Source organism: Ictalurus furcatus, chromosome 9 (genome assembly GCF_023375685.1).
Source record: "Ictalurus furcatus strain D&B chromosome 9, Billie_1.0, whole genome shotgun sequence".
Classification (NCBI taxonomy): Eukaryota; Metazoa; Chordata; class Actinopteri; order Siluriformes; family Ictaluridae; genus Ictalurus; species Ictalurus furcatus.
The window spans coordinates 460,388-521,646 of record NC_071263.1 but is presented as its reverse complement, the minus strand read 5'-3'; the positions used below and the strand labels follow the sequence as shown (position 1 = coordinate 521,646).

General features: G+C 41.4%; 2 protein-coding genes across 6 annotated transcripts; one reads left to right on the top strand and one right to left on the bottom strand.

Moving 5' to 3' along the window:
• Window positions 1-4,379: 4,379 nt before the first annotated feature.
• On the bottom strand, window positions 4,380-11,505 carry gjb9a (gap junction protein beta 9a). Of its 2 annotated transcripts, none has more exons than XM_053632122.1 (2): window positions 11,398-11,505; window positions 4,380-7,289 (listed from the first exon to the last, which is right to left on the bottom strand). In XM_053632122.1, exon 2 carries the CDS (start codon window positions 7,269-7,271, stop codon window positions 6,462-6,464), a length of 810 nt encoding a protein of 269 aa, XP_053488097.1. In that variant the 5' UTR covers window positions 7,272-7,289; window positions 11,398-11,505; the 3' UTR covers window positions 4,380-6,461. The 2 variants fall into 2 exon arrangements, with proteins under 2 accessions (XP_053488097.1, XP_053488096.1); XM_053632121.1 differs by having other exon boundaries at window positions 4,380-7,292; window positions 11,398-11,493.
• An 80-nt stretch (window positions 11,506-11,585) lies between these two features.
• cep295 (centrosomal protein 295) lies at window positions 11,586-30,001 on the top strand. Of its 4 annotated transcripts, XM_053632118.1 has the most exons (25): window positions 11,586-14,528; window positions 15,960-16,160; window positions 16,637-16,761; window positions 16,990-17,083; window positions 17,915-18,028; window positions 18,246-18,386; window positions 18,488-18,671; window positions 19,347-19,520; window positions 19,613-19,837; window positions 19,943-20,028; window positions 20,849-21,064; window positions 21,205-21,287; window positions 21,503-22,229; window positions 22,353-22,500; window positions 22,751-22,930; window positions 23,378-23,590; window positions 23,832-23,866; window positions 24,082-24,199; window positions 25,124-25,294; window positions 25,999-26,163; window positions 26,272-26,492; window positions 27,210-27,258; window positions 28,254-28,347; window positions 28,473-28,572; window positions 28,806-30,001. In XM_053632118.1, the coding sequence occupies exons 1-25, from the start codon at window positions 14,427-14,429 to the stop codon at window positions 28,854-28,856; spliced, it is 4,017 nt and encodes a 1,338-aa protein (XP_053488093.1). In that variant the 5' UTR covers window positions 11,586-14,426; the 3' UTR covers window positions 28,857-30,001. The 4 variants fall into 4 exon arrangements, 3 of the variants coding, with proteins under 3 accessions (XP_053488093.1, XP_053488094.1, XP_053488092.1); XR_008386699.1 differs by lacking the exon at window positions 28,806-30,001 and having other exon boundaries at window positions 28,000-28,347; window positions 28,473-28,527; XM_053632119.1 differs by lacking the exon at window positions 28,806-30,001 and having other exon boundaries at window positions 22,769-22,930; window positions 28,473-28,762.
• Window positions 30,002-61,259: the final 31,258 nt, after the last annotated feature.

Sequence of the window (61,259 nt, the reverse complement as noted above, 5' to 3'; positions counted from 1 at the left end):
ACATACATAAATAAATAAATAAAAAGTCCTGATAACTACAAAAGCCCTGGAGCAGCATCAGAACTTGGGGGAGGGGAATCAGTGATTGAGAGAGTCGGAGTGAGAGAGTGTGTGAGGAGGGAGCTGGAATGAGAGCGCGCTATAGAGAGAGAGCGAGAGAGAGAGCGAGAGCTGACGTTGGTGTTGAAATAGGAGGCCGTCAGTGTTTCTCTATAAAATAGGATGATATTCTGAAGACCGAATCCTCGTTCCTGAATGTGGACTATACCCGCATTTCCTGGACAGTTTTCACACTTGGACCAAAAAAAGCATGAGAAACTGGGTCTGTCCATGTGTCCTTGGCAGCGATGCTACGATTTCTGGATGGGGGTTCCTCGTCCCCACTGATGGAGGTGACGGAAATGATCATCACTATGAAGAGGCAAAGTAAGGCAACTCCAATTTTGCCAATTTTGGATCAGCAGTTTTTTGTTTTTTCTGTTGTGTTACACGTTTATTTTGTAACATTTGAACAACTAGATGTGCTCTAAAGGAATGGTGCACGCGCCACAAATATCCGATCCGTTTTCCGACCAAAGCAGATGGTGAATGAGGAGAGATGTGCAGTGAAGAGAGGTATACGTCTATTTATATTCATTTCCAAAGATCTGGTCCTGCACTTATCCGAGTGGGGTTCTGTCTGACTCGAGAAGTTGCACTTCTATCTTTTTAATTACTGCAATATCCGTAATGTGTAAAGCGTGTTCTGGATGAATTTTATTTCATTTTTTTAAGCACACTTAGCACACAGAACCTACAACTTTTTTTTTAAACCATAAACACTTTTTTCTGTGGAAGCTTATTTTGGAATTGTTTACATATTTTTTTTTTTCTACGATGGGCAAAACACTGAGTCGACCAGGCTGCCTGCGCCAGAGCCCTTGCTGCTCGAAGAAAAATGACCGAGAAGGCTACAGTGAAGATGGATATATCCCTCAACGCTCCATCTACGATACAATGTGCATTAATGAGCAGATCGACCATAGCTCGGCGCACAGCACTCTGGGGTCGAGGAGAGGTCGTGAGACCGATTTCTCCAGTAATGGCTCCCTGGGTGGCGACATGTTTGACACCAGATCTTCTGTGCTTCTAACTGCTGGAAGAAGATTGGACGAGAGGTTCATTTTTGACTCGCTGAAACTGGCTAATGATGAACTGAGATCACCAGGAGGGTTTGTTAGGTCAGCTTCCCCAAGTGTGTCGTGTTCTTCAGCACCTGGTGGATCCATGAACAAGAGGCATCACCACCAGGATAGCGGTAAGAAGGACCTCTGTCGGCACTCTTGGAAGGTCCTTACACCGCCGAAGTTTCCTGAGTCTTTGGAGCTTTCTCCGGGCGAAAAGAACTACTTAAATCCCGGAGTGGCATTCTTCCCAAGCAGCATTACCTCTCCACAGATCTCCCCGTTTTCTGGATCCCCCTTCTCAACTGGCACACACACTCCATCTGTCTTTTTCTCCCCTTCTCCCCTTCCCTACAATCAGCAATTCCACAGACAGTCTTTGCCTACCCAGCCCTCATCACCAAGACCTCCTCTTTCAGAACTATCAGTAAGTGCTCTCATGTGTGGTCAAGATATACCGAGGGAAATTGAGAAGGAGCAGGAGATGAGAGGACATGAGCAGATCATAAAAGAGCAGACGCAATTTGAGACTTTTAAACCCAGGCCTATTGAGCCCATCAGTGAGCAACAACCCCCGACACCAGAGCCTGAACATGACACTGTGCCTCTTTTGCCCTCTGCGATCTCTAAAGGTCCAACAATCTGCAAAACTTCGATGGAGTCTACCTGGCCGCGGAGGCTGATCGGTAGGAGGAGGACCGTGAGACAAGGTGGGGCGGTTCACAACCTTCCCATTCTTCCTCCGTTGCCCTCTCTGCTCATACGGAGTGTCTCGGATAAGAAGCCAACACCCAGACTTTCCCCCTTTCCTGAGCACCAAGGAAAAGTGGAGGGGCACCTGAGTAAATCTATGCTAAAAAACGAACTGAACGATTGTTCCTTGCAGGACTGGAAGATCTTGCGTGAAATAGAAGAGCGTAAAGCTGGGTCAACTAAAAATGAGCTGCAAATTGTGGAAGTCATGGAGGGCCTGGCCAAAATGTCACCTCTTCGAGAGAAACCCGAGGAGAGTGCTGATGATGAAAATGTTCCTTCGGAGTGTGAGGCTGAGAACTGGGAGGCTGTGCTCGAGATGGTCAACTCGCTTTGGGATGAAACATGGAAAGATTCCGATTCCCAGAATTTAGGCTCTTTGAGGCGCTGGCCCCTCTTGCATCCTCCGACAGGTTTTGGTGGCTCGCAGGCCCCTTCTGGTACGAGTTCAGAGTTAGGAGCTGAAGATCTTCTGGATCTTGAAAGAATATGTAGAGAGGACTCTATAGATTCAGAGCTCAGTGACTTACTCCACTCACAGTCTGATTCACAGCTAAAAGAAAACAAAAGCAATGTTGTTGTCACACAACCAGTGGGACAACATCTTAATCAAGCTAACATTCCAACCATACTGGATCTTGGTACCGCTGAGGCTCCACTCAGAAATAAGGATGGGCAGACCGAATCACCAGATTCCAACGTAACTTTGGACTCGGACTCGAGCGGGGTTTTCATGTCTAATACCAGCCAGACCAGTAAAGAGGACGTTAACTCGGATGGTGACAGATCTCCGTGTGAATCGGACTTGGCAGGTGCGACTTTACCTCGTAAAGGCGACGACAAACAAGCTGTTGCCAGAGTGACTGGAACATCCAAACCAGAAATAACTGACCATAAGAGGTCGACTCTGGACAAAAAGCAAACACCGGACACCACAGGTTTAAGCAAAGTCATAAATTTGAAAAAAGTTCAAACCAAAGGCATAAACATACAAAAGAGTTCCAAATCCATGGACAACGGATCTCTGGGGCATGAGATCTGGAACACTGTGAACACGTCAAAGACCGATGTGCTTTTGCCACTGACTCCTTCAAAACATGATCTCAGAGGAACTTCACTTGATAGCAGTGATTTGGATCCTTTTGTTGCAACCGACAGCTTTGTCTATCTCGCGGTTTCAGTTCTGCCGCCTCCTAAAAACAACGTTCCGCTCCAGGAAGGTGCATCCATTCCAACTGGAAATGAGCCCTTACTCCCTGCCTCCATTCCAAAACCAGGCCCTTATCCTGATGAGTGTGATTTCCTTTCCACCGACAGCTTTGTGTACCTGGCTGCCCCTGATTGTCACCTGCTGGTTGCGGAAGGGCATTCTATTTACGATTCAAAGGAGTCTGATTCTGAGGACAGTGGCTCCAGAGCAGACTTTGTTCAGGCCTCCACGGTCGGAGACAGCGACTGGGACTCTGACCTGTCCGATTCAGACCATGAATGGGACCACTGGGAAGAGCTGGAACAAGAAGTCCTGCAGGGCCTTTTCTGCGAGGACCAATCAGAAATGGACAGCGAGTGCCATGACAAGCAAACGTGGCAGATTTCTTGCCAGCGTGCAGAGATGGCTGCTAGTGCTAGTGCGCAGAATAATGCTGGGGTGTCTTCACAGCACAGTCGGGGGGCAGAGCCACACATGGAGATGGAATCTGTGTCCTAACAACTCTTCTCACAGTGACTAAACAGATGCACTCGTTTTAGAAGCCTGACCTCTCGGTACTGTAATGGTAATCAGGTAGAGAAGTGTTCCGGAAGTGCACGCCCCTGCTCACGCACACTATAGGTCTCCTATTTAAGCAGTAATTGTACTTTCTAGACCTATGTAATTGTGGGTTGCTTAGATTTGTTAGCTTGATTTATTTTGTTGCTTATGTGGATCATATTTAACTGAACAATCTGGCAGTTTCTAGTGGCAGTTTGATGTGATTGTGATATTTACTATAAGGGTTTTCATCAGAGGTAATTAAAATTGTTCAAAGCTCAAAATTTAGCGCAATATCATGTCTTGTAAAAAAAAAAAAAAAACAACAACCAATCTTCATACTATATTTGCTATATAGGATCTATAAATGCAGGGCAAGTATTAATGCTTTATGTTAGTGTGCTGATTTCTGAATGAGTGACCCGAACAACGATTTTTTTAAAATGTATTTTAATTACAGTATAAATGATGACATTCAGTGCTGCTGAAAGTGTTTGCTGAGTTCCGTTTGCACAACTCGCCAGCCGCAAATATTTACCGAGTGGTAAGTTTTACTTGTAAGCATATCAACAAGGCAATAGAAACGCATTATTGTACTCCACTGTCAATAAAGCAACTGTGAAAGGCCAGAAATATATATTGGACTCTTTCCTGTAGCTATTTTTTCCCCCTAGCTGAAAATCTGACAGGAAATCTTGTGTGTGCTGTAACACCACCCCTCTTCCTCACTCCTCCTCCTCTTCCTCTCTCTCTCTCCCTCTCTCTCTCTCTCTCTCTCTCTCTCTCCTGTCTTCAGCTTCTCTCTCCATCTGTCCCATGGCCTAGAAAGATATGATTTCTCATGTGTATTATATGAAGGGAGGACATGAGTGGGTAATGCGGGTGGCCAAATAGGCCTATTTTAAGACAAATTAATTAGTTCACCCTTAATGAGGCCAAAAATGTACTGCATTGTGCACCAGTATAAAACACAGATGGGTCAGAACAAATGATATCATGCGCTTTTGTTTGTGCTATCGCTGTCCGTGACTCGCTGGTACCTTTTGTTGCTTCTCAGCAGCCCACGTTGCGCTCAGCGTGATATCTTCCATCTGTTCCACGCTATGCTCCATGGCAGTGTAACCCTGATTCTCAGGGTGCGGCGTTAATTTATTTTGGCTTCAGTTGCGAATCCTGCGGCTGTGTTTGAGACAAACTTCAGATTGAGGTCAGACTTTTAACCCAGTTGTGATGCTCAGGTGTTCCACTACTTAGAAATGACCATTAGCTCAAGACATCTCCATTTTATAAGTGATACGAGAGAGAGCCATTTTGGTGGAAATCATCTTTTAGTTGCAGATTTTACACCTCTTGGGGAAAAAAAAAAACAACCCATGTCTTTTCTATTAGGAACCAGAAAGTGGTGAAGACAACAAAAGAAAGTGGTTCGGAGGGAAAATGTTGGCTGTGTGATGGTGTGTGTGTGTGTGTGTGTTTTGTGTGGGCTGCTTCAGTGTGTTCATGTGTGTGAGCCAAAGCTAGGGCACATGTGTAGGAGGAGCTGAGCTGAGTGGGTGACTCAGTGAGTGGGCTTTTTTTTGTGCTTTTGTGCTCTCTGGTCAGTGCGATGTATTGATTTGTCATGCTTCATATGGCTCTTTGTGTGCCTTCACTTCATCCACTAAAGCACCACTGATTAGGGGATTAGTGAGGCTTCTTATAAATATTAATATTGCCTGTAAAATAGGGACAGATTTGATTGCGATACTATGGATTTTTGCACTTGGTATTAAATTGTGTGTGTGTGTGTGTGTGTGTGTGTGTGCACAATAAAATGTGTAGGAGGATTTTAATCGTTACTGAAAGATCAAGAGGTGAGATTTATGTAACAAATGAAAGTCTATCATGTGGAGTAGGCTGGATCGTAATGTAAAACGGATCGGATTGAAAGGTGTGTAAGAAAGAAAGCCTTTCGGAGCGTCTGATAGAAACTATGTGAGGGATGTGATGATGGACAATCTTCACGAGCTCACGGTTTAGGTTTCAGCCTCCTGTTTATAGAAGTCTACATTCCATGCTACGCGGGACAGCGGTACTTGAATGAAGATTTTGTTGTAACACGCTGTAGAGGCATCTTTCAGATGTTCCTGACCGAACACAGCCATGCGAACGAAGTGAAATAAGCAGGGATTTTTATTCTTTCACCAAATACAAGTATGAAAATCCTTATGAGACGTATCCGGAACAGTCAGGTATGCAGTAACTGTAGTTATAAAGGGATAAAAACGACGCACTATATTTTCTATTATGGTCGCAGATCTTTTCGAGGATCTCGTGGCGGTTGTCGCACCTCCTACGGTTCCACAGTCGCTTCTCACAGCGCAGCACAACGCAACTACCTGCGGAAGGTGAGCTCTGCACTTCCAAATGTATCTCAACTACCTCCCGATGGAACAAAAGCAGTATGGTAAATAACATCCTGCGGCGCTGGTGAGAAAGTTTACACGGTTATTTAAGCCAACGATGGATCGAAATAAAATTCATATTTGCTCATAAAAACATCTTATTTATTGTGACAGACTATTTACAATTTACCTGAGTTTTGACCTACAATAGATTTCAGGCTTATATACCTCCCTATAAGGGGTATGTATACAGTAATTGCATAAGTATTCACCCCCCTTAACTTGAAACCCTACTGTCACTGAATTACATGACTTAAATGCTATACATTCTGTGGAAAGTGTTGACGAATTCCCCTCCATGTCCATCATTGGTATCCGACGTTATAATTCCAATTAAATCTTTATGACTCACTAAATGGCACTTTTTTTTTCCGGAGATGGCTTTGTTTGTTTTAGCAAGCTAAGGTTTTCCACACTGGCGAGGGTGGGATCTATTCTACGTTTCTGTCTTTGATTTGCATGATCTGTAGCGCCGTGGTGCTCACAAGCCACCTTTCCGTTAACCATCCGCCTGATTAGTGCTTTGTGTATTTTCTTTCCGGTCAGATAGCACATTTCACAGATGCACATCAGAATGCACAGTGCAGTCGTAACCACCATGAAGAGCGTGAAGACTTTCTTTTCCGTAGGCCGCGAGATGTAACAGTCCACCGTGTTCGGACACGGCTCCAGAGAGCACTTGGAGAGACGTGGCATGTCGAAGCCGTGGTAGATGTAATGGAGGATGTAGAGAGAGGCACCATCGAACCCCGCTTTGAAGAAAAGGCTGAGCATGTAGGTCCACCACAGCCCACCTCGCTTTTTCCCTGGGCGGGCGTACAGATGTTCACCATTGTGTAGTTTTGTGTAGTTTTTGTCCTTCTCTTCTCTCAATTTGACGTGAGCCACCACCAAGAGGGATGGGCAGGTGACGAAGATGAGCTGCAGAGCCCAGAGGCGAATGTGGGAGATGGGAAAGATGCTGTCGTAACACACATTGGTGCAGCCAGGCTGCTTTGTATTGCACACAAAGTCTTTCGAGTCGTCGCCCCAAACGCGCTGCACTGCTACGACGAACACCAACAACCTGAACACGAACACCACGGAGAGCCAAACACGCCCGAAAGCAGTGGAGTACTGGTTCACCCCACTGAGGAGGATCTGCAGTCCTGCCCAGTTCATCCCCAATCTGGGTCAGTTCTTCTAAACACACACAGAGAGAGAGAGAGAGAGAGAGAGAGGGAGGGAGGGAGAGAGGGAGAGAGAGAGAGAAGTACAAATATTAAGATGCAAATAAAACTGTGTACATTCCATCCTGGCTTCAGAAACTAAACATGATGGGCAAAAACAGAACTTTCACAGTAGTAGTCTTCTTCTTTAAATTGGTTTGATGTGTTGAAAAACATTTTAACATTAAAAACCATTAAGTAAGCTTGAAAATGTCAAATGGTGTAGCCATTATTGTTTTTTCCCATTTGGATACACACTGTCACTTATTACAGGTGTGTGTGTGTGTGTGTGTGTGTGTGTGAGAGAGTGACGAGCATTAGTCACAGCCATGCTGACGGGAAACCTGTCATACCTCTCTCCTTGCAAACTAGTAACCCAATGCCACTATGTGTATCTGTTTAGTGCTTCAAATATCCGGATCTGTATTTGCGTTCAGATTTAACCTCCAAGTGGACGCCGCCTAAACTGCATGTATTTGTTTAAGTAAACATGAACTATATCACTTTGTCTCCAGAAACAGTGGATTTTTTTTGCACCTGCCTGTGATATTCTCAAATTTATTTGGTTCCATCCATCCGTTTTCTGTACCGCTTATCCTACGAAGGGGAGCCTGGAGCCTATCCCATGGGACTCGAGGCACAAGGCAAGCAGGGGACAGCCTGGACAGGTGCCAACCCATCACACACACACACACACACACACACACTACAGAATATTTAGCGATGCCATTCATGTCTTTGGAATGGGGGAGGAAACCCACAAAGCATAGGGAGATCATGCTAAGGTTTAGCCTTGCTAATTACGCCAGTAATATCAGTCTGAATTAGCTCAGTGTGGATTGTAATCTGCAGCACTGACTACTGACGAACTCTTTGAGGTTTTGCCCTGCTCACACAGGGCAAGGTGGGGAATCGAACCCTTTTGACCCCGGAGGTGCGAGGCAAACGTGTTAACCATTTAGTCACCGTGCCCCCTAGTTGGTTCTATTTTTTAAAATATAAACAAATTGTTAGCATTATTTGAACCATCATGAACCTGACCAGGCAGTTACCAGGCATGTTTTAATGCATCTTTTTCTTTTCAATACGCTGCATTATTTTTCTGACTTGTTTTGTTGTATCAGAGTCCCAGTGTCCATTTCTAGCCTCAACCCTTAGCCCTGTGAACCCTTCTGGAAAACTTTCTCAAATAATTAAATAAATAAATAAATGCTCATCCTATTCATATGGGTTTCTGTTTAGAACACATTGTTTGTTCAGATATCATCAGTGTGTTGTTCCACCCCTTGTACAGACGCACAGCTTAGCACATCAGTTCATTTCACGTGTTTGTGAATCAGGCTGCACGGAAGTCTTATTACAGACACGGCGTTGTGCTGGACGCAGAAGCGTTCACTCACTGCATTTTGTATCAAAACGATGAAAAAATGTTTTTACAGTTTGGTCTACATCCAGCGCTGATGTGCTAACTGCGGGAAGAATTTGGAAAGAGTGCTCGACTGCAGGTTATGACTAATGACCGTTAGCTTTAATATCAGATATCAGTATACAATTTCTTATAATTGTATATTGATATTCCTGGGATTTTAAGGTAAGCAACTGTAGTATGCGTGTTACCGACAATCATTAGTCATTTGGACGTCGTAAACATTGTCATTACTTTGAACACATTTTCCAATTCAGGTGAACTTTCACAAAACTTTTAGCACCCTGGCACAGCTCGCACTGTGAACATCCCTTTTACTGTATGAGTCACCAACCAACACTCACCTGTCCAAACACAACTCATTATTATTGTGTAACAAGTTCTCTTTGCTGAGGGAGTCATACATGAGTTCAGGAAAACACACAAAACACTGGAGGGAGAAGATTTCCGAGGACAAGGAAGACAGCATACTGTGGGTAAATGACACTACCTATGCTCTTATGTAGGTTAACGCCAGCATAACATTTACACATAACTTTGGCTAAATGACACATTTTGTAGATTTTTTTTGTTGATTTAAGCAAACAGAAGTAAACTAAATTAATTTTCACCCACTCGTCCGTGCAGAACACTAAGATGTTGAAGTCTGTGGGCTGTGAGGGTCGTTCCAAAAGCTTCAGCTTGCGTGGTCGCGAGTAAGGTTTCCTTCTGATGACTCTTCCATGCAGATCATGTGCACAGTAGGACAACTGCCTTAGACTAGCCCATGCTTGTTGAGTGTTAGCACAAGAATTTATTTTGCTCTGGAATTGTTATTCCTAACAGGACTCCTGCCAGAGTCATGAAGGAGTCGTGAACTCGTTGGAGAGTAAACTTTGATGGTGGGAAAAACCAAAGTGCGGCACTCGGTAATGAACAACACGACGTCCTATGAGCCCGTATTTCATTTCAAATGGTTCTGTCATACACTTCAAACACAAATTGAGTTTGTTTTTTTTTGTTTTTTTTTAGTAAGACTGTTATAAACAAGGAAAGAAATACAACCATAATAATCATGTTTAAAGTGGATAGAAAGGAAATGTCTAAAACCCTTAAAAAGTATAGACATACATTTATACATATTCTTAATTACCATGTTAAACATCGATAGATATTTGAGTTTAGTTTAGATTTGGTTTACAGAAAAAGCATTTGTGTTTTATAGAAATGAACTGAACTGTCTATACTATAAAAGGTATAATAATATAAAGGTTCTACACTACTGTAGTTCCTGGTGTGTAAAGAACACACTAGTATTTTTTATATATATATATATATATATATATAGTCCCATATGAACCCAATCACAGTCGTGAGGTTTGTATGCAAACGTGTAAGGGAAAAAAAAAAGCACGATACGAATCGGAGTCACGTTACAGAAGCATGAATATTCATAGAAAGTATTTGTTGAATGGAAAAAAACCCACTGGTTATGACTAACAATACACGGTTTTCTCTCTCTCTCTCTCTCTCTCTCTCTCTCTCTCTCTCTCTCTCTCTCTCTCTAGAGTGCAGTATAATACACTGGAATGCTGCATGAACGAGTCTTGAGAAAATGGGAAATGTTTGAGTATAGTCTTTCTCTCTCTCTCTCTCTCTCTCTCTCTCTCACACACACACACACACACACACACTTATTCTGATCTGCTATCCAAATTCTTTGGTTTTATACAAGGTTCAAAATGTCAGCGTTGTTCTCATAGTATGATCTGTTGGGGTTTTTTTTTTTTCTAAAGTTAAACTAAAGTCCTTTCAAATTCCAGACATATGAAACATATGTATAATAATGTAGTAACTCAATTCATTGATATATAAACAATAGAACTGATAACTGTTCAGAACTGATCAGATTTCAAAACTGATGTTTCTGGAGTGATGAAATAATAATAATAATAATAATAATAATAATAATAATAATAATAATGATGATGGAGCTGACTGATCACATTACAGTACACCTAAGTCATTAAATCAGCATTATGTATTCTAGATGTTATACTTTTTAATCATTCATGATTTATCTGGAAACAAAGGCATCAGGAAGTATGAAACGGAACGAATAGTGTATATGCAAATCTGTGCTATTGTGATTCATTCTGTATAAAGATGATCTTTAGTTTCAGGCTTTATTAATTGACACTTTTTCTGCACTATTATTTAGAAACGAAATCATATGATCTCGTCTTAATATCATTATTACTGCAACTGATTTCTGACAATAATGTGTCTATTTATGTGTTACTTTTTTTTGTATTATTATTTACTTTAATTCTTAGGCGGCCAACCATTCCCGAGTATACACACATACACACCTATATAATGAAATGTAAATGTACATTATTTCTAACATTATCTTATTATTATTATTATTATTATTATTATAGTAAGATAATCTTACCATGTATTATGTTTCCAACATGTAAATTAACTGTTTAATAAATCTTGGTTGTTTTTTGTTTTTTTGAACGTTATAGATAATTTACTGTGAAGTACAGCATTTACATTGTACTGAAAACGTAACTTTTTTCCCTACACACACACCTCATCAGACTGATAAGTATGATATACAAATTCCTAAAACCTTCCTAAAAGAAATATTTTAGTTGACACTTACGTTCTCGTAAACCACGCCAAAGTTGTGCTGCAGCTGAACACAGACCTCAGACCTCAGTTCCGTTTGCATGAACAGAAATCCGGTCCAACCTGATCCGAGAGCGTACACCTAAATAGAAATCACGCGGCCATTAGACGGTTTTCCTAATCGTGGAGAGAGATCAGGGTGGTGCTTCCTATGCATGAGGTGTCGTCTTACGCAGGATGATGCGGAACAGGAAGACCAGGCCTTAGAACAAATCCTAGAGGAACACACACACACACCACCATCTCATCTCTGTACTAAACACAGCTGGAACGAATGTACACACAGTTATATAAAAGCAGTCACAGGGCTTTAAAGGGCCAATCAGTGGTATTTATGACTGCTCGCACAAGAAGAAGGGTGAAATTACTTCATAGGCTTTAAATGAGCAGTTTATTCCACGTAGTTTCCCTTGCCGTGGTGGCCACTGTGTTTAGATCTTGTGAGGACTAACCAGAGGCAAAGCTGCAACAGAAGATGATTTTTTTTTTTTTTTTTGCATCTAAAATGGGTCCTTTTCCAGATATACCAAATATCTTCCAAATTTTGGTGATATCAACAAGTATCAAAGCGTTAAAAAAAGTGTTTTCAGTGCTATCAATCAATAAGTACTGAGTACTGTGTAGATATGTAAAATAATAATGAAATAAATGTAGCTAAAGATGTATTCGTAGCAATATTCGAGTATAAGAAGTCTCACCCTTGCTTCTGTAAATAATCTCACCTGCATACTACAAATGGGTAACCTGCCTAATATTGTGTAGCTCCCCCTTGTGCCACCAAAACAGCTCTGATCCATCGAGGCATGGACTCCACAAGACCTCTGAAGGTGTGCTGTCGTATCTGGCACCAAGACGTTTGCAGCAGATCCTTTAAGTCCTGTAAGTTGTGAGGTGGGGCCTCCATGGATCAGACTTGTTTGTCCAGAACATCTTACAGACACTCCGTCAGATTGAGATCTGTGGAATTTGGAGGTCGAGTCAACACCTTGAACTCTTTGTCATGTTCCTCAAACCGTTCCTGAACAATTTTTGCAGTGTGTCCGGGAGCATTATCCTGCTGAAAGAGGTCACTGATATTATCGTTATCATGAAGGAGTGTACTCAGTCTGCAATAATGTTTAGGTAGGTGGTACGTGTCAAAGTAACATCCACATGAACGCCAGAACCCAAAGTTTCCCCAGCAGAACATTGCCCAGAGCATCACACTGCCACCCCTGGCTTCCCTTCTTCCCATAGTGCATCCTGGTGCCGTCTCTTCCACAGGTAAGCTGCTGCTGGTTCACTGTTTGTCCTTGGATCACTTTTAGTAGGCACTAACCACTGCATACGGTGAACACCCCACAAGACCTTCCGTTTGGAAGACGCTCTGACCCAGTCGTCTAGCCATCACAATATGAACCTTCTCAGAGTCGCTCGGATCCTTATGCTTTCCCATTTTTCCTGCTTCCAACATGTCAACTTTGAGAACTGACTTCACTTGCTGGCTAATAAATATATCCCGCCACTGTAACGAGATAATCAACAATATTCACTTCCCCTGTCACTGGTTTTAATGTTATGGCTGATCGGAGTATCTGTGCCAGGATTCTTATTCACAACCTGCTCTTTGTCTTTGGTTCCATTCAAGGATTGTTCCCCATGTGGTCTCAGGATGTTTTCCCTCCCCAGTTTCACCTCTGGCGTGCTCATTAACAAACCAAATAGAAATCTACATCTGGATGTTTGTAAAGCTGCTTTGTGATCATATCTACAGTAATTATAAAAGCGCTATACAAATAAAATTTAATTAATGTGTTCAATAAATAGCTTTGTTTTACTCAGCTAACTCCGGTATCACTATTCAGGTAACAGGCGTTAATAAGGTGTTGTAGTAACAATCTACGGCCACTAGGTCATGCTCTTAGCCACAACAGGGATTCAATCCTGGTCCTGTTTAAATGTTATTATAATCAAATCAAATAAAAAAGGAGACAAAAAGATACGTAAAATATTAATTTGTAAAAACGAAGACTTATAAAGACCTATATTATTCTATATAGATGGAGAAAAGAAATTGTTTCATTTAAGTGTATGTGTTTTTGGTGTTGGGCTTTTGGGGCGCCAGTGAAACATCCAGTCCACCAGGTGGCGGTAGAACTCCTTTAAACAGCTTCAAATCGAGGAAGAAGACAGCTGCGCTGGCTCTGAGCCGCCATCTTGGAGAAAGGAACAGGCGGTCTATTCAAAACGGAAGAACCTCTGTTGTGGATTAGTTCCTGGCGTGGATTAAAACAAAGACTACATTCAAACATTAAATTATATACTTATTTTAAAATGATGTGTTTAACCTAATCAGTAGTCAGTATTCAGCTACGGCGAATTATTTTTGATGCGATATGCTAGTTTACTGACAACCGGAAATAGATAAACTATTGTTGATACGGTGGCGGAGGTTCTTGGGTTGCCAGATAATGTTCCGTATCTAGTGCAAATTTGTGTCAGCGCTTGTTGACTTAACTTTTTTTCGCGCGTTAGATTAATAATTTCATTGCTAAAAAGGTAAATGTAGCATATAATGGTAATATATTTTGAATGTTAATTAAAATGTAACGTTACGTTTTAGTGTCGATATTGCAGTTTAATATATGAGTTGACAATGAGTTTGTCTTGCTTATCTGGTAACCCAGGTAGCTACGCAAGTTATTTAACTGTCAAACCCAGCTTGGATAGGCGGTGCGTTCAAAAGACACGTTGCCATGGATTTTCAGCAAACGCAACCGTCAGGTATTTCCTACTGTCAGGTATATCTTATACACCAGCCCTTTAATGTAGGTTCACACCAGTCGGAGAGCCACGGAGAGATGATTTGCTAAACTAAACAACCCGATTCCAGCGGATTAGCCACAGTTCAAGATAAACTAGATTGCGAGTCACACAGTTGAGTGATTACAATTACAATTAAAGCTTTTTAAAATTGCAATTAAAGTGATTACAATTAAAGCTCATCAGAATAAATATTGGAGGATGAAACGAAAAAGTACCAAGGTGAGTCGACTGAGTCCTAATGAGGAGGAGCAACTGATCCGAGAAGAAGTGCAGAGAAGAAGAAAACTGAGATTACAGCAAGTGAGTTAGTAATGCTACATTCACAAGAGTGTCCTGTCTGTCTGTCTATGTCTGTCTGTCTGTCTGTCTAAAAAGAGTACATTCAGTTATCTATCTCTCTGTCTCTGTCTATCTCTCTCTATCTATCTGTCTGTCTGTCTATCTGTTTGTCTGTCTAAAAAGAGTAAATTCAGTTATCTATCTCTCTGTCTGTCTGTCTATCTCTCTCTATCTATCTGTCTGTCTGTCTGTCTGTTTGTCTGTCTAAAAAGAGTAAATTCAGTTATCTATCTCTCGTCTATCTATCTGTCTGTCTATCTATCTACCTGTCTGTCTCTGTCTATCTATCTGTCTATCTGTCTGTTTGTCTGTCTAAAAAGAGTAAATTCAGTTATCTATCTCTCTCTATCTGTCTATCTATCTATCTATCTATCTATCTATCTGTCTGTCTGTCTGTTTGTCTGTCTAAAAAGAGTAAATTCAGTTCTCTATCTATCTCTGTCTATCTGTCTATCTATCTGTCTGTCTGTCTAAAAAGAGTAAATTCAGTTATCTATCTCTCTTGTCTATCTATCTATCTCCCTATCTGTCTGTCTGTCTGTCTGTTTGTCTGTCTAAAAAGAGTAAATTCAGTTATCTATCTCCCTGTCTGTCTGTCTATCTCTCTGTCTATCTATCTATCTATCTATCTATCTGTCTGTCTGTCTAAAATGAGAAAAGTTCAATTATCTATCTCTCTGTCTATTGGTCCATCCATCCATTTGTATACCTAAAATTGTGCAGTTCAGTTGTCTGTCTGTCCATCCGTCCATATACCTAACATTGTGCAGTTATCTGTCTCTGTTTACCTCTCTATCTATCTATTTGTCTGTCTGTCTATCTATTTATCTGTCTGTCTGTTGGTCTGTTCATCCATCCATCCATTGGTATACCTAAAATTGTGCAGTTCAGTTATCTGTCTGTGTGTTTATCTAAAAAGACTAAAATTCAGTTCTCTGTCTATCTGTCTGTCTCACCAGTACTAACCTAACTGCCTTGTTTATGTAATATAGTGCAAAAAGTTTTCACTAATTATTTCACGTGTCAAGACCCGTAGCCTCGTTTCTTTTGGCCTGCGTGAAAATAACACTGAAACAGCCTGTAACACACTACTGCTCAACTATCTATCTATCTATCTATCTATCTATCTATTGCCAAAAGGGTCTGAAAATGCCATCAGTTCATCAAATATCATCTCTTTACGGTACCTGACGACATGCCTATGATGCACGATACGCATCACGATATTTAATTTGACTAACAGTTTGCCAGCAAAACAGAAGTGCATGCAGTACAACTGAAATCTCCCCCAGCCCCTAATCTCACCCAGATTTACTCACAGACTCATCATTCTGTTTGCTTACATGTCAACAGCGTTGTATAATAAAAGTTGTTTTTGTTTCTGAACTGAAGGTACGGGAACAAGAGCGCTACATTGCGCTGCAGGTACGGCGTGAAGTGCAGGAGAGGAGAGAGAGAGAGCTGCAGAGTCTCGCCACGACGCTCCGGGATGAGTGGCAAAAGCAGAGAGGAGAGAGAATACAAACCCTGGAGAAACTCTACAAGGAAAACCTCCAAGATGTGGGTCAGGGTCACCGCAATGCCAAACAAAATGTGAGTGGAAAGAGAACACAGTCCGTGCCTTCCAGTGGCAGGCTTAAACTCTGCTGATATCGGTCCACGAGAAAGATCTGTGACGTGGTCTGAAACAAAGCCGAGTTACAGTCATGATACTCTACACACAGAAACCCAACGGTGTCCTGACTAATCTTATAACAGTCTTACGATTCATTTGTTTATACTGATTGAAAATGTCCCATGAGACGATTTCCAGTGTACAATAAGTATGTTTTGCGTAAGGAAATGTGTTACTGTGTATAGCTAAACAACATTTAGCTAACAATGTAAGCTAGCTAAATAGTCTGTTAAGCTATCTTAAGTTATTTTACAGAGCTTTTTTTCTTTTTATTATTTTGGTGGTGGTGCTGCTAATTATTTGTGTAATACGTTTGCGCAAGCTGCTACCGCCATCGGGAATGTGTTTGCTTTTAACAGTTTAGCGTGTTTGAAACGTGTGTACGTGTGTACAGGAGCCGAATCGGGAAGCTCTGGCTCTGAAAAAGGAGCAGAACGACACACGGGCAGCAGAGAGGCATCAGAAGGCTCTCCAAAACCTCATCACCCAAAGACAGGTTGAAGCGGAGCAGCGGAATCGGTAAGATAGATGTCGCTTTCGGCAGACATGTCGCTTTCACCTGTTCACCTCACCGAGCTGTTTCTTTCTCTTTCCTAAAAATGACACGTTGATTACCGTTGAGATGAGCAAGTGTGGGTTTTTTTTTTCTGCACATGACGGCTGAGACTGAAGCACATTGTAATCCGTGTCGTGTGTTGAATAAAGGGGTATTAATAGCAGACGTTGTTCTATGTCGTTCGAACACAGACACGTCGACGCACGGAAGAAGGCTCTGATGGTGGAGAAGGAGAGGGCAGCAAAAATCGCCAGCCTTCCTCACTCAGCCCCTGACCCCATAGAGGTACAGCTTGAACAATCCTTGAACACGCAGCCACCTTATAGACAGATTTCTTCCTCAGAACATAGTTTAGTATCTAGACAGCGTTAGACTTGGGTAGAAGGCATGACCCAGCCTACATTTAAAGGCAGAAACGTAAGTTAGACATAGTTCGGATGATAGATAATACTGTTTTTAATCTGATCTGTATATTGAAGTGTAATTAATACAGGTGTCTTTTATTAATACATAGAACTGCTTTCATTATTATTATTATTATTATTATTAATGGCATCAAGCGTTTGATTTCGGCATGATGCACTCGCTGTCCACTTTAATAGGAGCCCATTTGCACCATTCTGTGTACAACTCTAGAGACCTCTGTGTGTGTGTGTGTGTGTGTGTGTGTGTGTGTGTGGGGTGGGGGGGTGGGGGGGGTTTGAACTGACAACAACCACGCCACGGTTAAAGTCACTGAGCTGATACTTCCTTCTGATGTTTGATGTGAACATTAACTGAAGCTCTTGACCTGTATCTGCGTGATTATTTCTGCACTGCTGCTGCCACATGATGAGAGAACTACATGAATGTGCATTTGTTCCTAATAAAGTGGACAGTGCGTGTAAATTGGTAGCTGTAAGCTTCACTTGTTAGCTGCATTAGTCAAACTGAAGACGTGAACGTTTCTTCAACGATACATGTGTCTTGGCTTGTGACAATTTGTCATTTTTGGCCAAACTCTTTATTTATTTGTTTGTTTGTTTGTTTGTTTGTTTGCTTGCTTTACAAATTGATGGATGAAAGAGCAAGTAATAAATGTTTTGTCCTCTTTCTGTCCTTGTTTGTTTTTATCAGAGTGTTGCGATTCAGACTCCACTACAACCCAAAGTGTCCAAAGTGGAACATTACTCCGTCACACACCACCACATCCCAGAGACCGCGGTGGACAGAGAATCGGATACCGTCCAGGTACACGCACGTGCTCGTGTCTCTGTAGGTGTGATGAGTAACTGACGAATAAAATCCTTTTGTGCAGACGTTTTGTTCTTGCAGGGAATTAAAACTAGACTCCTGCTTTGTGAATGCTTTATCATAATCTTCATATCTGTTGCCTGTTAGTCCATTGGCTGAGATCGGGCTTTATATTCCTTCTCTGACACTTGGTTGACGGTTCTTATTCCTGCAGCCGGATGCTCAGGAGGCAGCAGCGTTGGAGGCTCGGCGGCTGGAGGAGCTGGAGAAAGATGAAGTCCGTGATCGGCAGGAACAACTTGAGCGGGCGCGACTCCGAGGAGACCATGCTCTTCGTAAGGAAAAAGGCATACAGGTGATCTAAGCGAGACGTATCCCTCTTTAAATGGACACGAATGCATGTCAAGTCTCCAGATCATTCTAATTAAATAATGTGTGTGTGTGTGTGTTGGGAAGAACAACGCGAGGTTGCTGTGCGAGTTGGAGCGGCTGCAGCAGGCCGAGATGCAGCGGCGCAGGCACGTGGTGAACAGCATGCCAGCGCAGATCTTCCAACCGCTCTACAGACGTGATGACACGAGAGCCGAGCAGCAGAGAGACCTGGAAATCGCCTTTCAGGACTTGTGCACTGAGGATAAAGGTAGACGAGCCGTTCCTCCAGTGCGTTTTTCCCATGACGTTATTATTATTACGTCATTAAAATGCAGCAAGCCTTTTAAAAAAAATAAAAAACTAGCCGGGACACATCCTTAATTTTCCCACTTCGACAAGATTCCTCTCCAATTTGAACGTATTTGCTGTACGACATGGAATAATTTTTATCCGTTTATATATTTACGTTTAATGTTATGGAAGATCTTTGAGACTGCACTATCCTGTTATTGCGTAAGCTATAAACCGTCATCCCATCAGCAAGTCTCAGCAAGCTCGTCATGTTACCAGTGTAATAAATACAATACAAATACAGATAAGATATAAATAAAACACAGAAAACTTCACCAGGACATATCGTATTCAGCGTTTCTCCTCGCTGAATAGCAACACAAATTTGTGTGTATACATCGTATGTTGAGCATAACTCGCTGTTACTATAGAAACGCTAACGTATTAGAGTCAAGCACGTTAACATAAAAGTGTGTTGTAGAAAGTTAATCAACCTCTTCTGACAGGTCAGATTGGAGAATTCTACGCTCTGTGGTAATACTGAGTATATTAAATGCATCATTATTGGTGTGACGTGTTGAGGTGTGTGTACGTATAATAAATCGATTTCAGTTTACAGAACTAAAATCTGACTGGTTTGATGCTTTTCCAGAGATCAGAGACGACTTGGGACTTCAGTCGGTGTCCGAGCCTCTTCCTCCTCCTGTTCCGTCTTCTAAAACTGACAGCGGACATGAATGTGACCTGGACCTGGATGTGACCCTTGAACCCAAGGAGACACCATGTGAGAAGGATGATGATGACGCTTCTCAAAGCCAGTCTATGAGTGAGGAAATAAAAATTTCTTTCATTTATGCACAGTGAATTGTCGAAATAACAAGTTGCACTATTAACCTTTCTCTGGTGGATGTGTTTTAGGGTCCTCAGTGCCTGCAGAGGGTACGGGTAGGATGGCTCTGAGGAGGCTGCTGGGTCGCATCAGGACTCAGAGGGACGAGTGGAGCAGGAGGGAGCCTGCAGTAGGGCAAGGAAGGGTCGGAGTGGAGAACACCATCAGTGAACATGGATCACCGAGCAATGTGGAATGGCAGCAAGCTTCTAGTCTGGAAGAAGGCACAGTTGACACATCAGTGGCAGAAAATAGTTAGTCTGCTTGTTTTATTTCACCTGTATTGGTATCGTTAACATTTAATCTGCTGGAGAATCTAGCTTGGTTTGTTTTCTTGTTTATACCCCTCCTTTTCTCAGATTCCAAGGTGAGTGAAGACTCCATTGTGTCTGGACCCGTGCTGCAGCCCGATGACCAGAACATAGAAATGGACAGGAGCGCGAGGGTGAGTGGAAGGTGGAACGTGTGCTTGGTTTAGTTCATAAACTCGATGACATTTGGTTGTAGCTAGAGATCGACCGATAATCGGTTTTACCGATATTTTCCCCAATATTTAAGCATTTTTCCATAATCGGACATCGGTTTTTTAATATCGGTTTCACCGATAAGTGGCGACATCTTGTGGGCGTGTTGAGTATTGCGCACAGTACTGACCGCCATTGCAGTGCAGTTGCAGCTGAGGAGAGACGAGTCACCAACGGTGTGCACAGGTCACGTATACTACACTAAAGTAGCAATGCTATTTATTTTCAGGTGGTTTAGATTGTTTTGTGTTTTGTTTTTTTTTAAAAAAAATTGTTAGAACTATTTTTATGTGCTTTATTTGTTTTAACTGTTTTTACCTCATCAAAGCTTTTATTTAAAAAAAAAAAACAAAAAAACAAGGCACTTTAGTAATAGTGCACTTTATTTGTTTTTTATTTTATTTTATGTTTTTCACTCTTTCAGACCCTTCTACATACCGGTGTATAAATAAGAGTTGTTTTGTTTTGTCTGCAAGGAGGAATTTAAATCCTAAATGAAATGGTTTGTTCAGTTCAGTGGTGTCGTTATCACTGTGTAAAAACCAGAAACAATATCGGGCATGTAAACATGTAAACAATCGATATCAGTTATTAAAAAATCAATATCGCTCGATCTTTAGTTGTAGCTGGATTATTAGGAATGAGCAGTGCATTACATCATTGAGGCTCCTGACTGTACCGCAAGCAGCAGGAGTCTCCCCATTCGTGTTGACGTGTTCTTCGGGTTTCTCTCTCGTCCAGGAAGAGGAGCTGAAGAGGCAGCAGCAGGAACAGTTTGCCCTGCTACAGGAGCTGGAGGAGAAACGGCGGAGTCTGGAGCTTCAGCTAGAGGAGGCACAGCTGTGTAGGCAGAGGCTACAGGATGCTCTGCAAGTGCCTTCTGGGATGTGTAGTTTACAGGAAATGCCAACACCACCTCCACCACCACAGGAAATGGTTTCCAAACCTTCACCTGAGGTGGGCTTTTAGGCTAGGGTTTAAGGATATGTGCAAACTGGTTACATTGTTTTATTCATAATGGGAATTCAGTAATTCTTACTGGGAAATGATCATATTGTGCGTTTGAGTGGAAAACCTTCTTGCTCGTTTCTGACCAGGTGAAGGCGTCGGCCGCTCTATCAGACAGTATGCACATACAGAGACTCCGAGAGTATCAGCAAAGACTCCTGAAGCAGAACCGGTTAGTTTGCATGTGATGATGAGCAGCGCTTCTCTCTCTCAGCACTACGGAATTTCTCCAGTTACACGGATCCTATAGAGATGGTTTTTTTTTCTTTTTCTGAGGACTTTTATATAATTTGCAAAAAAAAAAAAAGTCATTGCTTTCATGTGATTTGTCTTGGTGTTATGTCGTTATGATGGACATGTTAAAAGCTGTGCGTTTGTGTGTTTTAGACTGCATAAGAAGACTATCGATGACGCTTGTCTGAGTCTTGAGGAATACAAGCAAGCGTTGAAGATGCGCTATGCTCCTGTTTCCATGGCAGCAGGACAATCACAACCACCACCACGTTCAGCTAATGAGGAAACCGTTTGCTCTTTTCCTTCTTTGCCTCACGGGACACTCTCGACTGCAATCACACACCTTTCAGACAAAGACGCTGGCTCTCCCATCCCTCGTGAGACGCCAGCGGCGAATAAAAAACAAAGCCACAACGTCGTCGTCCGTCCAGACCCAACACTGCTCTTTCAGCCTCCTCTACCTGGTCCCAGCCCCACCCGAACCACACACCCAGACACCCATGCACAACCTGTCTCCGCACCCATCAGTATCTCTCACTCACGCCTAGAGGATGGCTTGGCTTCGATTCCACAACCAGCAGCCAGCTCCTCATTAGACAAGAGGTTTTCAGATGGAACATCAGAGCGTCAAGAAGTTCCTCTACTGCCCCCTGCCGTGTTCCTGGAGTATCTGCGAAGCAGGCGTTCTCCGGCACCGCCCGCACACCTCACTCCGATCTCTCAGCAGGCCTCAACAGATCGTGGTGTTGTGCTGCAGGAAGAGGTTGAGAACCGTGAGCCATGTTGGGATTCAGAAATGGAGAAAAATCAGCAGGTCAGAGATCGGATACGAAAACACAGAGATGCCCTGCATGCGCTACTTAGAGAACAGCATGCGAAGGTAACAAGGACTAGCGGGGGGGGGGGGACAAGGAAAAATATATTTTGTGTTAAAGGCTAGTGTGTGCCTGAAATAATAATAATAATAATAATAATAATATTTCTGCTTTTGTGTTCGGAGCAGTCAGTCTCACTGGGAATGCAGGACTTCAGTGCTGTTATGGACGCTCATGTGACGGATTATAAGAAGAGTAATGAACTCCTGCCGGTCTCTACAACACCGAGTCAGAGCCACGCCCACACCCAACAAACTGCGGTGTTTGAGTCCAGTGGTGAGACACTGATATTTATTTAACACCATGTCTCATTCAAGATGCCGTATACTGTAGCACAGGTCTCGGAGTACCCACTGTCCTACACGTTTGACTGTTTTTCCTTCTCCGACGTTCCCACTGCAACTTACGAAGGGCTGATAATTAGCTAACCGACTGATTTATCGTCCTATAGTTGTTTTATTGATGGTTATGTTTCATTAAGCACATGCCACAATCCTGACTGATCCTGTGATTATGATTTGTATAGCAAGTCCTGTATCTGCAGAACATCCTCGGTTCGAGTCAGCGAGCGGTGGCGTACGAGTGAATCCGCCGGTCTCTTGCCCGCCGCGGACGCTCCAGATCCTCCTGCAGGATTTTGAACAGCACAAACTCAGCACCATTGAGGAAGTGGACACTCCAGTTAATGTTACCATGCAGGATACAGGTACACAAACATACGCACGTTCGCTCGTTCGGTTTATCAGTGCGCCGGTTTGATCTGGTGGTGTCCAGAACCATCTTTTCTTCTCTTTAGAAGATTACTGAAACCTCGTCCAGTCGGATATCGATTTTTATTAATTGATACTCTGTTCCCTTCGAGCGCACACGTGGACGTTTATTCTGATTGGGCTCTCGGTCTGATTATTAATTATTAGCTTGTTAATTTATATTATATTAGGAGCGGTGTTCATTTTGAGACTGGAGAAAGTTGCATTTTCAGTTGAATTTGGGGAAACCACTTGCAGCGTTCGTTCTGTCGAACTATTTCAGTTGCTTTTGTTTGATTTGTTCATCACGAACAAAAGTCTGTACATTTTGTCAATAAAGCTGATTTGCACTGGGGCTGAATCATTTCGATTGTAACTGTATACGTCTGTCTGATTCATTTCAGCCGCCGAGGTGTGTGTGGAGAGCTCGTCAGCTGAGTGCTCCGATTACTCCACCTCCGGCAGTCTCTCTTTGACCCCAGCCGCCGTGAGCTCTGAGAGCAGTCAGGGACCGAGCTTAGGCTCAGAGGTCATGAGGTCAGAGGACAGCACACGCGGACCCAGCAAACTGTCATGGAGAGACATGCTACAGCTGGAATCGGCAGCTTCACGTGCAGGTAAAGACTCAGGTAGCTGAACTCGTGTGGGTAAACGTTTACAGATAACTAGTCGCAGGTAATTATGTTCCTTTAAGGGCAATTCACATTAGGAAAGCGATCCAGTATTTGATTTAGGAATTACATTTCAGAAATTATTTGCATTTGGAGTCTTTATAAATCAGCATATAAACAGTATTAACGGAACAACCACCAAATTCGGGTCGTATTCTTCAGTGTCCGTTCTGATTTCATGGTTCAGGTACAGACTCTACAGGGCAGCAGCAGGTCGAGGAGGTGAGTGTGTTCTCCATCTACACTATCTAATCCTAGCTCTCTACACCACCGTTCTGCTACTCCTGTGGCCCCTTCAGGTTGACCCCGTTACCTCGTATGGCTATTAGATAAACGTTGTGTATGTATTAATGTTTGAGAATGAATGAGCCATATAGTTGGGTGTGTATTTTTTGAACAGTTACTATATGCTGTAATCATATGGTCCTCGTGTGTAGCTGGAGCTGGTCTTACCAAATGATGGAGCCTCCGCTGTGCCAGATTTTCTCTCTTCCACCACCCTCTCAACAGGCAGCTACTTCTCTAGTGAACATGATCCCAATTTCAACATTGCAGGTATGTTAATGTCTTCAGTCATTTAAAAACATACACACACCAAAAAAACCCCTTACATCCTTTGCCTTGACAATGCGACAAGACATTGCACCTTTTGATGTTTTTCCACTCTTACTCTTTCACTCACCCTCTCTTTCTCTCCCTCTCTCCTGCTCTCTCTCTCTCTCTCTCTCTCTCTCCCTCTCTCCTGCTCTCTCTCTCTCTCTCTCCTGCTCTCCCTCTCTCTCTCTCTCTCCCTCTCTCCTGCTCTCCCTCTCTCTCTCTCTCTCTCTCTCCCTCTCTCCTGCTCTCCCTCTCTCTCTCTCTCTCCCTCTCTCCTGCTCTCCCTCTCTCTCTCTCTCTCTCTCTCTCCCTCTCTCCTGCTCTCCCTCTCTCTCTCTCTCTCTCTCTCTCTCTCCCTCTCTCCTGCTCTCCCTCTCTCTCTCTCTCTCTCTCTCCTGCTCTCTCTCTCTCTCACTCACTCTCCTGCTCTCCCTCCTTCTCCCTCTCTCTCTCTCTCTCTCCTGCTCTCCCTCTCTCTCTCTCTCTCTCTCTCTCTCTCTCTCCTGCTCTCTCTCTCTCTCACTCACTCTCCTGCTCTCCCTCCTTCTCCCTCTCTCTCTCTCTCTCTCCTGCTCTCCCTCTCTCTCTCTCTCTCTCTCTCTCACTCTCCTGTTCTCCCTCTCTCCCTCCTTCTCCCTCTCTCTCTCTCTCTCTCTCTCTCTCCTGCTCCCTCTCTCTCTCTCTCTCTCCCTCTCTCCTGCTCTCCCTCTCTCTCTCTCCTGCTCTCTCTCTCTCTCTCTCTCTCTCTCTCCTGCTCCCTCTCTCTCTCTCTTTCTGTCTCCCTCTCTCTCCCCCTCTCTCTCCCTCTTTCTCCCTCGCTCCCCCCCCCCTCTCTCTCTCTCTCCCTCTCTCTCTCTCTCTCTCTCTCTCTCTCTCCTTCAGATTCTTCTTTGTACAGTAATGAATTTCCTGCAAGGCCTGGAGCCTCTCTCGCCTGCTGTGGTGGTAGTTTGTTCGAGACAAAAGACTCCTCGCGTTGCAGTAACAGTCTACAGCACATCATCAACAAATACACTAAAGAGCTGGACAAATCCCTCAGATCAGTTTACACAGGTACAGATAATTGCAGGTGCCCATTTTATCCAGAGTAGGTCCTAGAGGTTCAGCTATACACACACTGTTCACCAATATAAGCCTAGATAAATCAAATCATTTCCCTCAGGGCAGTTTGTATAGGCACTGATTTTGATTACGATTATGAACACACATGAGAGGATAAAATCCTTTTTGAAAGTTAAAAAAGGTTGTTTTTTTTAATCCCCCACCCATTTTCTATCCAAATAGGACATTTGCGTATTCTCACCCAATAGGCAGCTCTGCCCCGGTGTGACACACTTGGAGTAAAGCAGCATCTCTTTCACATACACAAACACCCACGACTGGCTTATCTTTTTTTTTTTTTTTTAATTAAATAAAAATACTAAAATAATACACACCACTGTGACATGCATTGCATTTGAACGTTGCTACGTATCATATTAAAACCTTTGTTTTGTGAACATCATAAAGGGGTAGAGTTTTCTCTACAAATAAAACCCTAATAACCTTGACCCAAAACTTGCTTGTCCAGAGCGCCTGGACCACTGATTTATCCACCCTGGAGTGTGTGTTGAGCTGCCTGATTTGACAAGCTTCCAATCACGAGTCATCTGAGATCCTTGCTCTGATGTTCTGTACATTTGTAGGGTTTTGCCTGTGTTTTTCTGTGTGTTTGTGTGTGTTTGTGCTCTGATTTGTCCTTGCTTTATTTCCTGTAGGAGGCAGCGTCTCTGAAGTAACTGCTCCGGAAAACTGGAACGCAATTTTAAGTTTCTGTGCAGAGCAGAACACTGATCCTGGAACACTCGCAGCACCACAACTACCAACGCTCCCGCTACAGTGCAACCTGCAGGACAGCAATTCCCTTAATACCACTATGCAGGGTACGGACTCGTACAAGGAAAGAAAAGACAAATCTTCCAAGTGTATGAAGCTATAGTACAGTACATTTTTAAAAATATATATATATTTTTTTCCTTGCATCAAATCAGATACCTTTCAGTCTCTTTCTCCTGAGATCACAAACAACGACATGACGGAATGTTCCACAACTCTCCGACTTCCATTAAATCCACCTGTGGAGGACTCCAACACTAACACAGACACAACTGCCTCTGATTGGCTTGACTGTGGATTTCCACAGCACGGCTCCAGTACAGATGGCCAATCATCATCTGCGTCTGCAGGCGTTCCCCAGTGGGAATGGACACTGGTAAGAATTCATAAAGACAGAACCTAATAATTCGTCTTCGTATAAAGCTGTTCACTGCTTTAACTGTACACGCGTGCTGAGGCATCCTGTTTTGTTTCATTTTAAGCTTTGGGATGTCGTTCTAGTAGTTTGACGATGAGATGAGCATGCTTGAGGAGCCTGAAATCGTATTCAGATACAGCGCAGTGTGTCGGTCTCTCCATCAACTAAGGAGCAAGATCACTCAACGATTTATACTATAACTACTTGTTTTTAAAATATTACACGTTGATCCATTATAAATAATCCCCATCAGTGCTGTGAGAACAATCGGTACTCGGATTTTGACAATATTTAAAACTAATGTTTAGTGCTGTTGTTTTAGTCCTCTAAAATAAGTCTAATATAAGGAATTTTAAAAAAAAACAACTTTTAAATGATACTTGACATTAATAATAAACAGATGTTAAAAATATCATAAACATGCCGTTATTTAACAATCGTGTAATTGTTGATATGGTGATGTTTTCTGTAATATTTTTGGAAGGAGTCTCCAGTATCGGTGCTTTGTAACAGTTTGATGCTTGGTGCATTGATGCAGATTTGTTCAAGATCTCTACATTAATTTTAAAAAAATAATAATTCTCATGGCTAAAAGCAGTTAATTGTAGTAAAGTGGGTAAATTCGAATACCTCCTTGTATACTCTAATCATATATTGTTTGCAATACCTTTGCAGGGGAACGATAGCGAATTAAGGAATCTAGAAGCATCTGTCTCACACGAAGGTAAGACCAAGACACCTGACGTATTTTAAGTACTCGCTTAAGTCTGTATTAAGACACACAATTCGTTCATCATATGCATCTTTTAAGCTTAATTGATTGGACTTCCAGCCATTGAACTATACATACTTAAAAAATGCATGAGACTGCATGAAGTACAGTTTACTCGCCCAGGCAGAAGTTACTGAAGTTACCAAAGTACAAATGACTGAAGTATAAGTTACTGTAGTATAAGTTACTGTAGTATATGTTGCTAAAGTTACCAAATTACACTTAAAGCATGCAGGACACTTCAGTTCTCTCCAGCGTATGTTACTGTAGTGTCATTTATTGAAGTTACCAAAGTACAAATAAGTTAAATGCAAGTGACCAAAGTACTAGTTATCCGAGTACAAGTTATAGAGTGTGAGTTACTGAAGTAAACATTACTGTAGTGTAAGTTACCAGATTTACCAAAGTGTAAATTACTGAAGTACCAGCGACCAAAGTGCACAGTTACTGTAGTATGTTACTGAAGTTACTAAAGCACCTATTACTAAAGTACAAGCTATCGGAGTACAAGTTACAGAGTGCGAGGTTCCAAAGTACAACTTACTGAAAGTTACTGTAGTTTGTTGAGAAATTTATTTAAGTACAAATTACTGTAGTTTAAGTTCCCATAGTACAGATTACTGAAGTATAAGTTACTGAAGTACAAGTTATTTTACCATGTACTGAATAACCTTTACTATTTTAACCTTTTAGAGTCCAGTAAAAAAGTACTGGGAAAATTATTCATTGTTAAAATAGTAAAAACTCTGAAAGTGTTGGACTGTAGCAGTGATGAGCCAGATGTGTCCAGCTGTGTTGACTGACATGGGGAAGAATGGAGACGACTTGTTCCTGAAACCAGAAACACAATACCAAAGTCCGCAGCGTTTTTACCAGTACAGACCGCTCACTCTATGCTGTGTAGAGGTGGGGGAAAGATACCGAGGTGCATTTGTCTCTTTCGGTAGAAGTGTCCAGGCTGCAGAACCATGGCGAGGTGACGATTAGCACTCTTCCACAAAAAAGCTTTGACGAGACAGAGATGTCCCGATCTACTGATAGGTACATTTCTATTAGTCTTAATTCTACTAAACTTTGCAAATCAGAATTTAAAAAGAATAATTCATCTGATATTTATTTTATGGAAGGAGAATTATTTAGTACTGAGTACTGTGCCCTTTGTACAGGTCATGCAGTCAGTTGGGGGAAGTGGAGCACAGGAGGGAGCTGCACAGCTGCCAAGACGCTTCTGCAAAGAACCGAGAAAAAGCAAAAGAGTTCAGAATGGTAAGGAGCGACTGTACTGTATTTATGAATTTCAGCCCTCACTATGGGGACTTTCTGTACTGAATATATAACACTGTCCTTACTGTAGAGTCTAGAGTGCAACAGTTGATCCATTCAGGATTGTACATTTAGCAGGTGTGTGTGTGTGTGTGTGTGTGTGTGTGTGTTTTTCATTGTTGATTTTTTAATCTTTTGGTTTTTTTTTCTTAAACTTGTGTCCCTCTTTCCAACAGAAAACCTTGGAGAAACTAAGGGCTAAACAAATAATCCGTAATCCTGTCTAATCTGTTTGCTAAACATTTTAAACACATCTTTGGTGTTTTGCTAACTATGTATTTTAATTTATATATTAAAAGATTCTACTTTCCAAAATTGTGTACTGTCTGTCAAACTCGTTCATTCGTCATTCATCCGTGGATCCAGAGCCTGTCCCGGGAACTCTGAGGCAGGAACACACTCTGGATGTGATGTCAGTCCATCTCGGAGCAGCACACACACACACACACACACACACACACACACACACACACACACACACACTCACACCTTCAGGTAGTGAATAGACACATGGTGCCCATCTGTAAAATGAATTATATTAGATATTATATAGTGATATATTTATATTTGCTGTTCTCCTTGAGAGCAAGCCTCACAAGGCCGTGCCGGTTTCAGTTAGGCTTCCATTTAGGTTCTCAGGATATCTGTTACAGAATAATGGAGATAACATTTCAAGTTCGTGAGCTTCTCTTGACTCCCGATTGGAAATGAGTATTTAAAAAGCATCTTAGTTTGTCACTGAAAAGTCCCTTAACTCCAGAATGATCCCAGTGGTGTTGTATTATCTATTTTAAGCTTCTGTTTCTAATGTTTTAAGTAGAAGAGCAGTACAATAGGCTAGTAGCTCCCACGCAGGCCAATCATTATTTTTAGATAAGGAATGGAAGAGAATTAATGCTGAAGTATAATTAGCTCTATACCTTGATGCCACCCGCATGCATTTGACTCACTACTGTTTAAGCCCAATGGGTTGTTTTTTTTCTAAGCTAGCTGTCTCTCCTTAACAAACTGCTCCATCTTGGCACCCTGTGATTTCTCAATTACTTTCCAAGACACTTTAAATCCAAGATTTCGGCAAAGTTATTACCCAACATATGTAGGTTGGAATAAGTAAGCATTATATTTAAGTCTTATTCCCAGAAGCATCTGCTTAGTGCCATGGATTGTGGCTATGTTTCTGTTCCGGCGCTGGAGCTTGGTCTGAGTGCATTATTTGTCACTTTTGATCATGATATCTTAATGGAAAGACCTCCCTGGTTGAGATATTACTTGACCGACCATTACCTATTTGTTAGCACCAAATGAAAATTCCTGAGAGACTAGAAAGTGCTATATGGTGCCACACGGATCTGTTTAGGCTCCCCCAGCCGCTTGCACGTCATTTGCAGACACAATTTTGGTTTTTATTTCTAATTTGATTATACGCCCCTACATTTGTCTGATTCAGCAGTGCAGCTACACAAAATGGAAGACACTAGATCAATAAAAATTTCCTTCCACATTACGTTTGCAGAATTCTCCAATGTGCATCTAAAGAGACTGAGATAAAGGGAGTAGAATGGAGATAGTGATGTATCAACTCTGAAGGAGAAAAGGCAGTATAAGAAATATAAAAAGGAATGGGAAGTTGTCATTCTTTCATCCTCGGTAAACACATTATCCTGGTCAGTGTTCATGGTGGATCTGAACGATATCCTCGGGAGAATCGGGTACGAGGCGGGAGATGCGCATTGGATGGGATGCCAGTTCATCTCAGAGTGCCATGCATAGAGTGGCCAATCCAGTTTCTGGAGGAAACCCGAGGACGTGGAGGACGTGACAGTGATCCAGATCCCAGTAAGTCAGCGTTGAACTCGGTAACTCCAGACCCTGGAGCTGTGACTTGTCACGCCACCAAGAAATGTTTAGACAAAAATAAGGAATTTAATATCTTATAAGGCATTTCTTTCCTAAACCATGGCGTCTGGGTCTGTAGGGTCTTTGGTATGATAATAAAAATACCTTTGGAAACATCATTTAACTCCAACTCAGCAAAATCTTTAATTACATAAAACACTGAGAGTAGTGCCAATCTGTTAAAGTTAACATTTTGGGTTAAACACGCATGACCATGTAGTACTGTACTGATACTTCACATTATTTTTTATATTTTTATAATGCACACATTCGTAGTTATGCAATAGGTGTTTATGATGAAATGCGTTAAAGTAATCCCTGGTCTCCACTGGAGACAATATTTACCCCATTTTGTTAGTTAATACTAAATCTCATGCATAAACTCTGCTGCTGTTTTTGTGTATTTTGTGTATTTTGTGTATTGCCACTGATGCCTTCTTAAGCACGTCGGTGATCACGTCAGTGTGCCAGGAGATGGCAGTGCTTCCTAGTAAATAAAGCTTTCCCACTCTGCTTTGGTTCTCTCAGTGATATTAATGATGACACAGTGACGTGGTAATACGTTCTCTTTACAGGCCACGTCCAGTCTTCAGTAATAATACGTCACATCTCCTTATACGTGTTACATTGTGTTCGTCCAATTAACAGTATACTGCTTTCAGGCTTCAAAGAGTGACGTACGCAATTTGATTATTCTGACAAGGAAGTATTTCACAGGCACTTTTCACAACAACAACAGATTGTAGGCCTGTGTGTGTGTGTGTGTGTGTGTGTGTGACTATACTAGAGAGCATGTACACAATGACAACCTGTCACTGCACATTTCTCTCTATCTTCGTCATAGCTCGTAGTCTTTCACTTATTATACACTGAGATGTCATTCATGTGCATGATGATGTTATGGGTGTAGATTTGTCCCCGAACGACAGACAGAGAAACGGGGTTTTCCAGTGAACTGGTTCCCAGCTTCGTCATCCATTTTGTTGCGAAGCAGGCACGCACTGGGGGGAAATTGGATGTCAACTATGTGTTTGTCACATTAATGGGAAATGTGTGATTGTGACAGACAGAAACTTGCTGCGCTGTGCTTCACTGCCTCCCTCTACATGCCAGAAGGAGAGAGAGGGAGAGGGAGCAGAAATAAGTTTAAAGGAAAAATGTTCCTGATGAGTCTGTCACACACACATACACACACACATACACACACACATACACACACACATACACACACACACACACACACATACATACACACACACATACACCAAAACTGCATGCATTAATATTTTTCAACCCTGTTACCTTAGCATTTACACCCCTCCTACAAAATAATTGGAACATTCCACAAGTCACATGTTCCTGAAAGTCATGGGTAGAAGAAAAGTACATTCTCTCATCATCTCTTTTTTCTTTATTTTCAGTGATTTTGATTGATGAGGTCACTCTGGAAGTACAAACTTCTCACCCTATTTATAGCCTAAAAGGAAAATTATTAAATAAACATTAGAATGTCATTAATGTCTTCATCCTATTAGCATGGGTGCTAGTTAGCCATATTTTGTGTATTTGCTAAGTCTAGGCATCCTGACAGCAGAGAAGCTAAAATGAGCTAGCATTGCATAGCATGAGTTTGTAACACATCTGGTCTTGTTAAATGCATGTTTTCTTAGATTAAATTTTTGAAAAATTATGGGGGAAAAAAGTTTAATCTTTAAGGAATTACAAGGACTAAATGACAAGCTTGTTAGCTTGCTAGCTATCTAGATGGCTAGTTAATGTTAGCTGTGAACTTTTTGGATATCTAGCTTGTTGCTAATATTTTGTTGTGTGTCAGCTGTTAAACAGTGGAATGCCATGCTGCCTCTGAGGCAGTTTTTCTTCCGTCCCAATTTCGTTCTGCCTCTGAGGTAAAGTTGCCTTCAGAACTGCAGTGATTTGTTTTTGGGACAAGAGCGCCTTCTCATTCTGCCATCACACGAGCGGCAAACACACGGCAGCACTGTCAGACTTTCTAATCGAACCCTTGGAATTAGTCTATGGAAAATCAGTATTAAAAGCTAATCTTTACTCTTAACCATCTAAACCATCTGGGCATGTTGTTTTCTCAGCTAACATGACCAAATGATGGATTTTTATACGGAGGCATGTTTGAGAGAAGAGAAGATCAATGCTTTACATCATACTGTATGTCTTCAGTAAACACTTTATCCTGGTCAGGGTCACAGTGGATCCAGAGTTTATCCCGGGAACACTGGGGGAATCGCAGAGAACCTGGGGGAAACTCGTCAAGTGGACACTGGGAGAAGATTTGAAACTCAGAACAGACAGTAACCCAAACTCAGGACTGAAATGAAGACCCTGAAGCTTTGAGGTGGCAAAGAAATGGAAGATCCAGGGTCGGACCAGGGTCATTGTTGCAAATCTTAATATGTCACTAAAATGGGTGGAGCTTAGTGACATATTAAGATTTGCAACAATGACCCTGGTTCGTATTTAACATGTTAAATGGAATTATATATAAATATATAAATACGTGTCATCAGTGCAGTCGACGAAATGAGAGTCATATGGTTAAGGCAAGAGAAAACAGATGGGATTCACTTGTGCCCACCTCACCAGTGGCCTGTGTGTGTGTGTGTGTGTGTGTGTGTGTGTCGTAGGTCCGTCTCTGCTTTGGACCAGATGGTACCATGAAGGAGGGTGGACCCCTGTGGCTGGTGACATCACCATAGAGACCAGCAACATTCACTCAACATGGCTTCTTCCTCAAGAGGGCACTCCAAATTCATACTCGGGAACAAAGAGTCTGCTCAATCCGTATTATACGGACAGATCCAGGATAAAGGAATGGACCTAAACGTTTTGGCACTTTCCATTCCAAAGGCAGGTTTTCGTTCACGATCAGACTACTAGTTTCTCAGCATTTAACAGAAAGGATAGAATAGCTATCATTTAAAGTGGTCTTTATAGTGCATAAGGCATAGATTTTTCTGAAGTGAAATATGTTTCTATATTACATGAATCTCAATCAGATGTAAAGCTCTATCTTTTTTTAAATTCCCCCAAAAGTGAAAAGGGAGAATAAATCAATATGCCCAGGGACACAGTGGCTTAGTGGTTAGAATCCTGCCTCTGCTCCGTGTGCGTGAAGTTTGTGTGTTCTCCTCGTGCTTTAGGGGTTTCCTCCCGGTATCTCCTTCTCCAGTCCAAGGACATGTGCATGTAGGCTGACTGGCATTTCCAAATTGCCCGTAGTGTGTGCGATTGTGCCCTGCGATGGGTTGGCACTCCATCCAGTGTGTCCCCCGCCTTGTGCCCAGGGTTCCCCGAGATAGGCTCCATGGAAAGTGGATGGATGAAAGACGCCCCACCTACATCTACATGTAAAGGTGAAAAGAAAAAAAAAAAAACATTATTGAGAAATTCGAAAGATAATAATTACAAAATGGGTTCTCCCTTTGATTCTCAGCGTCATCCACATCAGTCTGTCTCATGGCCTGAGGTAAAAGTCGCTCACCGTCGTCTCTTCATGCACAAAGAATCGCTCATTCATTCAGCCACTTGTGTTCTGTTGACTAAATCTCCTCTATTTTTTAGGTCATTTAAACGTTTTAAAACCTTCAGCTGCTGTCATCCGGACAGAGCGTGTAAGCGCTCTTCTCTGTTTTGATGATGATGTGATGGGACATTTTGACAGCCGGTGTCTGATTACAAGCTGATCTAGCTTATGTTCGTTTTGTTATGACACAAGATTCGGGGGGGGGAAAAAAATGTGAGACGATTTTCTAACCAAGGAAGTGTCTTGTGTTCTGTATTTTTAACAGTTTACTTTTTTACCGAATGATGTGAAAAGTACAGTTTACATTTCCATGTAGTTAAGATTTCTTAAAGTGGAGATGCACTTGGTTAAAAACAAGATGTTTTTGGTCATTTTTGGCTGTTTTTCAGAATTCAACAACACATTTTTCTCTTCACACTCTGGTGCTGGTGCATAAGAAGGAAATTTAGCTATAGACAGGAAATGAGGAATTAGCATTTTTCTCTGGTAAAAGGATTGCATGTTCACTTACAGCTGCATTCAAGCACTTTCTCTCTCTCTCTCTCTCCCTCTCTTTCTCTCTCTCTCCCTCACTTTCGCTCTCTCTCTCTCTCTCTCTCTCTCTGAATATTAGCTTCTTATTTTTTATTGTCTGCTTTTCTTCCCCTCTGTCATAGCTTTACAGTAGCTCCTCTAAGCTCCGGCTCTGAAAGACTCATTCACTACAGACATTTCCAGGAGTCTCACACTGCCGTGAATGAGAAAAGCGTAACAGTCAACACGTTTAACAAACCTGAGGTCCATTTAATCATCGTTTTCACCTCCCTAGTAGAGAAGACATCTTTTGTTGTAAATCTAACACGTGTTCTCATTTTAAAGACACTCTTCAAGACTGCGTACACAGACTGAAATAAGAGACAATGATAATGAGAACATTTAGTGCAAAAAAAAAAACAAAAAGTACTCTCATGATTGTAAATACCTTCAGCACCTGTGTGAAGCGCATGTTAAATCAGGACTCAGGTGTCTTATGGCTATAATGGATGTCAAAAGACATCAAGTGGATCGGTGACGCTGGAGACAAGCGTCCGTCTGGCAGATGTGAGCATGCACTGAGGTTACACTGAAATTCAGGCACACATCTACTGGCCGTTTAGCAAAACCAAGCTACCCACTGGCAGGTGGGTAAAACATACTGTACAATATTGTGTTTTCACAAAAATCTACATACGTTACTTCATCTTTCATATTTTCCTTCATCAGTGCCTCATGGATGTCTCTGTCGCCTTGTGGATGAAAGTATGGAAGTATTTCCCTCCATACACTACTGGAGAAGTTACAGTAATTAAAGTAGACATTGCTTAGTCAGTCAATAGGAATGATTGAACTAAATAGAAAGATCTGAATATTTATAATACTTTAACTTGAACTTTTTTTGGACCAGTGATTTGAGTGAAATTTATTTCCTTTGGAGAGGGGCCATGAATTTTACAGCATGTAATGGAAAACCATTTAGGAGAAAAGAAAGGATTTCATTCTATTGATATTATTTCTATCCATGCAATATTTATATATATATATATATTTTTTTTTTTACACTTTCCATGTCCTACAACTATTTAAAATAAACTAGCACCATTTAGTTTATTTAACATAAATAACAGTTGAATATGTATCTTGTATCTTGTGACTTTTCTTGTGAATTATAATCACTGATTTAAAAAAAAAAAGTAATAAACTTGTCTCACGAACGTCTCACGCAACATTAAATGTAACTCTAAACATTTAAAACTATAGTGTTCATCAACAGATTAAGCCTTGTAATAGTTAGCAAACTACTCGCTGTGGTATAAGTGAAATAAAACATTTAATATCACTGTCCTTGATTCATCACAGCATGGTTCCTATAACAACACGCCTCATGGTGTTTTATTCCACACTTAATACTTCAGCACACATTCAATCAAATATCCAATTATCATGTCACTTACTTTACTGTCTTTATTTTTTACTCACGTGTGACTATGAGGTATTTTTGGAAGCATTATCTCTCTCTCTAATCCTGATTACTGGTCCTTTTATACATCTGAACAGCCTGCTAATAATTAATAACTTCATGCTTAAAACCCTTTGCTCATTCAAACTGCTTCCTATAAAGACAGGCACAGGCTAATAAAGAGCCATTTGAGAGTTAAAGAAGCTTTTAGCAACAGAAGTGGACAAAGAAATCAGCTTTTAATTAGCCTATTTACTTAGCTAGTTGTTATGCACAATCTATGCAAGGCTGAGTTTTAAGGAATCGAGGCCCAGTCGAGATCCAAATGAAGGAGAGTCAAGATCGAGACCGAAAACCATCGTCATTTTTCGAAGTGAAGTCTTTAATTTCGCTAGTTGGCTTTGTTTGTGTGTTGTACCACCGATTAGGCTGAGGAACTGTTCTTGTCCAACTTTCGCTGTGTTCACACCATGTTCCAAGACCAACTCTAGGTCAAGAGCAAGACCATATTTAACAACATTTAGCAAGAGAGAGATACCTAAGACCGAGACAAGTGCAAGCACAATGCCAATAAGCCCTAGACAAGTCCAAGTCAATACAGAAAACGTCTCAAGACCAGACTTGAGTCTAAGATCAGACTCTAGTCCTACAGCAGCCCTATGCACATGACTATTTAGCTATTTAGCTGTTATGGACATTAAATCAACTCTTAACCTCATATAAATATGATCAACTTTTATCTTCCAATCTGCACAGAATCTTGCAAACGTACAAGCAAAGAATTTCATTGTACAAGGAAACCTTTTCAACCAAATAATTATAATTATACTTATAATTCATCTTTTTGAAATGTAAGTTGGCTTGTGTGAATCCTTGGGAATCTGAAAAAAAAAACATTTTAGTTTGGCTCATCTGTGGATTATCAGCCGGGGTACAATTCTTTATATGTACAGATTCATAAAGAAATGATGGCATGCAAACAGTGTGCTTAACGAAGTAAAAAAAAGCAGGGCTTCTTGTACTGCAGCTTTAAGGTTACAGTAGGATGTTGAATAATGCAGAGATGATAGAGATAAAGAGAAGAAGCATAGAGAGAAGTAGACATGTTGAAAATACAGGGTGCAAAGATAAGACAGGTGGTGGGCTGTCTCATGGAGAAAACCTCAGCTAAAATCTTCAGCTAATCTCTCTCTCTCTTAAATCTCTCTCTCTCTCTCTCTCTCTCTCTCTCTCTCTCTCTCGCTCTCTCTCTCTTTCTATCCCATCATGCTGATATGGAAGAAAGCAAGAAAAAGAATCGATGATGAATAAAACCAGAATGCGTCTGGGAATCCACACTTCTACTGAAATCCGTCTACAGTTTGTCTCCAAACAGTGATAAAAGTGGAATGATGTACAGAGTGGAGGACACTGTATCTGTCACGGTGTGCGTCTGTGGCTTCGTAGCCACAAATTATTCAAAAACAAACAACCACCAAACAAAACAAAATAATAGCCGAGGGAGACAATAAAAGATCATTATATATGATACATCTAGGTCTTGAACCAAAACTGATGTTATCCAGTCTTTGTTTTATTTGCGTGTGTCACTAGTTTCAGAAAAAAACAGACAAAACCAATTACTCTGAAGTTCTTTGAATAAGTACAAAAAATTACTTGGATAATTTAATGGATGTGAATTAAGGCATAGAGCATCTTTGATTTGTACTGTATGTACAGCTGTTTTATATTAATATGCACAATTTGTAGTAGCACACAATTTGCATATATTATATAATGGGCACACGGTGGTTTAGTGGTTAGCACGTTCGCTGCACACCTCCAGGGTCGGGGGTTCGATTCCCACCGTGTGTGTGTGTGTGTGTGTGTGTGTGTGTGTGTGTGTGTGTGGAGTTTGCATGTTCTCCCCGTGCTGCGGGGGTTTCCTCCGGGTACTCCGGTTTCCTCCCCCAGTCCAAATACATGCATGGTAAGCCTACCGTGCTAGCATGCCTAGTGCTAGTGTGCCTAGCATGTCCAAAGTGTCCGTAGTGTGTGTGTGATTGTGTGCCCTGTGATGGATTAGCACCCTGTCCAGGGTGTACCCTGCCTTGTGCTTGATGCTTCCTGGGATAGGCTCCAGGTTCCCCGTGACCCTGAAAAGGATAAAGCGGTAGAAGATGGATGGATATATTATATTATATTATATTTTATATTATATATATATATATATATAGAGAGAGAGAATGTATGAGCAAAGGAAGAATAGAGAAAGAAAGAAAGAAAGAAAGAAGAACAATCTAAATATAATTCTAAATCTGTAAGGCTAGTTTATGACAGTGTTTATTGTAAAAGCTCTATACAAATAAAATTGAATGGAATTGGGTTAGGGTTAGGGTTACCCTATCAGAGGTTGGTTGTGCTGGGGAGGACATCGGATCATGGATCCAGTGTGGCTCCACTTACCACAACTAACAGCAAAACTGAACAACTTAAGATTGGACAAATGTTGTGGAACCTGGTGTGGTCATCTTACGCTATAGACTATAAATAGCCTAAGCACATCGCACCTCATTTACATCATTAAAATTTATGAACATACCGTATCATGAACATGCACCTTGCAAATGCTCTCATATCCACCTTCCAGCTATCTACACAGATAGCTAACTGCTAGCAAACTAAATTCTCAGTTAAACACTAGTGGGCTTTCAGTGTCTAACCCTTGATTTGCAAATTTATATCCAGCTTAAAAGGAATGTTTGCCACCAACAGTCCATGTAAGAACTTTCAGCTGGGTTGGTGGAGTAATTGGAGCTCCTGGACATAAAGTTTGTGGCCTTCTGTATCCCTTGGTAGAAAAATTGAAAGCTTACTGGATGTCGAAAACAGAAAGCTTTTTCAAATGTATATTGTTTCCCCGGTGTAGTCCATGCTGATAAACGTGATGGAACAGTTGTTCTTGACTGTGGTTGATGTGAACCCTGATAATGAAGGGTCTTGGTGGCTGTCCACACTTTGGTGGTTCGGTCAAGCTGAACAGTGAGCACTAATCAAGACGGGTTTCTCTTGCTGTTCAAGCAGCTCTTGAGGAAGATTTAAGAGGTCAGAGAACGTTCCCTTTACCATTCTCGGCAGTCTCTTATTGTTTCTTGTAGACCTTGTCACCTTATTATTCAATTCTGGCACAAATGTTTTATCCTTTTGTCACCCTTTACCATCCTTGTAGACTCAGGAACCTCTGCAAAGCTGATACTGATCAACATGGTGGCGCAGACAGGAACATTGCATCCTCACAGCCCCAGGGGATCCCGGGTTTGTCCCTGAGCTCTGGTTACTGCTTGTGTGGAGTTTCACATGTTGTCCCCATTCCCATGTGGGTTTCCTCCATGTTATCTGCCACCTCTCACCTCTTGTCTATAGACGCTGAATGAATTATTATTATTACGATGCAGGTTGTATTCCCACCTCATGCTTAGTATTCCTCGGACAGCCCACCATGACCCTGACCGGGATAAAGTGATTCTGAAATGACGGTAAGATTCTGGCTTTCTGCCGAGTTATCGGTCAGCAGAGTAACACAACAGGAAGTTCTGTCCTTTACCACCTGAAGTCGACGTTTTATTTTTAAACCTCAACCAGGATACCCTTTGATAGATTAAACAATATGAAAAGTTCCAAGGCTTGCTCTAAAAATGTAAATGATCTGCTTTTAGTCCAATCTGAAAGTGCACCTGTATCTTACTATCATCTTTGTTCTTCATCTGCCTGGTATTGTCGTGGAGGGAAAACGAACAGTGTACAGTTTTCTTTCTTCCTTTTCTGTCCACGTGCCTGCAATACTTCCAAATGAGCACAGTTGAACACGTTCCAACAAATATAACCAAAAATCTTTACACACTGTTAAAAGAGATTTTTATTTCGGTGGAATGAACTCAAGAAACAGACTGATTGATTTCTCTTGCAACAGGCTACTTGGATGCCAGAAGCAGTCAGACTGAACACAAATAACATTTTCCTCGTGAAAAAGCCAATTACATTAAAGGAAGAAGGATGCGGCATTGTAAAAAAAAGAAAAAGAAAAAAGGAATTTACTCTTGGCGGGAGATTAATTTCTCTTCTTGTCAAGTTCATCTAAGTAAACGTTAACACCAGCACACAAGCCACAGAAACAAGAGTCGATAGAAAACTATTGGACGTTTTTTATGTTAATGGGGAAAAACGGCTGATATAGAGGAAGGATAATCATTAAGGTGACAATGGCGACTTTGTGCTGTCTCTCTTTTTACCTCTTCTTTTTTTCCCAGCTGATCAAATTCTATGTTCCAGTTTAAAAGTTTTTAGGCGTGAGACATATTTCTGGGTAATTTTGGACTTCTGATAACTCTCGTTCGAACATTCTCCTCAAATAACTCCATTTATCTTTTAAAATCTATTTCGAAAGAACACACCCCACATCTTTGAACGATCAAACCAAAGCTGCAAAATGTTAAATACTTTGTAAACAGTATTCTGTTTAGTTTTATGATATTTTATATACAGTAGTTCAGTGCCAGACAAAATATCTGCCACTGCTTAAGTAACACGGAAATACGAACATATAACAAAAAAAATATTTTTAAGTTACTGTATTATTTGTTATTTTTCTTTTATTTCCTATTTTGTTTTCCACTAAACAGTGCTCTATGCTGAAGTGATGCGCACCATAATTAAGTACCTGTACTGTATACCATTTGCTGTACTATATAATGGCACACTCTTGCCAAGATACCAAGTGTGGAGCTTGAAAAAAAAATAGCCACATATACAGAATGTGCAAAACACTGACTAGTAAAACTAATCAGAGAATCGTCCTGATGATTGCTTTATACCAGATGGTACAGCACAGCAGACTTCAACAACTGTAATGAGCCTAGACCAGGGAAAAGGAGTCAATTTAATGAACAGTGAAACAATATAAAATACAGGACAATATGCAAGTCACAGAAGCAAGAACACAAGAGAGGCAAGAGTCCTAGTAAATAAACAATATGCTATGCTATGCTATGCTATGCTATGCTATGCTATGCCAAAGACCAAAGATATACAGTGCAAAAAGCCAAAAGAAAGTAGAGTGAGAGCAAAGCAGGACACTGAGAGGTGGGTAAATATGCAGTCATAAAATGATCTGTGAAACAAGCTGCAGGTGTTAATAATCAGGAACGGTGACGCGATGTAGTGATTATCTGTTCCTTTTGTCTTTTGTTTATTCTGTTGACATCATGAGGAGTTATTACAATTCTAAGCATACAAGGTCATGTTTTTTAAAAAAAATTGTTTTTCAGTACATCAATTATCCATACTATAACATTAAAACCACCTGCCTAATATTGTGTATCACCTTTGTGCCACCAAAACAGCTCTGACCCTTTGAGTCCACAAGACCTTTGAAGGAGTAATGTGATATCTGGCAACAAGACAGATCCTTTAAGTCCTGTAAGTTGTCTTGTATATTTTTTTGTCTTCAACGTTTACCTTGACATAAAATCAGCCATTTTCTATTTAGGCAGAATTCCAAATTGTTTCCTATTCACTGTGTATGCTTACTGCTTCGGGTATAACATAATGACGATGCAGAACATATATTATTAAAAACCTTATAGAAAACTATTTGAGACTGAGCCACGGAAAAGCATTGTTGTTGATGTTTTTGTTTATTTTATTTTTTGATAAAGTCGTATGACATAGTTTGCTTAAAACATCTCTCTATTTTCATTAAGATTATAATAATGGCACACGTTGCTTTGTTTGGGGTTCATGTGTTGTCTTTAAACCCAACTATCTGTATGACAGCGCTGTGAGCAGTACTCCGCACATTATACAGGATATTCATGTCAAAGCATCAACTTGTAATTTTACTAATTGAGTCCAACATTTGTCACACCAGAACCTCTGTAACGGAAATAAGTATTGAACAGCTAATGTGTCTGCTAATGTGCTGGAGATAATACATTAGTTTAAAGCAAAAGAGCCATGAAACTAGCATATTAGATGTAGCAGACTATAGTCAAATGGGACAGAGGGCTAAACGTAGGCTGTTAGAAAAGTGCTAATCGTGCTAATTCAAATTTGTCTAACATCTATGGTGCCTAGCAGGCACTTTACAGTCATCCACAGTCCCCTTCAGTAGCTCCCTTAGGAGAAAACAGTGTTGATATTGCATTCAGAGCAGTCCATGGTGAACATATTAACAAATATTTCATCATTATCACAGTACTGTTTACTTCTCTCATTCAAGGCAACACAAATTGTTAATTTGCTTTGTGTTGCTAATTAGTGTTAAAAGTGTTTAAATGTGTCATAGCTGCAGAGACTTTCAGATGAGACGTACAATTTGACGTCAGTGTCAGAACATATGAGTACAGTTGTCACTATATAAGACAATTTTAACAGAAAGGATTTATGGTGAAATTTGTGTGTGTGTGTGTGTGTATATATATATATATATATATATATATATATATATATATATATATATATATATATATAGTAATGAGTAAGAGTGAGTTCAAAAACCTCAAAAGTGCTAAACCTGCTAAGCGTAATCTTAATGTAAATGACTTGTAACTTTTTATACAAATTGGTTTGTGTATGTTCTTACAAATTTGAAATCATGAGAACATGTGAGATGTTAATGAGAAATCCTTTAAATCCAATAAATCTGTTTTATTGCCGGTGTTTTACATGAATATTTTCTTAACAAACTTTCATATATTCATTTACTTGAACAAACCGTGAACTTTAGTATTAATACCCCATAAGTAATATTCATAAATTAATACTACTATTAATGGAAAAATGTAAATAATACACCAAATAATCAACACTATTAATAAGTAAATTTAAGCCCACAATGAGCAACACGAGCCAGTACCTTAATGAACCCTAATGTGTGCACTTGTTAAATGACAGAATTGACAGCTGAAGCGGAAAAGCACATTTAAATATTTACACCTGGAGCACAAAGTTCAGGAAGTTTTCGGAACATGCTGTAATTTGAATTTTGCTCATTTACTTGGACTTATTTGTAGTCATGGATTAGGTGAACATTAGCCAATGCAGGTGCACTGACCTAACATTTAAACATATTAATATATGTGTATTTATTTTATTCCAGGGTATTGCTGAATTCGTGAATCTAATTGGTAACAGGTGATTAATTTTCTATAACAGCACAGATCCGGAAGCTATGATGCAAATCAGACTAATATGATTGGCGCTCAACATAATCTAAGCCTAATCGTTCATTCAGTCATCTTCGGTAACCGAAGCTTTATCCTGGTCTGGGTGCAGGTCAGTGCAATGTAATTTACACTGGATGGGACACCAGTTTATTGCAGGGCACCATACACACACACACACACACACACACACACATACACAAATCTGGTTTGTAATGATGGATGTCCTGTTATAAATGGAGTTCTGCAAACTAGAGAAAAGTGACAGTCATAAACACTATGCAACGTATTGAGACTGTTTTTCCGCCTTCTTTTGGACCGGGACCTTTTATTTCCCCTCATAACTTTGCTCTTCTCTCTCACAACAATTGCTCCACCTCTATATTCCCTTCCCGTCTGCCCTGGTGGTCCCACACCTACATGGAGCTGGTAAAATCTGTTGCTGTGATGATGGATGACTCTATTTGAGTGTCAGAAAATAGAGAACAAGAGTGGACAGGTACTCTCCGTGGTCTGTATTCACACATCCATACTTCACAATCTAACGCCATACTGTACTTCATGCATTTGCTGTTATGAGAGTGTGTATTTATTCATCCATTCTTTACAGAAATGATTAGAACACACCTTTACCATTTTTACAAGATAAAAAGAAACATGTTTTATACTTCAGATCTGGTCTTATTAGGATGCAAAAATTAGTATCGAAAGATTCAATGCTCAATATGCTATTTTATTAACATAAAATAATTCCCATTCATTTGAACATGGAACTTCAATTTTGCCCACAGTGAATATCTACAAAATGTGTTTGTAGTTTTGAGAAATTCCAGTCTTGTAATGCAACACTTCAGTTTCCTTGTTTGTACATTGAGGAACCTGGATGTGGGTCATCCTCAGGACTAGGAGGACTAGGAAGTCCTGCTATCTAAACCTAAAAATGGCCTAAACACGACCACTTACCATACAGTACATGTATGTGTTTTGTTTACTCTTAACTGTTGGAAATGATATGAAAATAAAATCAATCCCAAAGTCACTCCCTTCGCCTTCAGAGTCCATCCTGTCCAAGTGGGACTGTTACATGGTGGACATTTTAATCTAGAACAGCAATTTCACTCCGAACACACCATGTTATTTCTTTTATTTTCTTTTTAACGTGTAGGTCTTGCTTAAGTGTTTAAGTGTTTTGTGAAGAGGTGGGTCTTTAGTCTTCTTTCGGAAAATTAATCCAGAGACTGAGTTGTTCAGACAGCCAGGAGGAGTTCATTCCAGCACTTTAGTGTCAGGAAAGATTCTAAATGCATGGTTCCTTTGTGTCTTCAGGGACAGCAGGTTAAGTCGAGTCAAATAATACCTATTAATATAGGTTCATGCAGCAACTCTAGGCCAGCCTGCCCGGGCCACAGAGTCATATTTCTGTGGCAGTACGTACTCACAGTGAAACGAGAGTGGCTTTGTTGTCACACAACTTCCCCCACCAAGGAGCAGTCCAGCCCCCTTGTACACATTACAATGATCTCATACTGATCTCAGAACAGAGCAGTCTAACACCAAGGCAGGTCATATACTGTAATTTAGGACAAGAAGAGACGTAATGAGGTGTGAATATAGGTGTACTGAGAATACTACCCACCCTGTTTCTCCAACGTGAGGTAGACATTATTCTTACGGGTCAGTGAACATAATATTATGCTTACCCTAACATGCCATAAATGAAAACATGTCCTTGTCTAAGAGGGGCCCAGGTTCTAGATTGTTGGAGACTCAAAGCTCAGACAAGCACGGTCCAATTGGGGTCCACCAGAAATAGTCAACAAGGACCCTTGCTTTACAGGCTGGGGAGGTGTATGGTTCCACCGGGCCACAGGAGTCTTATGCTATCACCTCAACCCAATGAGTTGGGAACTCCATGCTAGCACTGCATTCAAATGACTTGTACTGTACGTTCTAGTAATCTTGAATGGATTGGTGTCCAGATGACTCTGGGGAGACCTTGCAGTCTGGGATTGCCATGCACGGTCCCATGCAATGTTTTAATCAGTTGATTCCATAAGGGTGAACCTTCAGAGTGTTCCTTGCTGTTGCCAGAACACAGCATTAACTGTGTTTACAGCATTAACTGAGTAGCTTTCCATACTCAGACCGAAGATGAGGGGTTCACTTATCTAAGCAGAGACTAGACTTGGAAGACGTCCTCACCAGGGCTTATACTGTAACTACTGTATGTATGGTCAGCCAGTGGTGGGATGGTTCTCCATTCTGCAAATAGAGCATTGGAGCTTGATAACAACAGTCCAGTGGCAAACTGAGCAAACTGTCCATTTACAGTTTCACCATCAGCCATTTCCTATGCCTGGAACACTGGGCTCAAGGCAGGAATACACACTGGAAGGGATACCAGTCCATCAAAAGGGGAACAATGCGCACACACACACACACACACACACACGCATACATCTAGGGCCAGTTTAGAATTGCCAGTCTGTCTACCAGCATGTTTTTGCTCACTGGAGACTGGAGAAACTGAAGAACCTGGAGGAATCTCATGAAGACATAGGGAGAACAAAACCCTACGCAGACAATAGCCTGAGCTCACAACCGAACTCTGGAACTGTGAGGCGGCGACGCTTCCCGCGCTACCACCATGCAGCCTTGAGACAAATTCTAAGAACTGAAATATGTGTCGCTGTTAGAAATAAAGTAGTCAATCCTCTTTTGATAAATAATGAAACACATTTTGATATACTACGATGAAACTCATTCTTGGCTGCGGACTCAGACTTAGACCCTGAACATTTTCTATTCCACAGAGGCATCTGTTGCAGGAATACATTTCACACTGCCATTACGGCAGTACACACAGCCCCAGGGGAGAGGAGGAGACCAAGGAAAAGTGACAGCCTCACACATGCTGTGTGGGTGTGTGGTTGTATTTGTGTGTGTGTGTGTGTGTGTGTGTGTGTGAGCATGCAATGGCTTTGATGGATGGATAAGATTTAACAACAGTGGTTCAGATCTGTCTTTGCTCCCACACACGCATACATAAATGTGTACAAAAGCACAGCAATGAAATTTGCTCACACACACACACACACACACACACACACTGTACACACTTCAGTGCTACCCTCTCTTTACTTGTGCACAGGTGCATGCAGCGAGACTGTATTTAGTTCAGAGATAAATGGGTGTACTCAGACACACATTTATTATCAGTCACACACATGCAGTATGTAGGTAACCTTTACATGCACACAATCAGCTTGCACCTTGTATCAGACCACATTTTGGCCCCAACACACAAAAGAATCCACACAGATCCACTTGTATTTACAGTTTTGGTTAAACTGTTTTTTTGTTGTTGTTGTTGTTGTCAGTGGCTGGTAAATCAATGACAAACCATTTTCTCTCGGGCTGCATGAGTCTGCGTCAGTGTGGTACGTCTGTTTCAGCTCATCTTGTGCAGGATACCTCATTACACAGAGCTATTCTGGAATTAGCCCGGAAATCTTTTATTCCTCATCATGTGTCATTCGTCTAGAAGGTTCTCCCCAATCGATCGTTTCTCCGTCAAATCTAAGGAAGGAAGAAACCGAGATCGTCATGGTGATAACGATGACAGGCAGCACGCCACGATGCTACGATCATGGCGGACTCTCATTAGCACGTTGCCATGGGAGACAGGCAACGAGCGAGAGACTGGAAAAGTGGGAAAAAATAAAAATAAAACATGAAAATAATGTTAACTAATAAAGATGTAGGCTGGTGAGATGAATGGAATATGGTGGAAGAGTCTTTCATTCCCAGCTGAAGAGAAATCCTACACACTTCTCACTCAGAGATGAGCGTTGCATTAGCACTGAGATGAAAGCACTGTACGGATAATGTGATTTTGCATTCAGTCCATTTGTTTACAATACCTTGTAATTAGAAAAGTTTCTCTCCATGCAGTGTGTCGTTCATACAGGAGGAATGACTCTAATTAGAACATCTTATTTGTGGCTAATTGCATGTGGGCCTTTTATCGGTGACATAGTAAGAGTGTGAACAGTCTTTCGGTTAAATGATTGAATATATTTAGCTGCTACAGAGAGAGATTATAAATAGCTTAATTAGTCTATGCTTGTCTAAACAGCGTCTCTTCTTGTTCTGTGTTTTGTTTTGTATCTTTAGAGACACCGAATGTAATGATTTTTTATTTGAGTGGTAAGTACTATCATTTTTATTTCAGCGTCTGTGATCACAAAACAAACAAAACATCATTTAAAATAAGAACCTGAAACACTGCGTAAAATAAAAGCCATTTTCCAGCTCATAGACTGCGGATACTCTTTCCTTCTCATACCCATTAATTGATTTTCGTGCTCCTGATTTATTTTCTAAGTACTGAATTTTTTTTTTTAAACCCACCCGGCTTTAACCTTACTGCTCACAAATTCAGTTCACCTGTCATTTGCTGTTAGGAAAATAACAAGGTTTTTTTTTTTTCTTTAATCATGCAGTGTGATCTGCAGTCTGTACTCGCTTTCACACTGGAAGACATCCAGAAGACATTTCACGACACCTTCCTGTAATACAGACCTAATGTTTTGGCGAGAGCTTTAACACATCTACGGTACCAACTGTCAGAGGAAAGAGTTCGAGCTTGTAGAATCCTTCCTGATTGATTCGTGTGGTTTGAGGTTATGAAACTGTGGGCATTTGCTTCTGACCGATTTCAACCCTGTAATGGGCGTGACCACATCACTTGTTCTCCGTCGCATTCGTAACTGTTTATAGTTGGGTTCTGTAAATGTATTACAGTTCTGTGCTGATTCACACTTTGTGGCTCATTTATCAAAATGAATATTGATGAATTTATTCATAAATTGTTCATAGAGGTATTTACACCGATCAGCCATAACATTAAAACCACTGACACTGACCTGTCAGGGGGTGGGATATGCGCGAGAGTGTGAAGAAAATAAGAATGATCAAACTTTTGTAAATCTGGCAGGAATGTTATGTTTGGTTTGGCTTATGGAAATGTTACCCACTGTGCAGCCCTACGAAAACATTTATTTACACCCAGCTTTACTAAAATAATACCAAATGAGGCCCAATATCACCCGTAAAGTACATGCGCAACACATTTTACAAATAGTCCATTGATTAGCTGTTTCTGAGAATCAAAGTCAATACTAATGCTTCAGAATGTGCTCGACATCTCTGAAAGGTCACGACCTTTGCACTATGCTTAGGAAGGATCCACATCCAGAGTTACCTTAGGTTGATCAAAGGGTAATGTCTGGAGTAAATCGCAGCTTTATTCCCCTCACCGTCAGCCTAATTACTTACTTAGTCAACATTAGACCAACTCAAATCCCTTCCAAATTGTGTGTGTCTTTGCATGCTGTCGTTACATCGCTTTTCTAATGTGAGATTTAGAATAAGTGTGGACATACATATTCATTCATAATCTGTTCTTTCATGGCTGATTCCTGTGTTATTAGTCCAATCCATAGAGACTTGGTTAGAATAAGATGAGACAAAGGTCACCCCTAATCACTCACACTCGGGGAAGCTGTTACAGATCAGTTTTCTTCTTCTGTTGACGGAACTTGGGTCTTTTTTTTTTCATTTCCTTTTTACAATTCTAAAGACAATTCTACCATTAGCATGTAATAGAGGACGGTTCAGTTCAGGTGCTCCTGGTTTCACATTCTAATAGAAAAGGAATAAATTTTCATTGATTAAGAAAACAAGCCCGAGCTTGTTTGGGGAAAAATGTGACTCTCAACATGAGAAGAGACAAAATGTCCTAATGAGTAAGAATTCTTCTTCAGAGAAGCAACCAGAAGGCCAATGCTAAGGCTCAACACGATGCTACCACCCCCGTGCTTCACTGTAGGCATGGTTGTCTAAGGGCAGTGAGCAGTGTTGGGTTTTCTGCCAATCGTAGCACTTTGGGCTAAATGCTCAGTCTCATCACAGCAGACAAACTATTGTTCACATGTGTGCCGAGTCTCCAACGTGCCTTTTGGCAAACTCCAAACGGGATATCATATGGCTCGCATAAATCTTTCATAAAGCAGGCAGGGCTGTGTAAATTCCTGACATACAAGGGTGAGTCACATGAAAATCTTAAAAGTGTGACAGAAATGACATAAACAGACTGTACACAACTGTAATGTAGGTGAGTCATCAGCAATCACTCACGCAACATTCTGTTTTTAGACCAGTAAAGGAGGCACTGGGTGGAAAGACCTTATGGTCAGATGAAGAAGCGGAACAGATGGTACATCAGTGGCAGCACATGCAACCAGAAGAATGTTTTTACTTGGAGAATAAAACAAAATGGAGATTATGTAGACAAATGATTCACGTTTGTGACATGTATTTGCAAACAAACAATGCAAAATAAATTAAAAAAAATAAACTTTTGATTTGACTCACCCTCATAAAAAAAAAAAAAACCTAATTAAATCCATTTCGGTTCCGGGGGGAGGGGGGGGGGTGGTGTGTGTGTGTGAATACTTATGCAGGGCACTGTGGGTGTGAATAAGTGTATGAAAGTGTGTATGCATGGTGCCCTGCGATGGACTGGCATCCATGGCATGCCCAAAGATTATACACCGATCTCCGATGGAGTCAAACATTATTCACCTACAGCACAGTCAGTAGATCAGTAAGCTTCTCTGGTTGCTTGTTGAGTAGAAGAGTCAGAGATGGGGTTATTCAGTAGCATCCGGACCACTGCTTTTAAACACAATCACTTGCCTTTAAGAATGAAGAATTAGTGATATTTAGACCTCATGCAGTAACACTCATGACACACTTTGCTTTCTTCTCCACCTGATTTGATTTATTTGCAGTGCATGGTGTTCATTTGCTGAAATGGCCATTTGCAGCAACGGCTGTGGTCCAAATTGGAGGATAAATGACCTCTCTGGCTGTGTTTTTTTTTTAATATTTAAACAACATGGGAAATGTGTAATGAATATTATATACACAGGGAGACAATTTGTTTGAGTGCCATGCTCCTTGATAGTAGAACATAATGACACCATTACTGATAATGAAGTTGTTGGCCTGATCTGAAATGTTGTCTCACTGATAGTGTGTGTGTGTGGGTGTGTGTGTAGGTGGGTGTGTGGGTGTGTAGGTAGGTGTGTGGGTGTGAGTGGGTGTGTAGGTGTGTGTGAGGTGTGTGAGAGAGGATTTCTGGTCTGGTAGCTGGCATATTGACTTGAGACATCATGTACAGCATGTCTGTTCAGTCATCTACAGATTACGCTACCATGACCTTCACGCCGCATACATTATACTACCGTGTACAGGATAGAAAGAGCTTGTGAAATGAGAGAGAAATCAGTTGGAGAGGCAGTGATGAAGTGAAAAAGACTGAAGGGAGAGAGTCGGGTTTTATTTTTTGTATTTATTGTACGTGTTGTGGAAGGAAATCTAGACTATGAAAGAAATGACAGAAAGATTTTATGGAAATTGAGGAATGCATCATTAGAAAGACAGTCGTGTGTGTGTGAGAGAGAGAGAGAGAGAGGGAGAGAGAGAAAGGAGAGCAAGTGAAATTGAAACGAGGTTTTATTTCTGACATTCTTAAATGAAAGAGTCCACAGACAGCTTGTTAGCTCCATTGTCTCCCGTCCTCTTTTTCTGGAACAGTTACAGAAGACAGCCGTTCCCCCGGATAGGAACCCGAACCCACGAGTCCTCCAGCAGATTTCTCCATGAAACTTCTGCTGTAAACCCCCCACACCCCTACTTTCTCTCCGCCAAACACACGGAGCAGAACAAAACGTCTGGGCTCAGATACTAACTCATGGTTGCATAATGTGAGCAACTCTCCCCCCCCCCTCTCTCTCTCTGAGAAGTAACAGCTGCTGTGGCCACTCCACTACACAAGCACATCACAATGAAGTCTTAAAAATGAAATCAAGTTGGTCTGGTCAGTCATCTCAAGTCTGATCTATCAGTGGTCTGATAGAATTCAATGCCAGTGATTGACAATGACCACAAGTGAAGAGGTTTTTGATCATTCAGATCATTCCTGCTGTCATGAAGACCAAGGAAGCTTTGAGAAGTTCTTAGGAGGAAACTGAATCTTCTCAGGAGCATCCTTCATAACAAAGTGCAAAAGTGATGTGGCACAACCCAGACACTGGTAAGCTCAGGCCAGACCGAGTGCTCAGGCAAGAAGAGCGACTGTCAGAGAAATGTCCAAGAGTACAGCTAATCACTGAAGGGGTTACAGAGCTCATTGTCTGAAATAGGAGAACCTGTGCAGACCTCAACAATATCATCAGCTTGTCAAAGATCTGGGATCTATGGGAAAGTATCCAGAAGGAATATCCAGACCAACCACCCAGGTAACACCTTTTCTGTGCTCAAGCATGGAGCTGGTAGCACCACCACAGCAGAGCCGCTTTTCAACAGGCAAGTTGTTGATGAGAACCTGTTCCCGTCTGCCAGACATCTGCATTTAGGGCAATGATCCAAAGCACAGGGCAAAAATCTACAAAGGAATGGCTTAGAAAAAAGAAGAAAAGGCTCAGACATAACTCCAATTAAAAATCTGTGGCATGACCTGAAAATGGCCGTCCACCAACATTGTCCATCTAATTTGGCAGAGCTGGAGGAGATTTGCATTGTGGAATGGAAGAAAATGGCTAAATCAAAATGCACAAAGGACAGTTTATACCGAGCTGGTGAATATTTGTCAATTAAGCAGTTGAAAAAAAATCTTTTTACATTTTCGGAAATTCTGACCACTTCTGAAATTCTTGTGACGTCTTACGACTACAAATGCTCTCGGTAGAGAAGGAGTTTAATATCAATCCATCCATTTCCTATACCGCTTCTCCTACGCAGGGTCGCAGGGGAGCCTGGAGCCTATCCCAGGGAACTCGGGACACAAGGCGGGGGACGGGGTGCCAAACCCATCACAGGGCACAATCGCACACACATTCACACACTACGGACTAGAAATGCCAATCAGCCTACAACGCATGTCCTTAAACTGGAGGAGGAAACCCCCGAAGCATGGGGAGAACATGCAAACTCCATGCACGCACCCCTCCGAACCTCTAGGGCCAGTGTTTACCAACCGAATCATCAAATAATTTAGCATTTTAGCATTTTTTAAATTTTAATATTCATTTAGGCACTGTACAAAATCGACAAGGCTTTTATTCATTGGTTCTGTTCTACTCATTTGAAAGACTTAGGACATAGACTGATTGCATTCTCTTTCGGACGTGTTACCACACACACACACACACACACACACACACACACACACAATCTATATCCAAGTCCTGAATAAACATGGAACCTATCAGTTCAATGTTTGGGGCGTTCTGTGTTTGACCATGCCTTGTTTTCAGTGCCTTGCCTCAGCTAATCCCTGTTTTCACAATGAACTTGAGCATGTATCCTTCTGGTGTTTACATCATAATGGCGTGTGTTTTTAATAAACTTTCCTTCTGAACTTTCTGTCAAACAACTGTTCTCTGTTTCCCCCTCAGTAATTTATGACAAGTTTAGCAGAGAGCGAGGGAGGATTAGAGATCCAAGCATCTTTTATTACATTGTTTACATGAATTCTTGCTTGTTATCATTTGATTTGATGGACTGAGTGAGAAAAGCTAAAATCCTCCCAAATCTCATACTAAATGTAATCACTTGTAAGTCAGCTTTTATATAAAATATCGGACACATTTGCAGCCGTTAGCTGGTTAATTAACCATGTCAGGTCTGCATTTCTTGCCATGCTGTGAAGTTAGAGCAGGATTGCAATTGAGTTTTGTAGATATATTTTTTTTTCTGCAGTGCCACTCCTGCCTTTCTTCTCGTTTGTTTATTTCTCTCCATGTTCTTCTCAAAAGGCAAACCAAAAAGTCTCTCTGACGCTCACCACAAACAGATGCTCCAATGACTCGAAGGAAAGGGGAAAATAACATGCGCAAATTCTTGAAGAAATGCAGGGGAGAGGTAGAAATAGTTTTCTTGTGAGTCTTCTTTCCCGGACAGAACCAGAAAAGTTTGGGGAGGGGGTGGTGGAGGGGTGGAAGGGGTTTTTTTTTGTTTGTTTTTTTTTTTTTGGCTGTTTGCTTAATTCCTTGTTTCTCCAGCACTGCGATTAAATGCTGATTTTCCATTTGCGAGACTTGAAATGTTCTTGTGGAAAGCTGTGCAAATTGGCAGGCTTTACAAGGAGAATCACCTTAAATGAAATCATGTTAAAAAGGTTTTAAAACGAGCATGATTCAGCAGACAGGGTGCATTCCTCGTGTCCTCGTGTGCATTCCAAGATCTTAAAAGCTTCATCCTGAAAGCAAGGACACAGTCTGCATTATCGAGCACATTCAGAAATTGGCTTTTTTTATGTCACTGTAAAAGCCGAGACCGGTGAACGCTGGCAGTATTATATCACTGGAAACAAACCGATGCCACTAAACGCTGCTTACTGAACGGTACAACGACTGTAAAACAAATGGGAGCAGAGGAAAGTTTTACTGCAAATTTGGGGGCTGTCAGGGAGCGCTGCTGCTGATGCAGGGACTGTGTGTCTGTTCAAGGGCAGAGCAGCCACCTCCACCAGTCAAGTTCAAGTGGAATTACTGTCATTTCAACCGTATACAGCTGGTACATACACAGTGAAATGAAACAAACGCTCCTCCAGGACCATGGTGCTACATAAACAGCACACTAACCATGTGGGATGTGTGAGGGGGGTGTGTGGGGGGTTTGTGAGGGGTGTGTGAGGGGTGTTTGTGGGGGTTGTGTGAGGTGTGTGTGGGGGGTGTGTGGGAGGGGTGTGTATGGGGTGTGTGTGTGGGGTGTCTGTGTGGGGTGTCTGTGAGGGGTGTGTGAGGGGTGTTTGTGGGGGTTGTGTGAGGTGTGTGTGGGGGGTGTATGGGGTGTGTGTGTGGGGTGTCTGTGTGGGGTGTCTGTGAGGGGTGTGTGAGGGGTGTTTGTGGGGGTTGTGTGAGGTGTGTGTGGGGGGTGTGTGGGAGGGGTGTGTATGGGGTGTCTGTGTGGGGTGTCTGTGTGGGGTGTCTGTGAGGGGTGTGTGAGGGGTGTTTGTGGGGGTTGTGTGAGGTGTGTGGGGGGTGTGTGTGGGAGGGGTGTGTGAGGGGTTTTTGTGGGGGTTGTGTGAGGTGTGTGTGGGGGGTGTGTGGGAGGGGTGTGTATGGGGTGTGTCTGTGTGGGGTGTCTGTGAGGGGTGTGTGAGGGGTGTTTGTGGGGGTTGTGTGAGGTGTGTGGGGGGTGTGTGTGGGAGGGGTGTGTATGGGGTGTTTGTGGGGGTTGTGGGAGGGGTGTGTAGGAGGGGTGTGTGGCATCATCCACAATGCTGGTGGCTTTGCGGATGCGGCGTGTGGTGTAAATGTCTATGATGGAGGGAAGAGAGACCCTCGTGATCTTCTCAGATGTCCTCACTATCCGCTGCAGGGTCAGATGATGTGCATTTTCGACCCAGATAGTGATGCAGCTGCTCAGGATGCTCTCAGTAGTTCCTCTGTAGAACGTGGTGAGGATGAGGGGTTTTTCAGGATGCCCTAATTCACTGTAAACAATGCCTTTATAGCACTATTGCACCAAAGCATATACTGTACAGCATAACACTATTTGATGCAAATTGATCTTTTAAATAATTTCTTGTAATTTTTTTTGTGTGTTTAAATGATATAAAAAAAAAAGTCATTAATTATTTGTAATGTTTATCGAAATAGATTTGTTTAAAAGGCATTATTTTCAGTGTAGCTAAACGCTTTCCTCTTTTCAGTTATATTGTGAGACCTCCCATGTCTGATATCTCTTTAATGAACAGATAGAAGCAAGCATTACTGAGCTATGAGGCTGAGAGAGGCCCAAAGAAATCAAACGAGGAAAATTCAACACAATATTTAGACTAATAAGGCCACCGGTCGGCAAAAGGCAAAAAAGATCTCAATACGTATACACAATATACACAGTATGTATATACATGAGGAAAGTTAGTTGTATTTCGAGCCGGGTTGCGTAGTCGCTCCAAAGCCTGAAAAATAAAAATGAGGGAGAGTAAATGTGGGCTGAAGAAGCAGATCACTTTTTTTTCTTCTCAAATGCCATTCTGTAATTTTTAGAGACCAAACCATACCATACAGCGTGACGTATTGTGGTTATATCTAGAGTTAACATTGCTCCTTCGCTCACGGATATAACACAAGAAAAATGGACTTCAGTCCAAGGTCAGACTCTACGTCACTTCCTTCTGGACTTGTCTGATTCATCCTCATACTTCTTCTGCTAGGAGCTTTTGCAGAAGAACTTGTGACTCATTGTCTGCTGCTTTGAATGGTTCCACATGGATGCCCTAAAGATTTGCACTTCCTAAAAACAGTTTATGTGCCAGACTCATGCTTGCTTCAGTGAATAATCTCACCTGGATGCAGTAGATTTGTACCTAAGAACTGCTGCTGTAATCATGATTGATGTCTTGTGCTCATCCCAGGACCGTTAGTGACCGTCTACTCATACTGAACATCCTTTCAACACACTATTGAGTCGAAGTTCCTCTCCAGGTTCCTTCCTCATGTCATCTTATAGAGTTTTTTTTCTTCCTTACCACCGTCACCTCTGGGTTTAGCACAGATTTTTAGATTGAGGCTGTAGCATTAAAAAATGAGGGGAAAAACAGAAGGGGTCTAAATGCACCGTATAAAGTGACTTTGAGACTGGTCAGAGACATACAGTTTAATCGAATGAGACCACTAACGTTTATATCTGCAGGCTGGGTATCTGCAATCCAATTTCCTAGTGTTCCCCTACTGACTATGACTTGTTCATTTTTGAATGGGAGCATTTACTGTATTGATAAATGGCTCTCCCTGACACGGGTCACAATGCACCGGGGACGATAAAAAGCCACAATATCCGTTTTACTGTTCTGCGAAGACAATATCATACAATAGCACCCTCATTAACTTTGCCCTATAAAGTATCCCGCTTGTGGTGTAGTGAAGCGTTTCTTTCAAACTCTGGTGTGGCTTGGGGCAAAAAAAAAAAAAAAATAAAAAATAAAAATCGAGTGGATGTCAAGCAAAAAATCTGAACTGAGCTGAGATGTGAAAGACGCTATTGTTTCCACAGCAGTCGGCCCTGTCGACAGGCCATTCACATGTCAGAGACTGGTGGAGCGCTAGATAATCGTCTTGTTTATTAATGAGGCATGTGTTTGGCCTGTACAACTAGAGTGTTTTAGAGAGGCAGTTCGATCATGCTGAATTTTTGGAATTCCTAATATAGACCCACGACTGCAAATTCATAAAAGTGCACACGTCCATGTTGTATAAAACATGTATGTATAGTTAAAGTAAAAGGAAACGGTTAGTGGTCATTATTATTCGTGTGATTTTATTCGTTTGACACCTAACGAACCCGCTCTCAGTTTGAATCAGTTCGGATCTCTGCTTAAATGGAGAGCGTTGCAAACATTCTACACATAGATTTGGGTCATTGTTTGTATTTGGCACCTTTTCTGTGTCTGAATTCATATGAACTGTAAATCATAGCTTCATTCTACTTTTAGCTCACTACACTTAGCGGTTTGACATTATTACAGTTAGCTACTTTTCCAATAAGCAGAGTGGGATGTTATTTATTAAGTAGTTACTGTATCTACCTAGCTTACTAATGTATTAGCACGACATAGCTTGATTAAACATTTTAATGTACTCCAGACATCTCTCACTGAATAACTAAGGTACTGGAGTTAATGTACACACCCTGAATTGGATTATTTTCAAACCGCTCTGATCGGCTTCAGCTTACGAGCAGACACCTGAAAGTTTTGTACTAAAATCGACTGGTATTCATGATCCCCTCCTCCTTGATAAAAGCCCCAGTTCTGGTTGAAGAAAAGCAGCCCCAAAGCACGATGCTGCCACCACCATGCTTCACCGTGGGTTCTTTTGGTGATGCGCGTCTTTTGTACCAAACATACCTTTTGGATTTAAGGAATTATTAATTATTAATTACCATTGCCACATGGTTTGGGCTTGGATGTTTTTTGTAAGAAAAGGCTTCCGTCTAGCCACTCTACCCTAAAGCCCAGACATATGAAGGATATGAGAGATTGTTGTCACATGCAGAGAGTAATCAGTGCTTGTCAGATATTCCTGCAGCTCTTTAAATGTTGGACCTAGGTCTCTTGGCAGCCTCCCTGGTAAGTTTTTGTCTTGTCCTTTTGTAAATTTTGGAGGGATGTCCTGTTCTTAGTGATGTCACTGTGGTTTCTCTATTTGTTATTGAGGGTTTTCACGGTGATTCATGGTACATCTAATGTTTCCGAAATTCTTTCATACCGCTCTCCTGATCGATTCCTTTCAACCATGCATGTAAGCTCTTTACGGACCATGGCTTCAGACAGAGGGAAGAGAGAGGCTGGTGAGGGAATGTCTGTTTATCTGTGACTTTAACATAAGTGAGAACAGGAACCATTTCGTCTCTCGGATGTTCCACAACCTTATATCTAACTAATAAACACTCAAATGCATGATGATTCCAACATTAATAAATTAAACATTGTAGTCATCGGTTGCAGAATAATTGTGTTATTTCTTACAATAACAGCACCTGACAAGTGTTTTATTCCTCTTATGTCAAAGCAATTATGTTATTTTTATTAATTAAAAAATGAGTTTTCATATTTTTTTATAGTTGTATTTAATGTTGTGGAACTTCCACAAAAAATTTAGTTCAATTTATTACTTATAGCCGCTATAAACAGTTTTTTTTTTTTCCTCAAAAGAAAAAAAAAATAAATAAAATAAAACACACGCCATGTCGACATCCAGTATAACCCAGTATTCGTAAAATACGCAAGTTGCATAGCGAACCACCAGGGGGCCCCCTTGATCTCATATTATTTACTGTTGTATGACTCCTGTCAGTTTAAAACACTAAAGTTTGCATATTTAGAGAATTATTGACGTATTTTCGCATGTTTACTTAAGCTTTCTTGAGTAAACTAACTTTTTCTTCCACAGTGGAAAATAATTTCAGCTGCTATAGGTTTCCTGACTGCTAGATGGAGCCAGAGCGTTACTTTCAGAACGCATTTATTTAGCTGTCAACCAAAATTTGGAATTAATTTACTTAATGGTTTTTACTACCAGTTTAATGTTTTGTCTTTCAATATTCATGCATTTAGACTTGTGTAGCATTAGTGTCAGAGGAAGGTCTCACAAGGATAGTAAGACGTGTGTGTGTGTGTGTGTGTGCGTGCGCGCGCGCATCTGATAAAACCTTTAGCACTCATAACTCTAGCGATAGATGTCTGTTCCTCCCAGCAGGTGAGTCTGGCGCTTCTTTTATTACAGCTTCTGTCAGAAAATCGAAACACTACAGACCATTTAGTGTGTTTAAGTTTCTCCCCACTGTCTCTCTCACACTCCACTCATCCCTCCACTATCTCCACCCGTTTCACCCTTTTCATATCTTCACCTGTCTTACTGTCTCATCATCCATTTCATCCTGCTCTTATTTCCTGTCTCTCTGTTTTGCTTTCTTTACCTGGGTGCCTTTGGTCATGCCACTTTAAGCTGTTCTTACACCACATCCACATTACACTGAAGAGCAGGAGATGATGACCACTCGGCCTAGCAGATAAACGGGTCTGGGGGGTAGACAGAGAGAAAGAGTTTAACAACTGAATTCATTAAGGGCATATTAGGGAGACATGTGCACCACAAAAAAAAGAGCGTGTATATAAAAACCTGAGCGAGTAAGTGAGCGAGAAAGGGAGGGGAATGCATCAACATTTCAGCTCGAATGCCATTTTTCACAGTGCCTCTGGAAAGGTCAGCAGTCTGGTTGCAATATAGCACCATCGATAATTGGTTTTCTATCAGTCATTAAAATTTACTATGCTCCAAGGCACAAGGCTATTATTAAAAAAACATTTTCCTCATACAGCAAGTCCTCGTTGCGCTGAAGTGACCAATATTCAAGCTCTCCTTTTCACCTCTCTCACTTTCTCCCCATCTCGCTTTCATAATTTAGTTTCTAATTAAGTCACCTCGCTCCATACCAGTTTCACTCTCACCCTTTCCTTTGCCTGACACACTTGTAGAGAAGTGTGTGTGTGTGTTTGTGTGTGTGTGCTTGCGCTGCTTTCTTTGCACTGACTGAAGGCAGCTTGCCCTTTTCAGTTGAGAAGTGAATGGTTTTCGCAGCCTCTAGATCTCTGACACAAACACACTGGCAGTGTGAGGTAATAGGAGGAACACACCTGCCTGAACACACCACCATCGAGACTGCCCTTTTCCCTTGCTTTCTCTCGATGCTGTATTTTTTCACACCTCTCCACGTCCTCTCCGACTTTCTTCAAGGAAGAATCTTCCTCTGAATGGTCAAGTGCGATAATAAGGTTGCCGCGGTAACCTTTAAATAACACTATGTGGATCAAGCGCTTTGACACAGAAAATGTGATATTTAAGCAAGGTTATGGGAAGAAAAGGAAGCTTGCATGAAGAATGAGCTCGTTGTCTTGATGACACAGGTGCAGACGGGGGGGGTCAAAAAGAGACGACAAGCATGGCATGATAATCAGGCCTGACTGAAACATTACATGAAACCTGTTTAAATATTATGACGTATAGATATAATATGAGAATGAGTCAGTGTGTGTGTGTGTGTGTGTGTGTGTGTGTGTGTTGGTGCAGGGCTGGTATTCTCCCTGCCAATGACTGATGGACTACTGGGGCAGATCACCTCCAAGGGGATTATGGGTAATGTTGGAGCAGCTGGTCTGGTGTGCTGGACCTGCTGAATTGGAAACGATGTGTGTGTGTGTGTGTGTGTGTGTGTACCAAAAAGTTTATTTGTTATTTCATCATCATTAAGATGGTTTAAATGGTTTCAAATATGGTGTGTGTGTGAGTGTGTGAGTGTGTGAGTGTGTGAGTTAAGGAAACGGTCCTCTCCTGGCTCAGGTCTAATTTGACTGATGATTATCAGTTTGTAGGTGTAAATGGTGTCTTCTCTATGCGTGCTAAAGTAAAGTTTGTTCTTCCAGAAGGTTCTGTTCTAGACCCACTGTTCTTTGCTACCTTTGGGTACAATTATTAGTAAATATGGTTTTAGCTTCCACTGTTATGCTGACGACATACAGTGATATGTTTCGGCGAAGCCAGACCCTCTCTTAAGAAAGTTGAGGAACATGTAAAAAATGTGCTTCTTATTTCCGACAAGACAGAAGCACTTCAACGAAGAGCACCGGCAGCTAGAAACACACCTTCTGATTACGCAGGAACTCTGTGTGGCCTTTCATTTGCATCATGTGCAGCAGTACATGCCCCTTGGTGTGATCATTGACTATTATTGACCAGTTATTGTTCAGGTCTCAGTCTCAGTCTTTAAGTCTAGGCGAAACAGCTATTCGTTTAGTCAAGCCATGTGTTATAGCTTTTTATCTTAGGTGAAGGAGCAGATCTGGAGGGTTCATGAGTGTTTTGGTAAACTGGGACGTGTGGATGCTGTCACCACCCCACTCTCATGTTCACTCAGGTTTGTTGATGGTGGAGTGGCTGGCTGCTTTATGTCCTAGGGAGCCCTCATGCCTGTGTTACCTTCTGGCTCTCCCTTTTAGTCATGCTGTCATAGCTAGTCTTGCCAGAGTCCCTGCTTGCACACTGTGTTATTTCTTCCCCATCTCACTCTCTCTCTCTCTCTCTCTCTCTCTCTCCATCTCTCTCTCTCCATCTCTCTCTCTCTCCATCTCTCTCTCTCTCTCTCTCTCTCGCTCTCTCAGCACTGCTTGACTTTATAGTATACAGTTATGGAAGCAGAATATGTGTCACTATCGAGTGTCACCCAGATGTGACACTGGTTCCTCTCAAGGTTTCTTCCTCTTGTTGCCTCTGGGAGATTTTCCCTGCTACCAACACCTCTGGCGTGTTCATTAGATTATAAATTAAAATGAAAATTTTTCTATCCTGATTTCTGTAAAGCTCTG

What these genes read in the sequence shown, in the direction of transcription:
- gjb9a (XM_053632122.1), bottom strand. Translation starts at nt 7,271, where the DNA reads ATGAACTGGGCAGGACTGCAGATCCTCCTCAGTGGGGTGAACCAGTAC.
- cep295 (XM_053632117.1), top strand. Translation starts at nt 14,427, where the DNA reads ATGAAACGAAAAAGTACCAAGGTGAGTCGACTGAGTCCTAATGAGGAG. An exon ending in CAGCCCCTGACCCCATAGAG is followed by an intron (nt 17,084 to 17,914) that starts GTACAGCTTGAA and finishes TGTTTTTATCAG; the next exon opens with AGTGTTGCGATTCAGACTCC. An exon ending in AAATGGACAGGAGCGCGAGG is followed by an intron (nt 20,029 to 20,848) that starts GTGAGTGGAAGG and finishes TCTCTCGTCCAG; the next exon opens with GAAGAGGAGCTGAAGAGGCA.